This window comes from Pseudorasbora parva, chromosome 2, assembly GCF_024679245.1.
Source record: "Pseudorasbora parva isolate DD20220531a chromosome 2, ASM2467924v1, whole genome shotgun sequence".
Taxonomy (NCBI): Eukaryota; Metazoa; Chordata; class Actinopteri; order Cypriniformes; family Gobionidae; genus Pseudorasbora; species Pseudorasbora parva.
Genome location: NC_090173.1, coordinates 44,937,161 through 45,007,794, shown reverse-complemented (window position 1 = coordinate 45,007,794; position 70,634 = coordinate 44,937,161). Strand labels below are relative to the sequence as shown.

Sequence of the window (70,634 nt, the reverse complement as noted above, 5' to 3'; positions counted from 1 at the left end):
AAGCGTCCATATGTGACGAGTGGAGAATGTGTTGACATTTAAAGTATATTGAGTTTGTTCAGAGGATTGTAAAGGCAACAACATTTTTGTTTATTTACAATTTTTTGTAAATAAAGAGTGTGCATCATCATTTTTGGCCGTTGCAATGTCCATTCTAACGTTAACTTTACTCCCATAACGTTACGTCTTGTTGTTGGAAGCGCGTTGTAAGGTAGGCAGTTTTTTATGTGTTTATTGTTATTTCCTGTCGCTGTGCAGGCTCTTTTATTGTATAGGCTATGACCGTGTAAACTCAATAACCCTTTTATTTAAATGTTTAATGTGTGTCCCGTAGACCACAGGGGCGGTATTTAGAGTTGGGCAGTTGCCATAACCTGACATTTAGGACAAAACAGGGGAAGTAACATTAAACAGCTCATGATGCTGTTCATTAGTTCTCTTGCTTGAGTTGGCATTTGATAGCGCATTTAAACAGCCTATGCCGCATTTCCACCAAAGCGTTTTTATCCATCTGAAAACGTTAACTGTTAGGTGCTCTGCTAAATACGCCTCGCTGAGCGCTTGAGAGGGTTTTGGTAGGGCAGCGTTAGGCTACTAGTAGGCCTATCTCATTTCACAGATAGTTTGTTTCTGTATTGATTCTGTATAAAAATGCTGATACAATGTAAAGTATTTGGCCTAGCTCTTGTTTTAAATTATTTTGTGTCGTTATTATGCTGCTGGTTTTCAACTGTTGACTTTGCACAAGCAGAATGGGACGGTTGGTCTTTGTTGTATTTAGCTGGATTTTATACGACAACCAACCGCGTGAAAGAAACACTTTGGTTTAATCCCACCACCGCAAGATGTTTGTTCAAACCAGATTTACGACAAAATGATTTAAAAAAAAACACAGCCAATGAAGAGCGATGTCGGTACACGATCCGTTCCACCTGCACGATCCGTTCTACGCATGCGCATAATTACGTAGTAGAAAACGTCACGGTTTTCCTACACTATCGGTACAAATGAAACACTTGACGGCAAGGCGGCACAATTTGCGTCATATTTGTGTTACATTTAACAGCATGTCTATTTTGATGCTTTTAAATGTAACACAAAATAAATAGCAAAGGACGTGAGTCGTTACATGAACGTATGATCAACCGTCAAAGACGGTTTGTGCCGTTTTTTAAAATTAATATCTGCTAATAGTTAACCTTTAAATTGAGTAATTTTGTATTAGTATGGATCTATATAGGCTATCTATATAATCTAAATGAGGAAAATAATCCCTTCAATGTTGTTTACAGAAGACAAGGGACATAATACCCTACCGCATCTGGTGATATAGACTAGTTTATGTGAATATTAAACAGCAAAAAAAAACTATTTATGCTACGAATCCTGAGTGTCCTCCTGACTCCTGTGTGTGTGGGTATGAATGGCGCTGATCCGCAGTTTACCTCAAACCCATAGGCCTACAAAGAATTGAGCTTGACAGTCGTGTGATTCTATCTCATACGAGGACATAAACGCATGTCCGTCATCTCCAGAGCCACTCTGAGAGTCACTTCATCTGCGTTTCACCGTTTCATTTGAGAAAAACCACCGTCATATCATAAACACGCAGAAACTAAAAGGTATATTCACGGCAACTCGTCAAAATGAAAGTTCGGTTTTACTTGAGAAATATATCACTGTTGTACTGTAGAATTTGTGGGAAATTTAATAGAAACTAAATTAAAATGAAAACAATAATAATATTGTCGTTTTATGAATTAATTAAGTTGCTATAACCTACTCTTTACTGGTAAATATTACAGCAAACAAACATCACAGACAATGGCAGACCAATGCAGCTCTTGCATAATGTCAATAATACTTCTATAATGACTTGTGTAAAATTATTTTCAATGTTTGATGTTGACTGCTATGTGTAAATGACTTGAAAGAAGCATTTGTTCACACAGAAGTTTTTTTTATGAGTACAAATACACACACACACACACACACACACACACACACACACACACACATGTCTCTCTCCCACACACACACTCTCTCCCTCTCACGCAGAGTGTGGGGTGCACAGTCACCCAGATACACCCACACTAACAAAATGTATATGGGTGACTGTGCACCCCAACTCCAGCATTTACTCTCAGGTTGAGGGTGTCTTTGCAAATTATCATGAATGTTTCCATGTCCTGGAGGTTTTCAAAAATAAACGTAAAAGGCTCCATGGCATCACAGTTCATCAACTCCAGCTCCCTCCATGCTTTCCTTCGTTCATCATGATCCATGGACATGTATTTTGGTTCTTGCACCTGGCCAGTGAAAAGCCCAACACTGTTCCTCACAATGTATTCTGCCTGGTACATATGTTTCAATGTGAGGGGCACCTCCTCCACTTCTACTTGTTCCTCCTATGACAAAGTAAAATACCATTAATACAACATAAGATGTTTTGGGTCTTTCAAAAGGGGCCTTAAGACATATTTTCAGCATAAATTAAATAGTTATTATTAGTTATGGTTTTTTATGCTTTTATATTGTATTTTCATTAGGCTATTAATTGCGAACCTTTGTACTGTTTTTATTTGTAAGCCACTTTGGACAAAAGCATCTGCTAGCTCAAATAAACCATAACATGCACAAAGTAAATACAGGTAGGTCTCACAAAATTTGAATATTGTGGAAGTTTCAATAATTCAAATTTACAACGTGAATCTCATACGTTATGTAAATTCATTAGACACTATGCGAAATATTTATATTATGCATGCTCATTTTGATTACTACAGCTTATATCTAAAGAAAACCCCAAATTCAGTATCTCACAAAATTAGAATAGCACATACAACCAAAAATAAACAAAAATTTAATTACAGAAATTAGGACGTTTTCCCTGAACTCTGTCAACACGACTCACTGTCAATTAATCGGCAGCAGTCTGCCTTTATCCAGAAACAGCTCAGATAACGTGACAGTAGTGTATAAAACTGTTACAGTCACCGACATAATATTTCTGTCTTCATCACAGCACAGAATAACAAAATACGTCCATAAGAACCTATTTATTATTTAACGTCCGTAAATTAAAACAGTGGACAGTATATTAGTTCATCATTTGTGTTCTGCATTGGGCTATGTGTAAATAATACGAAAATAAAAACTGCATGTAGGAGTGAAGAGGTTTGCTCCAGTCATGTAAACATTTTACTGCGATTAACTCCTTACTCTGATCATTGGAAAAAAGCGCATTATTGGTGTACATTAGGGATGTCAACGATTAATCGATGATCAATTAATTGTCGATAAGACATTTGATCGATAAGACTTATCGATCATCGATTAAGCAGGGTCATGCGCGTGCGTGCTGCTCAACCGCAAAACGGGAGGAAAAATGATGCGAGCGTGCCCCAGTTCTATTTGGGACCATTTTACAGCTGGAGTTACTCCTTCATCATGACTGCAAGTTTGCATGTGCAGTCGCAGCCTTTTGTTTTGTGCAAATGTAAGTTGTAATATTGTGTTTATATTGTGCAGGCCTATCTATAGCTGATTTATCTCATAAGGATGCATTTGGTTAATCATTAACGTTAGAGGCGGTAGTTAAAGCATGGTGGTGATCAGCTTCAGCTCCAACAGCAATGCACAGCTAATAATGACTATTATTGGGACTGTCATATTACACAACATTAATGAGAACACTAGTGTAATAAAACATTGTGATTGTTAATTATTTGGGTTTATTTGCCGTGTGTTTCATTGCATTGATCCAGGAAGAGCACATGCACAACATGAGTCACGCATTCTGACTCGCGCATGTAACTTAGTTCAAGTGCACTTGTGCATTCGCATCAGATTGTGCTGAAGTAATTTGAAATATTACATTTATTTTGTAACGTTATATATGTGATGAATCAGGATGCGTTTCTTTTAGTGAAATAAAACGCACTAGCAAGTGGCTTCAGTCAGTGATGGCTACCGGTTTTCATTCAGTGCTTCTGCTTTAGCGCATACAGAGCAATGCATAATAACTATGATTGGGACTATCATATTATATACCAGAAACGAGAACACTATTTTAATAAATGGTTGTAAAGTCATTGGGTTAAGGTGCCGTGTTAAGAGCGTTCTAGGAGGAGCGTGTGTACGCGTCTCCCATTCTGAATATGAATATCAGCAACTCAATTCAAGTTCACTTGTGCATTCGCAAAATTTTGTGTAGATATAATTTGTAATATTTTGTTAACTTTATATAAATCTGATTAATCTCATATAGGAAGCTTTTTGTTTAGTTAAATAATGCGCTAACAAAGAGATTCAGTGCCTTACCTTGCCTAACTTACCGGTGTTAATTCAGCGCATCCGCTTCAGCTCGCGCAGTTCAAACAGCAACGCACGACTAATAATAACTATGATTGGGACTGTCACATTACATAACATTAATGAAAACAATATTTTAATAAATCGTTTTGAATTAATTGGGTTGAGGTGACGCTTCAGCACGTTGTTCTTGGAAGTGCGTCCACACATTCTGAATAACAGATCTGAGGCGGGGTTCGTGTTGTATTACAGGTTATATTTGGTTATTAAATAAGTAATTTAATTAAATTATAAATCCATTTGACTGTTTGTTACGATCTTCTATTTTTGAATATATCACATGATGTAGCATGTTGTATACATCTATATAATGTATCCGTTTCAAGTTTTACATTTAATTCAGTAATTCACACACTTTTCCAAAATATTCTAATTTTTGGAGACCTACCTATATAGAATGCATACGTGGAAATGGCTGTCTGGTTAGTTTGGCCATACCTTGACTATTTGGGGTCGATAAAGGCTGTAAATAGGTGGTAGGGTGCCTGCCATCAGTTGTTCTGCCTCCTCTGTCCAGAAGGCAAAGCGCTGCCCTAAGTTCTGCCCATGCCTATTTAAAAGTATGGTACTGTTAATGCAGCACAATTGTAAAGCAGACATTGCAAGCAATGTTTTAGTGCTTGAAATGTGTCCTACCTTGCGATCGAGAATTTCTCCAGGATCTGGAGACACCACCACTTCCGAATAGATGGTATGTCAGTCTGTAATATACATGTAATATTGGAGTCTTGCATTGTTTGTTTTTTAACATTCTTGGATACATACATTACATGAACTACAACTTACATCCAAAAAGTGAAACATGGCACCAGTACAGATGCAGAGGGCATACTGTTAAAGAGAAAAATAATGACTTTCTGTGATAGACAAACAATGTTTTTACAAAATGAATGCACTTTTTGTAACACATCACTTGAAGATATTAAACATTTATTTTTTGTATTGCCCTTTTTCTATTTCATTTTGGACTGACTTTAAAATAGATATTCCTAAAATTACTATTCCGCCCATTACTCCTAGCTGCTGCTACCCGTCTCCACTCACTTACCTCTTATAGCAAAATTTTTAGCCATGCGTGAGACCTTCTTCTTCAACGCCGCATCCACTAGCCCGTAAACCAAATATCGCTGAACGGCATCGTAAAGGGCAAACTTCTCTGTTTTTCCTCTGAACTCCATTTTCATTCTATAAGAAAAAATATTTTTTTTCTGTCAGAAACCCTTCTCTGACACCAAATCCTGTCAGAAAATATTACATGCTACTGTCATTTCTTCACAACTTTATAAAAATCATGTATGCAATATGAAATAAGGTGAACAATTACTTTAAAAAAACAAATTTCTGTCAGAAACCCTTCTCTGACACCAAATCCTGTCAGAAAATATTACATGCTACTGTCATTTCTTCACAACTTTATAAAATCATGTAATCAATGTAACCTCTGTTGTCAGTGTCATCTAGGCCTTATCACTTTATTTTTATTAGATTTCTTTTTTAGTCGTGAAGTTAGTTATAATATTTAAACAGTTTGTGCAAAAATAAAAAGTTACTCACCTCTGGAAATAGGCTTACTTTGTTGCCGAGTTGGTGCCGAGAGTGGATGATTTGCGGGGGGCAGTGGTATTAAACTTGACAGCAGTCCAATCAGCCAATATCTCCAAGGCACATGATGACAAGATGGTAACCTCTGGCCAATGATTTTATGATTTTCAATGATTTGACCCCAAACCCTCCCACCGAGCTCATACTCATACATGCTCCACTCGCCCATAGTCATACTTTGTAATTAACAACAATAATAATAAACATTAAAAAAAAAAAAAAAAATCGCCCATAGTCTGCAGCCAGACGCTTCTCTTTTCTTTTGCTGTGAGTGAATGAAAGTCTCGTGGTATAAATATGCGCATGCGTGGAACAGATCGTGCAGTGTCGTAAATAGTTGCAAAACAGTATTTTCATTTGCGCATGCGCATTTTCTAAAGAGTCTACTACGCATGCGTAGAACGGATCGTGCAGGTGGAACGGATCGTGTACCGACAAGCGTCTCTGCAAGCGCTCATTCAAATGGATAGGACAATTCACCATGCCGAAGCGTTCCTATGGCAACGCTAGTAAATTGCTTGGGATTCAGACATAGTTAACATGATTATTGAGGGACTGATTAATTAATTAATTCAGGAGATAGCAATGCATGAAATGCCTAACCTTGCTCCAGTAGATGTAGCGCTAGTCTAATACCCCAATTTTTAAATGAGCTTCAGCCTACCATTGAGTAGTTATTTTAGTGACTGTTGCTGTTTGAATTACAATATGTTAGGCTATCGTAGATGGTCTATTTGCCTGTTATCTAACTATTTACCTGTTTTTTGCTTTTCAACAAATCATTTGCACACATTTGTTCTTTATTTTTTGTATCTGAAGCTATAGCAGCAACATTGAAAGCTCCGGTGTCTGTGTTTAACACGAAAGCTTGTGTGATCGCGGCCGGCTCGCGGTGCAAAAAGTCGTGCCGTGTACCAGCTGATTTGATGCGATGATCAAATTAAATGACTCGTAGCGTCTGCAATATCTCACGAACTCCCGATGTTAAAATATGTTATATTATTATTATTTTTTTTTATTATCATTTTTTTTTATTGAGCAAAATTGCAAATTTACAAAATAATAACTTTTACAAGGTAGGGGATCAATGATATACATACACTTACAGAAGAGGAGAAAGGGAGGAGAGAAAAAAAAGAAAGAAAAGGGGGGGGGAAGAAAATAGTAATAATAGAGTTTTAGTAGCAGTAGTCATCATAATAATAAATATAAAATATGTTATATTAATCATTTTATATGGAGCTCGCCACACCTGTTAGCAGTCATAATGTAAACATCCATTATTGATATAAAATAGCCGAAATCACATGAACAATCACACAAAAACCTTATTCCATAGTTATCGTATGATTATTAGCTTCTTAGTTCACACGTAGAAATGTAGAATAGGCCCGTTCTTCACAGAGCCAGATTTAGGAAATGTCCGAGACAGTAGGAGAGAGGTCTGCGCATGTTTTAACTCGAATAATTCCGTGAGAAATGAATAGAAATGGTATTCTGTATGACGAAATATTTTGCAAACGTGATATGTCAATATTTCTCCAAATATGAGGACTTTTAAACTAAGAGCTAAACTGAAAGCTGTTCTTTACGGAAGCTTATTGCATCACATCAACACTTATCACATCAACTTTGTGCAGACACCTCAAGACAGCAGAAAAGAACATTATGATCTGCTTGACATTGCTATTGCACTGATCCAGTATTTTCAACAATTGCCTGATTGTCTCTTGTGTCACCACGTAGCCAGCCTGAATGCATTTCAGATGCATCATCTTAACACGATCACATAGTAATGCGTATCAATAGTGTGAAATTGTGTCTAATGTATATCGTCTGGAATGTATATTGTGTGGAATGTATACTGAGATAATGCACGTGCTACACAGTCTTTCGCGTGCATATTTATGGCGTGCATATGACATGATCTTGGGTAGGTTGGGGATGGTGGGGTACGTATAATACGCCATAAAGTGTGTATCATAAGAACGTGAAAAACGGTGTACCATATGCACACCAAAACTCATTTTAGCGTATATTCCACAAGATTGCACACTTATTTATACTACTATTTATACGCATTTTCATGAGCTCGGTCTCGCAAAGCATACCATATCTGATATGGAGAAAAAGGCAAATTCTTGAGGTGTCTGCACAAATTTGACGCACTAAAAACAATACCATTTATATTACTTAAAGACAATGTCTTAAACCCAAAGTAAAATAAATCCGGATTAAATTTGAAAGGTGGGACATGTTTACTTCCATGCAATCCAGCTAAAAATCAGTTCTTTTATTGTTTTAATACTGATGATTTTGGCATACAGCTCATGAAAACCCCAAAATCTCAAAATTGCATATTTCATCCAAACAATAAAAGAAAAGTGTTTTTAATACAAAAAAAGTAAACCTTCAAATAATTATGTTCAGTTATGTACTCAATACTTGGTCGGGAATCCTTTTGCAGAAATGACTGCTTCAATGCGGCGTGGCATGGAGGCAATCAGCCTGTGGCACTGCTGAGGTGTTATGGAGGCCCAGGATGCTTCGATAGCGGCCTTCAGCTCATCCAGAGTGTTGGGTCTTGCGTTTCTCTACTTTCTCTTCACAATATCCCACAGATTCTCTATGGGGTTCAGGTCAGAAGAGTTGGCAGGCCAATTGAGCACAGTAATACCATGGTCAGTAAACCATTTACCAGTGGTTTTGGCACTGTGAGCAGGTGCCAGGTTGTGCTGAAAAACCATATCCATAAAGCTTTTCAGCAGATGGAAGCATGAAGTGCTCCAAAATCTCCTGATAGCTAGCTGCATTGACCCTGCCCTTGATAAAACACAGTGGACCAACACCAGCAGCTGACATGGCACCCCAGACCATCACTGACTGTGGGTACTTGACACTGGACTTCAGGCATTTTGGCATTTCCTTCTCCCCAGTCTTCCTCCAGACTCTGGCACCTTGATTTCCGAATGACATGCAAAATTTGCTTTCATCCGGAAAAAGTACTTTGGACCACTGAGCAACAGTGCAGTGCTGCTTCTCTGTAACCCAAAGTGTCTTGACCTGGGGAATGCGGCACCTGTAGCCCATTTCCTGCACACGCCTGTGCACGGTGGCTCTGGATGTTTCTACTCCAGACTCTGTCCACTGCTTCCGCAGGTCCCCCAAGGTCCGGAATCGGTCCTTCTCCACAATCTTCCTCAGGGTCCGGTCACCTCTCCTCGTTGTGCAGCGTTTTTTGCCACACTTTTTCCTTCCCACAGACTTCCCACTGAGGTGCCTTGATACAGCACTCTGGGAACAGCCTATTCATTCAGAAATTTCTCGCTTGAGGGTGTCAATGATGGCCTTCTGAAATATTTCAGTTGGTGTACAATTAATCTAAGTTTAATTTGTATCATAACATTATGGAAAATAATGAACTTTTATCACAATATGCTATTTTTTTTAGAAGGACATATATATATATATATATATATATATATATATATATATATATATATATATATATATATATATATATATATATATATATATATATATAATAAAGTATATTAGTCTGGTGACTAAATTAAAAAAAAATTACTAGCCAATGGCGATTCTATTGCCAAGGCGTATGTAGAGGGATGGCTAGTATCAATGCAAGTCAAATTGTATTTATATAACAATAAAAACGACTTGTGCTGTACAGAAAAAGAAAGAAAAAAGATAAAAGATAGGTTTATAATTTGGCTTATATAATGAACTTATATTTGGCTTATTGGTTTATAATGAACATGTCACAGCAGCGCCGAGCGAACGCACAGAGTAACGTTATAACATCATTTTAAACACACTTAAATGTATCTAATATGATAAACAGAGCTGCTTTACCTTATAATCATGACCGGAAACGGGGAAGTGCGGGCGCCCGGCAACTGTGCCCTGTCCCATCACAATAAAAGCCCCGGTGCTCGAGAGGCGGGTATTTGTGTAACAATCGCTCCAGCAGCCGTGCTCAGCTCCACAACACTCGGTCCTGTCCGGTTTACAAACTAATAGTTTTTTTTAACCGGTTCTTTTAAATGAACCGGGCGAAACCAGTTCACCAAATCGTTCTAAACGGATCACGTCTCAAATCAGCGCTGATCACACAAGTTACTTTAGTTGCTCACTTTCTGACATGACCATCCCTCAGAATAGAAATAAACGAATGTCTTGAATTATATTTCGTAACTCCAACCGTTCACTGAACTGAGACATGTTTTGCTGAGAGAACCGGTGAACTTACGAGCAGCTGATACTGAGCATGCGCATGTAACTGTACGTGCAGTGGTTCTTGGATCAGCACTACAGAATCGAAAACTGTTTCTTTCGGACGCGTTCGATACTGAGAATCGACGAGCCGATGACCAGAGCCTCTTCATACACGCAATGCTCTTCTCGACTGGACTATTTGCCTTTTTTCTGGCTACAACGGAGTTCCCACGGGACTTCAGCGCGAGACTACAGCTAGCCGTCTAAAACAGGTGAATTTAAACAATGGCTTAGTGGCTAAACGCATCTTGTTGTCACGTAAGGGACCTGTTCTTGTTGGATATACATTTTATTTGCATTTTCTGTCTGTTAAGAGGCACAAAGACACCCTTTACGTTTATGCCCCCATAACTGCCGTTTTAACTGAGTGAGGGCTCTGGGCATTAATTAATTAATTAACAGCTCCATGTTGCAAGCACCAATGTGGTTCGTTTTTTTTCTTCTATAGATTGTTTACAAAGATATAACGATCAAGATAAACTTAAAAATTCACGGGAGTTGTCCTTTAAGTTTCCTTAAACAGTCAAATACACAAAATTATGTAAAAATGTCCATCTTTAGTGAGTATTCACATAAACACAGTCGGTTATGTCTAACGCAAATGTAAATAATGCAAATATTATCAGCTCTAAATGTCATTGGTTGAAACGAACGCTGGGGATTTTGTGATATTTGATCTTATGTTATGTAACGTTACGTGCCTTGATCAGTGTTAAAAGAAAATAAATGTCTAAATTAGATGGTTTGAATGATGCACTCACCTATCCATGTCTTAAGAAGTCTTAAATTCAGGATAGTGACAGATGCTTGCCTAGGTTTGATGGTTCTTCATCAGTTTTATTAGCAAAGAAATTACAAATTTCACTTTTACTCCTCTCTTTATTCATTTGTTTTTGACATTTTGAGTCAAATTCCACTAATTTATCCATTTTGTTTGTCTGTGTTGTTGTCACGTTTGCCAGTTTCGCCTCACTTTGTGTAGTGCACTGCCACCTAGCGGTGAACTTCGGAACAGCAGCATATACCAAAATGTGCAAAATCATGATATTGTACCGTTTGAAATAAAATATATACCGGTATTTTCCCAGTACCTGTATACCGCGCATCCCTATTGCCATCTGTTTTGGTACAGCGCGTCATGTACAATGCAGAACGCTCTCACTATCACTAGAGTGTTGCCCACAGCGCCGCCACTGGCCGGTGGGCTGAATTGATTCATAGGATTTGATGAATTGATACTGAATTGAGAAACAAGTAATTGCAATGCATTGATGAATTGATATTTTTACACAGTCCTAAACGTAATGTGAATGTTAAATTTTGTGAATGCAAAAAAGTGAATGTCAAGCCCTGATTACTAGTATTATAAAGCATTAGTAACATAAAAATAGATACTAGTTAGTTAGTTAGTTAGTATAAAGGAATAATTGTTAAATCGGCTTGCCATAAAGTCATTGTTCGTTTGACATATTTATTTCTTTTACCTGTAGGATTCCATTGTCAGAAGAATTCCATTGTTCCATTATCATGACTGATGACGAGGGACAAGTGGGAAGACCTCAAAATTCAATCTTTTACCTGACACCCGGTCCAGGTGAAGAGATTGGTGGCGAGGTGAAAGAGAGCTCTCAGGCACGGGGGTCCGGGGCTCAGGACCCCACTCCGGATTTGGTCCCGGATGAGGAGGAGCAACCCCCCTACCCATTTTTTGCACCCGTGGTGTTCTGTATGAAGCAGATCACTCGTATACGGAGCTGGTGTCTGAGGATGGTTTCCAACCCATATCCTTTAATTAATGTTTTTATGTGCAACTACTATTTAGCAGTCAGGTTTACACCGATGGTTGTGGCATTAATACACAATGGTTTAATCCAAATAGAATTATATTATTATATTAATTTACAATATATAGGCCTACACATTCATTATTAATCTTATGCCTAATCTGATGAAAATGGCTTTGTTAATATTTCTTGTTCGTTAAAGCCAACATTATGAATCACATAGGGATATTTCCAGTTAAAAATTGCAAAATTAGACAAAAGTTTATTCATTTGCCTATTTTTTTTCCTTTTGTTTAACATTTCTGACTTAAAGCAGCAGCTGTCAAACATTAATTTTTAGTTTAGCTGCTTACATTTATCTTACTTGACGTTGAGTTGCTGCTAAAATTTACGCTCAGCCTCAGCAGTTTCTGTGTGACCATAAAGCCTGCCTACTCTGATTTGATTGTTTTTATCAAATATTTTGACATTGACGAGCGGTGACAGACCAATGACGCTCAGATTTACACGCACGCGCGTGCGCGCGCACACACACACACACACACACACACACACACACACACACACACACACACACACACACACCTGCGGACTGGAGACAGACTAAAAAAAACGGTTTTAAGGGGGGCTGAGGCATAAGTTTAGGGGGGCTGAAGCCCCCCCTAGAAAGGGCCTAGCAACGCCCATGCTCCAGACCTTTAACTAATTTGACTTTATTTTCATTTAAAGATCTTTGCTTATGTTTTGGCATTGAGGAAACTAAAATGAAAAGAGAAAAATGTTAAACTTTATTTAATCTGTAAATAATAGGCTTTGCACTCCTTAATCATACTTTAGGGAAGGAAGGTTTTGCAATAATGTCCTTGAATGTGCAATTCCATAGTGTTGTTTGCTCCCCCTGTTTGTTAAACTAATTTGCTCTCAGTAAAGGATAACAAAATCAATATTGGTTTTACTATCTATGTATCTTTGTTCCATAGAGAAATATTTATTTGCAATTGACTGAACACAATCCAGAAAAAACATGACTGTTATGATCTCTGTGATGTTTTCCCTTGACTCTCGTGCACATGGTTTGAACGTGTGAGCATGCTGGTGATTCTGTTAAACTGTGTGACTCTGGGCATGTACAAGCCATGTGAGGACCTCAATTGCCAGTCTCAGAGGTGTGACAGCTTACAGGTAAGTCTCACTCCATTATTCTATGAGAGATAATATGAAAAAGCATCTTCAAACATAATTCGAAGATATATCAAAAATATATAGTATTATTAGTAAATAAAATATATATAGTATTCCGTAAAGGTTATGGGTAGATAGTAGATATTAAGTTGTGTGTATATATAAGCAGGGCTCGATTTGACAGAAAGCATCCCCTCTGTAAAACAAACATCTCCCTTTACATTAATAATGTTTATTATGTAAAACTTATCATGAAGGTTAAATATAAAAATGTTCTACAAAATTTAAATAACAGCAATTGGTGTTAGAGAGAGAGAGTAAGTTTGCACTCATTCATTTTCATCTTTACCTTCCATTTTTAGAGCTTTGGAGCACTGAAAAAGTAAAAAAAAAAAAAAAATCATTATTTATATATATATATATATATAATGTTGTGTTTAGAACAGGCTGGACGCAGTGCGGTAAACCCCCTGTTGTTCTAACTGGAAACCACTGCTTCACAGGGCTTATTGCTTAAAAATAAATATATATATTTTTAAATAAAATAAACACAGCAACAAAAAATGAATGATATTGATAAAAAATACTAGGCTCTAAGCATCTTCGGTAGACCCAAGTCCAACTCGGGAGCTTTTCCAATCCTATCCACAACTTTCCTGCAAGTCTTAGTGGGCGTTGCTATGACATTCGATACTTCCGGTTGACGGTGTCATGACATCCTGTCCCCCTGTGAAATCGTGTCCGCAAGGACCCCAAGAGCGATTCTATTGGCTGAAAGAAATTTTAATAGGTAATCTGTTCAGAGCCTGATTACAATTCTTACACAATCGCGTTTTGATTTTTGCTGTTTAAATTGTGTTAAAATAGTCTTTAATGTCTTACAAAGCATATGTTTTATATATTAGTAGAATATAACTGAAGCTTTAAGGGCTTATATAAGTATATAATTCAGAACATGTTTTTGCTCCCATTATAGCAATCGATTAAATATTTTAAATAAATGTTTTGCGTGTGTACTTATTACGGCAATGAATTCATAGTTTATTAGTTTATTATTTAGTTATTTTTAAACAATTAGTTGTCCAGAACCATGTATAACAACTTTTGATCAGGCATTTAAAACCGCTACCAGCGGACACGATTTCACAGGGGGACAGGATTTGTCATGACAACGGTATCTCAGTTCCGGTTTAGCACACTTAACAGTTATGCTGCGTTCACACCAGATGCGAGTGATGCGAATAAATAGTGCAATTCGTGCGAAGTTGGACGCGTAAACATTTTGAATCCATTCGCATCATTCACTACACAACAGACGCGAATTTGCGTCATGGGAGGGGCTTCTGCCAGGCAGCGGCAGTCGTCAGAAGGACTAGTCAAGTTAAGGCTGCTCTCGCCGGGGTTAATGAGCGCTGAGCGCCGGTCTCTCACCTCCGAAACCTTGCTTCCATAAACCATGCAACATAAACGGGCGCGTTTGACATGTTGCTAGCACCCTACGCACTCCATTCAATGGCCAACGAGCTTCAAATAAACTCAGAATTGTGATGTAGAAGTAATATTTGTATTTTAATATTTGTAATTGTTGAAATCATGTCAGACATTGTCAGTAGACTTTTTTTTAATCAACATGAAGAGATGCATGAACTTCAATGAATTTAAATGCATTGTAATAAAAATTTACATTTCATTGCTGTTAATGTAATTATTGAGTTTATATATTAGTTTAACCTATTTGAAATACTGCAGTAAAACTGTATAATTTTTTGCAAGGGGTATGTTTATTGTTTTCAATAATTTACAGATTCAATGTGTAGCAAGACTGCTCTAACAGCCTAACGTTACTATCCAAATAGAGACCGGTGTAGTGCCGAATTCTGACCCTGCCAGATTATTACCCCCCTACTATTGGTAGGTTTAGGGTTAATTGTGGGGGAGGGGTTAGGATTAGAGGTGGGGTTAGGATTAGGCAATCAGGTAGTGACTTCAATGAGGGGGGTAATAATTTGGCAGGGGGTCAAAATTCGGCACAACACTTGTACTCCCGCGGGACCAGGCACAACAGAGTGCGGCGCGGGATAATATTTGATGGGTGAATGCGGATGCGGGTGAACAAAATAAATAACTAGAAACAAATAAACCTTTATTTATAATAAAATAAAATCGATTTACAGGCGCATGGACGGAAGGAAACTCTCGCGTGGTTCATAGGAACAGCCAAGCCTACACAGTGGCAATAACTCAGTTGAACCGCTTAGTGCTACAGATATTAGTAAGTTCATGTAAGATAGTCAGATCCATGCGACCATCTGGGACATGTGATCATTTTGCCTAAAGCGTTTTTATAAAAGTCTACTCCTGAATCCTGATAATACAACCAACGATTAGCAAATAACAGTACAGACTAACGTAAACCGGAAGTTCGTTACCGGCTCGTTCTACGTTGCCAGTTCGGGAAAGTTGTGGATATATTACAGTTTTTTTTTTTATTGTGAATACTAGTGAGGTCAATTCAAAACACTGTTACAAAAACCTCTTATTGGGATTCAGGAATTATTTATTCTTTCCATATAAACCATATAAAAACATACATGGTTTATATGGAAAGACTATACAACCATATAAAAATGCACAAGGTTTTCTGTGAGTTATGTTTAGGGAGAGCCTGAGTGCGGATTGAAAATATGAGTAGCTCAGTATATAAACCATTACACCTAATCTAAGGATTTAAAAGCAAGTGTGTTTTTAACAACATGGGAGTTGGCCAAACACGGTTTGGTTGGTGGGTCCCCCTCGATTGAAATCCCGGGTGCACTGCAGTAGGCCTATGATCAAAAAGGACCCTTTCACTTTCACGATTAAAGTGGCAGAGGCTATTTTTTTGCCTTGTTTTAGTCTAGACTTTAGCTGGATAGCTTTTAGACATCTTTTTAAACACAAAATTGCTTGCTGTGTCAGTTTATCCATATTTTTCTCAATTTTAAACCTAACAAACTTTCCTTGTCTGCATGATATTTATGGGTTTGATGTGTGCATCATGGTATAGTTAATAAACTAATACTAAAACAATAAATAAAATGAAAGATTTTATATTATATTATATATATATATATATATATATATATATATATATATATATATATATATATATATATATATATATATATATATATATATATATATATATATATATATATATATATATATATATATATATATATATATATATATATATATAATTTTATTTCAGCTAGTTGGTAAGGCAGCATTAACATGTATAAAAATGAAAATTATGAAAAACTATATAAATGTTTTTAAAAAAATATTAAAATAACAAAATGACAAAACAAGATTACTAATACTGAAATAAAAAAAATATATGGATAAAAATGTTGACAAAATATTAATAACACTATAATAATATCTAATTGATATTAAACACTGGTGTTGATTATATGTCCAAAATACTTTTTGGGGCTGCTATACATCAACATTTCCATTTTAGTCTTAAACGATTTGGTAACCTTTATTTTATTATGTTTGTGCCCAATGTTTGTTTTAGGACTGTCCCACCGTAGAGAGTTGGCGTTTAGCCCATGTTTTGTGGCACGCACAGATTTAGGGGTCACTGGAACCTTTGCCAGATATCAGAGACTGAAGCATTTTGCTTCTTTAGTTTTGTGATTCTCTGTAATCTAGCCCACGCTCCCACCAAAGTAAGCTGGGTTGTATGTATGGTACTGTGGGAAATTTTTATGTCCAGAAGAACCTGACATTAGCATCAGCAGGATTTAGAAGATTGGGTCGGCTGAGGCCAGAGCTGAATATACTACACAACATGAATCATAGCTGATCTTCTTGCTCTCTCTCTCCCTGTAAAATGCTCAAATTGTGCATAAAAAATAAAAATGACAGCTCCATTGAGGAGCATTCACAAGCCCAATGGAGCTGTCATTTTTATTTTTCATGGCAGAAGAGACCTTGAGAAGTATGTGGAGGAGTTCATCGGCATTAGACACCTCGCCACAAGCGATGACATCACACTGATGGAGGGGTTCTGGGTTGGACTTGATGAGGAGATCTGGCTTGCGATGCCCAGAGAAACCTCCTGCCTGTGATGAAGAAGAGGATTCTGCTGACACGCACTCTACATCCGTCACCTCCCCAGAGCCAGACCCCAGACCACCAATGATACACAGCTGTTTCCCGTCACAAAGATCATGCCTGGACTGATGCTCACTATGGAGCCAGAGCAAGCAACCTCATCCATCCCGGAGTAAATGTCTAAGGACTGGACTGACCAGGTGTGTGAGCCGCCCATAACATCTGTGCCAGTGAGATTATTAGTGAAGCTGGATAAAGAGGGATGGCTGATTGACTGAGATACTGAGGTAGTGCTTCCCACCCTACCCACCCAAGAACCATCCTCACCACTTCCTGCAATAATGTGTGTTCATTGCCGCTGGTCCTGGCCAGCACTAAGCTTGTTTTATCACCCTGTGTCAGATCTGTGTTACTGTCACTGACACCGCCCAGCCTCTCTCTCAATTCCACTACAAAATTCAGTTAGTCCGTCAGCCTCGCTTCTGCTGGTTCTCTTCAGCCCCTCGTCTTCTCTAATTCAATACTGTCTGGAAAGCCTTGGGTCTTCTGTGCTCCAGCACCATCCATAAGGTAGTAGATCCTATGAAGTCCCCCCGTCCCACAACGGTCCTTCAGGCCTTCAGCTACACATAACCCCTTCAGCTTTTAGTGTCACCAGTCCTCTGGTGCTGTGATTCTACCTCAGATGCTCAGTCTCCAGTGCCATTGGTGTCGCTCGGTCCTATCTGCTTTCAATCTGTGCCCTGATCTCCACTTCTAAGGGCTGTCAACAGTCAAGACACCACCATGGCTCCTTCCTCCATCAACTCCACCTTGGGTTGTCATCTAGGTCCTTCCACCATCCACTCCTCCATGGCTTCTTTCACTGTCTGGTTCATCCTATCTGCTCCCCTACCGGTTCACACCACCTCGCCGGTCCCTTGTCCACCTCCAGAACCTCCTCCATTCTACCCTCAATCAAGTCATCATGGCGCGACTTTCCCGAGAGTTGGTGTTCACTTTCTGTTTCATTTTCATGGACTTTCAGTTAATTTTTCTTCCGTTACCTAGTCCTTTATCACTTTGAAGTTCCTCCTTATGTTTAGGTCATTGTTAGGTATTGTGTGAAACATGCTGTTACATTACCTTGCATATGGATTACCTGAGTTTTATTGATAATTCATTGGAACCTTGGACTTTTTGGTTTTCATCACCATACAGCATTGCCTGTATACAGCCCGTAAAGGGACATTTCCCTTTCACAAAGATTGCAATACTTTTGCAATATAATAACATTTTCTAAGCAAATGCAAAAGCATTGAAATATAATTAGTTCATGTAAATAGTTTCTCCCATTTTATGTTCTGCCTCCTACAGAATGTAAAATGTCTGTCCTTCTATATGTTTGATATTAATGTGTTTTTTGTCCACAGGCATTTGATGACTGCATCTACGCTTTTTTTGCAATAGAGATGGTCATCAAAATGATAGCCCTGGGCGTTTTTGGAACCAATTCATACCTTGGTGACACATGGAACCGCCTCGATTTCTCGATTGTCATGGCAGGGTGAGGAATCCTGTCTCTCTTCTCTCTTCTCACTCATGCATTCAGCCATTATCACTACGGGAATGCTAAGGGACCCGCCACTCGATTTACAGGCTGTCAGTTGGGAAATAGAATTACTGTGAGATTTCCCGGGGCACCGATTCATTAACCATTTAAAAAAGCCTTTTTCTTTGTTGTTAAAAATGACCTTTAAATTGACACAAGTGATGAATGCATCAAGACTTCTCTTTTTAAACAACTTTTCTTTCATTATCCTCACATAAGATCGACAAAAAGAAAGGTTATAGAGATTGACCTTTAGTATCTGACGCTTGCAGTAGTTTACTCTATTCTGCTTCCTCTAGGATGTTGGAGTATTTGCTTGATGGTCATAACGCCGGCCTGTCAGCCATCCGCACTGTGCGAGTGCTCAGGCCCCTGCGAGCCATCAACAGAGTACCTAGTAAGTGTCTTTCATGCTGATAAATCCTGATAAAGTGATGTATTTATGGTCATTGATTGATTCAAGATGGTTTAAACATATTGATCAACCAGGTTAAGTCGACTAGGTAACTTTGGCCGAGCTGCTGGGAACCATGTATGGTGTTTAGTCACATGACATTTACGGCTCAGCGATTGGCTTAAAACATGGCATATTTCAGTTTGTCTATTTCTGGGAAAATATTTCTCTATTCATTTTTTTTCTTCTATTAAATATAAAACAAAGGAGAAGCCTAAAAAAGGCTTGAAGCCTGGCCCTAGGGTGTTTGTTCTCATTGATATTTTGTTGTCGAAGCTTGTACTATTTTTTCATGAAAGTTGCATTGATACATGTATTTTGGCTTTAATATTTGTATTGTGTGGTAACAGTTTTATAAAAGCAGTAAGCCCTGTGAAGCCGTAGTTTACAGTGAATTTATAATAACTAGGGGGTTTAAGGCACTCCGTGGACAACGGAACACCCCTTAGCTGTTATAATTCACTGTAAACCACAGCTTCTTGGAGCTTATTGCTTTAATTTATTCCTGTGATGGTAAAACTGAATTGTCAGCATCATTTCAATAGTATAAAAGTCTGGCCAGGTAGACTTGCCATGTGCTCCTCCTAGATCATTTATTAGTTTTTGTTCACTGAAATGTCTTGTAAAGATATTTTTGCAGTGTTTCATCATTAGAACAATCCAAAACCCTCACAGCCTCGCTTTCATTCCCGATAAAGATGGCACTGTTGTAAATAAGGACTATAAGCAGGATAAACCATGACTAGCTGTGCATTGAACGATTTGAATGCACCCCTTTTTGGTGGTTCTTTGTCTGCATTGTGCATTTAAATACGTTAATGCATAACTAGCTGTGGATTATCCCTTACTTATTATCAATGTTGAAAACAGTAATTCTGCTTAATATTTTTGTGGAAACCCTGATACATTTACATTGAGTAGAATGTTCAAAAGAATAGCTTCTATTTAAACTAGATTTTTTTTGTAACAATGTCACTTATGTTCAGATTAATGCATCCTTGCTGAATAAAAGTACATTTATTTTTAAACAATGTATATAGTACACTTATAGTTATGTATATGCATATAGGTTTTAAAATCTTGACTTATATAAGTCTTGATTTATATCAAATGTTTTGAAACCCTTCAAAAACAAAACAAAAAAAACAAACAAACTCCACATTTGTTTTTTTGTAGGTAGCATACATTTTATGCACTTGAATTTGAATTGAAGATTCCCTGGGCAATGCACTCACTACTAAACTAGAGGGTGGATTGAGACACCCCTGGAGCTGTAGATTTTAAGCATGAGTAAGCCTGTTCTGCCACATCAGCTTTAATGACTTTGCTGTTGCCCAGATGGAAGACGAGATTCCGTGATTTATTTTGTCTCGGTGGAGTGTTGCCGCCAGCAGAAGTTCTTTTAGTATGGACTGATATTACTATTTGCTGGTGTGAATTGTGGATGTTAGTTTGAGTACATGTGGGCATCTATTTTATATTTTTTATTGCGGACATACCATCGCACACATCTGAAGCTGTAATTCAAATAATAAGAAATGCGTAGCGGAGTGATTCTCTATCTCCCCTCTATCTGTTTACATGAAAGCGAGTTAGCATATTCATCCTCTTTCACTTTGTGACTGCGCATTTCTCTATGGAGCTCATTAGAGTGTCCGAGCAACACTGTGGCTCCACACTGTCTTTGGCGGGAGGGATGCAGGCCAGCGACAAGATGTCCACAATAAAACAAGCCCATTTAAGGCCCTCTCCTCCCCATTTGATGGAGTATTTCTGTGTCAAAAATACTCCTTCCGGTTTCTCACAAGTTTCGGAGAGTTTTTTTTGAGTATGGCTCGGCTTGAGGTTACTAGAGCGGAAGGTCCTTGTATGGGCCGTACGGGCTCTTCTCCCGGTAGGGTGCGCACACACGTGACTAGAGCGAGAGAGGAAATGCACGCCCATACACTCCCGCCGCGCTCCACTTTATTCCTATCTGTGACATCAAGCGACTTCAACGCTTCAGCACAGCAAGTCACTGCTGTCAGGACTTCACCAAATCATATCAAAGAAGTGTGTTTTTGACGGAGCGGTCCCAGCGATAAAGGTTCGGTCCTGCTTTGGAAGCAGCCGGTTAGTAAAACTGCTTCAAATGTCTATGCTGTTGTCGCGTGAGTAAACATCAGTAAATGACACGATCGCGTGCTTCGTCATTCAAATGAGTTAACGGACTCCATTGTTTGTATAACGTTACGCTAGTCTGACGTGCAAAACCGTTTTGCTTGCTACTGCTAAGGTTTAGTCGCATACAATAGTCCATAAACCGAATCATGTCCTCATAAACTGCGAGTAAACACACACAAATGTTGACAGGCCACTAAATACAGTATACCACAGAGACGGACGTCCTCCTGCTGTTGTTTCTCCTGTTCAATTTATTTCAGCCTGGATCACATCAGCCTGGATATATCTATTAGCTGAGCTGGATAGCCATGAGTTTCTCCACGCTTGAGGACGTCACCGCTTTGTGCTCTCGTCATTCTTTAGCTCCGCCCACTCTACGCCTCCAGGCGCACGTTTTTTTCCGGAAAGACTCGGTACAGCCCATATTTCTTTCATAAATATAATAAAACTAAAGACTTTTCGGAGATATGAAGGATGCAATACTACTCTATAGGTTGCGTAAAGGTTGCGGGAGCCCCGTGCAGGTCGGCTGCTTGGATTCTGAACTTTAGGAACCTGCCAAAATCTCTTTGGGAAATCTAGATTGGAGATGTTAAGAAATTAGCAGGCAGTGTCAGCGATCAAGACAAGGACATTGTCCCCAGGTTGAAACTCACAGGGTTGTGCAGGCTGGTCACACAGGCGTTGTTGGGCCTGCTGGGCCTCAAGCAGATGTTCCTTTACCAGAGGCATTACTTTGTCAATTCTCTACCCTAATGTTGCGGACATGCTCAATGACAGAGCGATGTCCTTGGCGATGTCCACTAGTCCTTTAGGTTGGTGTCTAAAGAGCCATTCAAAGGGGGTGAAAAAAGTGGAAGCCTGGGGTACTTCCCTTATTCCAAAGAGCACATACAGCAGCATCCGGTCCCAGCCACACCAATCTTATTAAACCGCTCAGCTGCTCCGTATGTATTGCCAGGGTCAACTGATGTCGGGACGATGGTTGTCTGTCACAGAAAACATATATGTTCCTAATTCTGAGTATCAGATTTTTTGTCTAGGCCTACTTTATTCTTTCCCTGCCATTGACTGAACTTTCCAGCTATCCATGTTTTGACTGTTATAGTGTATTACACTATTAGATATTTTCTGAAGGAGTACAGAATCTCCAGATAAAAAAAAGGATGCACAAGGCATACATCTTTAGGCATATAAAGGTATAAATCAAGTATATCAAAAATAAATAGGAGTATAGTAGTAAGTGCAAAAATAATATAAATAGTAAACAATAAGTATGATGATATTTTCACTTAAAGAAAACTTACAAGTATACTTAGTATAAAACTACTAAAGTCTTCATAGTGTACTTTCATAAACAAAAAAAGTACTAGTATTAAAGGTCATGGCATGAAATTTTAATTTTATGGGGTTTTTCAACATTAATATGAGTCCCCCAAGCCTGAATATTGTCCCCAAGTGGCTAGAAATTTTGATTGGTGTAAACAGAGTTCTAGCTGTCTTTCTCTGCCTTTGAGAAAATGAGAGCCATCTTGAATTCTCCTGTTATGACGTCATACCAGGAAAGTATGACGTCTCTGGAAAGTCCTCCCCTTCCCCTGCTTTGACCGCCCAGAGAATTAGTAGAGGATGGATTCAGTTTATCAGTCGCAATGTCAGCAGCTCAGGCTTTACAATATGGATTCCACAGCACCGCCACAAACTGTGAGTAACATAGTTCATTAAAAGAACACTCCACTTTTTTTGAAAATGGGCTCATTTTCCAAGTCTCTTACGCCACATTCACACGGGGCGTAGGCGTTAACGCTTCCCATTTACTTTGAATGGGTGACATCATCCGTTGCCGAACTGAATTGTGGGTTCCGTCGCGGCACTTCACTCGTGTTGCAAGCGGCAGAAGTTGAAGAATTCTCAACTTTTCAAGCGCCAGCGCAGGCGTCATCCAATCAGATCGCCGTATGCAAATATCCTACAGCAGACGCTAGCCAATTGCGTTCATTACTGCTCCGTGAACCATCCAGACCATAGACCGTTAAAAATCCAGACGCAGCTCCTGGACCACTACGTGATATTCTTCCCGCTGTCGGCGCTTTTTCTGGATTTAATGTACTTAACAGCTTCGTGCACCTGTGCAGTGCGCTGACAACAACTACACGGGCAATCGCACTCGCACAAACAACCAAAAAAGGCGCTTTTTTGTGTTGTGTTTTGGTCCAAGCGGCAAGTTAATGTGATTGGCTGTTGTCAATATGACGATCGCGTCAGCACCCAGCTTCAGCCACGCCCTCCGTCAAGCGTTAACGCCTACGCTCCGTGTGAATGCGGCGTTAGAGTTAAACAGTCAAGTTTTACCGTTTTTTTAATCCATTCAGCCGATCTCTGTATCTGGCGGTAGCACTTTTAGCATTGCTTAGCAAATCATATTAGACCATCAGCATTGCTCTCAAAAATGACCAAAGACTTTCAATATTTTTCCTTTTTGACTCTTCTATAGTTACATTGTGTACTAAGACCAATGAAAAATGAAAAGTAATTTTTTATAAGAAAAAAAAGCTATAAGACTGTTATAGCTAAGAACTATTTTCTCACGTTTTGCCCGTCAGACTAGTATTTACATAGAACAACAATGGAATAGTAGCAATTTGTGTAAACAAAAGGTTTGATATGAAATAATTCATTTAGTTCAACACCTATAGTGATCTGTAAACAAATGTATTTAAACACACACCATACATTGCATTCTCCATTGATAAATTTGTGAATAAATTCCGAAATTTGTGAGAAACCGGAAGTAGTATTTTTGACACAGAAATACTCCATCAAACGTCCAACTTTTTTTTTGAAACGTTGTACATGTTTAGCATGGAAATCCAATTCTTTAACAGTGTAAAAAGCTCAGTATGCATAAAACAGCATGTCATACCCCTTTAAAAATGTACATCCTCTACCTAAAGTTGTGCAAAACTCCAAAAAAGCATACCTATACATGTATTTCACTGCTGTTTCTAGCTGAAATGAGCACTAGTAGCAAATACCAACAACTTCATTTCCACTCTTTAAACATATTTCCGACCAACCAATGTAATAATATATTGCCAGATTCACATTCATCTGTTTCAGAGGAAATTAAGCACTTTAAGCACCACTTAATGGACGTTCCACTTTGAAAGTGTTGCAAAATGCCACAGGCATATTTTTCCAATGACTTTGTCCCAGACAGTCATCTAATTAATGTTTGTCCAAATTATATTTCACTTCTAAAAAAGAGTATTTGAGAGTTCACTTTGGAGAGACCATTAATGATGATCAGTATAGTTTAGTCTTAATCAATTCTAACATGAAATCTTTTATTAAACATTCTTGCCGTTTTTAGTAATCACAGGTTAGAATAAAGTCATATAATGTCATATTTAATGTGTCAACTGTGTGTAATAAAAACAAAATTAGACGCATGCTACTTTGACAGCCATTGTTTGTATACTTTAGGACAGTGTAATATATTTAACTGCCTGAAAGTTCTGATGTGAGTTTATATTAGCATGTGAAATGCATTCCATAAGCTTTTCCTGTTATAATTCTCAGCACTAAACTACAATTCTGTATCCACGCTCAAGAGAATGTGAGTGTTCCTTGCCTGTGACAAGCAATGATGTTGTCAGGGCATTGCTACTTGGTAGCTAAGGTGTCGTGGGTGGGTTGCTAATGTGTTCTGACTGGTTATTAACACATTGCTATGAGGTTGCTAGCATAGATTTGTATATGTTAATTCCACATTTGACTGATCCAGATTTGTCTGTGGGCCCGCCATCTTAGAACAGGTAACGTGTCGCCACTCACAATAAGTATCGATGATGCCACAACATTGTTCAGCTTCTTGAAATTTAAATTCCCCAAGAAATTCAATAATCTTGCTCAGGTGAGACTGTGTTGGTTTGTGTTTTGATTGGTTAGTTTGTGTTGACCATTCCATTATGGTGGCCCATAGAAATGATGGCTAATGAGGCATCTAGGTGTGTGTGTGTGTGTGTGTGTGTGTGTGTGTGTGTGTGTGTGTGTGTGTGTGTGTGTGGTGGCTAGGGTTTACGCTGTGTCGTTACTATGTTGTTCTGAGTGGTGGTTAGCTTTTATTAGTGGTTGTGAAAACCTTCATTGGAGGATAATGGATAATTTTGTATTAAATTTAGGGCAGCAACTATTTACCAAGTGTAAATAGCAACTAGATTTTATTTACAATAAGTGAAAATAACATTTTTCTGAGCTATAGATCATATTTTCACTAAGTGCAAATATATGTAGATGCTATTTACTAAGGGAAATAGCATACTAAGTGAAAATAGTGATATATTCTATTTACACCATTTAAAAGTAGCAGTTATTTGCAATATTTGTAAACAGTAATTATATGCAGTTTATATTTAATTTTGACAGATACATACTATTTGCATCTCAGTATTGTTGTAAATTAATTGGATGCAATAATAACAGTGTAAAATATTATTTTTGTTAAAATTATTAAATGGATTCCGCCATTATTAATGGGACCTTCATAAAAGCCCCGCCTTAATAAAAGCCCCACCACCACCCATACACACACACACACCGACCCCTAACCCTACCCAATAAATGCTTTTATTATTATTAAATGTTTCGTTAGGCACTTTATTTCCACTTTTAGAACATTTTCTTATTTTTTTTATTTTATTTTAAGTAAATGCCTTTCCAATTTGATATGTGATGGAAAAAGTGATAAGAGAGCGAGCTCTGCAAAAGGCGGATTCAAACTCGGTTGATCACGTCAAAACCAAGATCCTTGAGCTTTAGATTGCACCACTGAAGGCGTTGATAAATGTGTGTTAGGTGGCGCTAGAATTACTAAACAGGGCAAATTAGCATGAGTGTGCAATCCCATAAAAGCGTTAATGGGAGTGGAAAGTTCTGCATGCGATCTACTGACGACATTCATTCATTCATTCGACTTTATTGTCCACCTTAGTGGAAATTTGTCTTCGACTTCTCCGAACAAAAATACATCAATGACACCACATTTAAACTTACATGCAAATTAAAGAACACAGATTACAGCCAGATCATGACCAATGCAATCTAACAAGAACAGCGCAAATTAGCGTCAGGTTTAAGACATGCTTTTTTTGGGCTGTAAATATTGGCGCAAATACAAATTAATTGATGAGCTCAAACCTTGTTAAATCATGTTGTGTGATTTCTTTCCATGTTGTGTGATTCCTTGTGTGAAATACTCTCCTCCCATACATGTTGCGTCTGAAAGCAAAAATCCTACAAATGCATATGTAATAAGTTCAGCTGCAAAAATAACTTTGTCCATGTCTCTTTACTGCAAAATGTTCACTGTCTTTAGTAAATCCTGACATATTTTTAAACTAACAATAATGGGGAGAAAAAAACAACTACAAAAGTTAAAAAAAAAACAGCTATTGTAACAGCGAATCAACAGTCATATAACAGTAACTGCATACATTCTTCATTCTGCAATGCATGTGGGTAACTCACAAATCCTGAACATTTCACACAATTTTAAATTCTTTCTTCCAACAACTGTTTCCCTAGATAGGGCAACATATAGGAGGATTCGGTTGGTCTCAATGTATTTTGAAGATAATCACATTTCTTAGTTTTGTAGGCAATGTGCTTGCTTTTTTACTGTGTATATCTAGTGCTCCTCTAGTTAAAAGAACTCATAAAAACTCACCTCATAATAATGTGTCCATTTGCAATATGATATATTTTAATTACAACATAGCTGAAATCTAATTCCCATTTATTTCTCAAAGTATTTAATTAAATTTCCCTCAATTTGTTTAAAAAAAATGTCCATTTGGTAGATTTTGAAACAGTTAAAGGGATACTTCACAGCTTTTTCATATTAAACTATGTTATTCCCTTAACTAAGACGAGTTGATAAATACCTCTCTCATCTGAGTGCGTGCACTTAATCTCTGACGCGTGGTAACCATCTGATAGCATTTAGCTTAGCCCACTAAGCCCAGTTCATTCACTATGGTACTAAACAGAGATCAAGTTAGAAGCCACCAAACACCTCCACGTTTTCCCTATTTAAATACAGTTATACGAATAATTGAATGATCAAGTATGATGACATAAAATAAAACGTGGAGCTTTTCTAAGCGGATTAAAAAGAAGAACTATAATGTAAAGCCCCGTTCACACCGCCAGCGATTTTGTCACTGCATGTCGCCAGCGCCAGAGATTTATGTCGCTAGTGGGCGTTCCCACTACGGGTTGCATATAAACGTCATTAAATATATTTGTACTATAGTACCGTTTTTATTACTAGTGTTTTGCAGAACAGAGCAAGTTATTAGAATACATACACACTGTACTGTAATAGGTAGACCATATTGCATGCAGTTTAGTCAAAACTTACTTTATATCCCCACAATCCCAGACACGTTTTTCCATGCATCATTTTTTTAAATGTGTCTCTGTATGTAGGCTACACAGAGACATATCGTAAAGAGCAGGGGACTTGCTAAAAGCTAATATCAACAACTCCTCCGGACACCGCAGTAAAGCAGACGGATCACGTGCACTCCACTGACTTCACTCCTATTGGTTGTCGCTCGCGAAAATCGCTTCTCGTTTGCATAAAGTTGAAATTTCTGAACTTTTGTCGCGTGTCTCGTGTCGCTTGACACGCCCACATTCTGTCGCCAACGGTCACTGTCGCTCGTGTCGCCGGAAGTCGCCAGCGCTCCATTGAAATGAATGGGATCATGTCGCTTTGTCACTGCGTGTCGCTGGCGGTGTGAACGGGGCTTAAGGCGGAATAGCACTTCTGAGAGTACTATGACTCGGCACAGTAAAAAGTCTCGGCTGAAACATTCTCCCTCACATATCCCCAATCCCCCCTATTGACAGAAATGAGAGTGGGAGGGGGAGATGTGAGGGAGTTTGTGTTCAACTATTGGTGTAACTGTATTTAAATAGGGAAAACGTGGAGGTGCTTGGTCGCACTTGATCTCTGTTTGGTACCATAGTGAATGAACTGGGCTTAGTGGGCTAAGCAAATGCTATCAGAATGTCACCGAGATTAAGTGCACGCACTGAGACGAGAGAGGTATGTATCAACTCGTCTTAGTTAAGGGAATAACATAGTTTAATATGAAAAAGCGTTGAAGTATCCCTTTAATGGTTAATAGAATGTTATGCAAACTTTAAAAGCAGTATAGAGTTTGCACAGGATAATTAAAATGCGTCTGTTTTCTTATGCCTTTGTGTTTCAGGTATGAGGATACTGGTGACTCTGCTTCTTGAAACTCTCCCTGCATTAGGCAACATCCTCCTGCTGTGCTTATTTGTTTTTTATATATTTGGAATTGTTGGGGTGCAGCTGTGGGCTGGAATTTTGAGGAACCGGTGTTTCATGCCAGATGACGTCAAAACGTAAGTACTGTCCTGGTCTTATTTAACGGGCAGCCTTCTTCCCCTCTTCTCCTCTTTTACCCTATCTCCGCTGGGAGCATATCAACGCTACCAGTATGATCCAAAGTGGCAGCAAACTGTTGCCAGCAGCAATGGCATTTCAGCCACTGACAGTCTTGTAAACTGAGCATTGCACCCTGGCGTCAAATCAGTGCTGGGCATTGGTCCCCGAGCACTGAAGGTACACACACCTCCAATAAAGGTACAAGAGTAAAATTACACAAAAGAGTCTCTGATGTAGGCATTGATGAGTACAGACTGCAGTTGTCAAAAAGGGTTTGAATTGTAAATCCTATATTTTGATGTAATGTGGGGAATTGGTGCTCTGTGAATGCATGCATTTGTGTAACGGCTCTGTAATTAAATTTTTCATCTGCCAGTTCTTATTTTGCAGGAAAGACGAGCTAATTTTTATTTAATTGAGATTAAATTATACTAAGCATGGCATATGATGGCAGTAAAAGCAGAGTTTTGACCCGTTTCAGCCTTAACATGCATTCAGTTGATTACCTTTTTTCTTAGCAGTACCATTTGTGACATGATATGAATCAAAAAGTGTCCATGATAAAGAAAAGGAAAACATAAAAAAAAAAAAAAAAAAATGTACTCTTTGTGTCCTGATGGTTTCAGATGGTTTTGAACAATATTTAAACAATTTTCAAGTTTAAATGTAATGACTCTCAAGCTGCTTTTCCAGGGTTTAAGTGAAAACACAACTGGAAACATTCCTTACATTCTAAGAACCAATCGGACTAACGGTGGTAAAGTGGCTTATATGTTGTGGTGAAACCGAAATAAAATGTGTCAACATCTTAATCCATATTTAAAAAAGTTTTAACTCGCTCGCGCAGCATTATAAACAGAAACGCTCTGTGTCAAGAGCTGCTCGCGTGAACACTGCACTTTGCTTAATTAAATATTTTCGAATCGTTTCGTTTAAAAGTGGACATTTCAAGCTTTCTATACGCATATTTGTCATGTCTGTGAGGCGAGTAGCTGCTGAGTTTCGGTTTATTTATGAGACGCGCGCTCCAGTTCATGAGCAATGAAAGCGATCACTCCCACGACTTCACCTCACGATTATAGTCTGCTATTTGCTTTTTATTTATTAAATCCAGGCAATTGGCCTAAGAAACCTTTTTTTTAAATTAAGATACAGTTTAAACAAAACGAAATAAATGCTTTCTACAAAACTTAATATTAAACTAAATAACCATCAAAATCATTTCTGACCCACTCGCATCTATTCACTTATCATAATCAGATGAAATGTAAAAATAATATAATATTTAAACATAAATATGAAGGAAAAAACACATTGTTTAATGGCTACAACAAAGTAAGCTACAGATAAATGAGCTGGATTTGAGCAAACATCAGTTTACCGGTGAGCGGATCATGAGCGCACGCGCGCCTGCGGATTATTGAGCGGAGTCAAGTCAACTTTATTTATAGCCTATAGCGCTTTTACAATGATGATTGTTTCAAAGCAGCTTCAAAGTGTTAAACATGAAAATATTGCAACAAAATTTTATTTATTCAGCTGTACAGTCGCTGTGGAGAAAACAGCGATGTTATCAACTCATTTAAGTTTATCAATGTAGTTTTATCATGAGCCTCACCAGTCCGCTTCGCTGCGCTTTGCTCATTACTGGCTCGTTCTCATCAAAACGCCCACGTATTGAACAATGGTCGGGTTTAAATCGGGCTCGGGCTCATAATTACAGTTAATGTGTCGGGCCTGGCCGGGCTCGGACACAACGTGCTCGGGTAGGGTCGGGCTTGATTTTTTTTGAGCCCGATCTAACCTCTACTTTCAGCATTGATGGTGCCTTTCCAGATGTGTAAGCTGCCCATGCCACACGCACTCATGCAACCCCATAACATCAGAGATGCAGGCTTCTGAATTGAGCGCTGATAACAACTTGGGTTGTCTTTGTCCTCTTCAGTCTGGATGACATTGCGTCCTAGTTTTCCAAAAAGAACTTCATATTTTGATTCGTCTGACCACAGAGCAGTTTTCCACTTTGCCACAGTCCATTTTAAATGAGCCTTGGCCCAGAGAAAACACCTGCGCTTCTGGATCATGTTTAGATAAGGCTTCTTTTTTGACCTATAGAGTTTTACCGGCAACGGAGAATAGCACGGTGGATTGTGTTCACCGACAATGTTTTCTGGAAGTATTCCTGAGCCCATGTTGTGATTTCCATTACAGTAGCATTCCTGTATGTGATGCAGTGCTGTCTAAGGGCCTGAAGATCCTGGGCATCTAGTATGGTTTTCTGGCCTTGACCAGAGCACAGAGATTGTTCCAGATTCTCTGACTCTTTGGATGATATTATGCACTGTAGATCATGATAACTTCAAAATCTTTGCAATTTTTTAGAGAAACTCCTTTCTGATATTGCTCCACTATTTTTCGCCCCAGCATTGGGGGAATTAGTGATCCTCTGCCAATCTTGAATTCTGAGAGACACTGTTACTCTGAGAGACTCTTTTTATACCCAATCATGTTGCCAACTGAGCTAAAAATTTGCAAATTGATCCTCCTGTTCCTTTACATTTGTAAATGTACATTTAGCTTTTCCAGCCTCTTATTGCTACCTGTCCCAACTTTTTGGGAATATGTAGCTTTCATGAAATCCAAAATGAGCCAATATTTGGCATGCCATTTCAAAATGTCTAACTTTCAACATTTCTTCTATATTCTATTGTGAATAAAATATAAATTTTAAAATTTATAAAAAAGATTTGTAAATGATTGCATTCCTTTTTTATTCACAATTTCTACAGTGTCACAACTTTTTTTAAATCGGTAAGCAAATGCCGTATATTTCACTTTGTTTTTTATCTGTTTCCACAGCCTTTATAATCTCTCCATGAGTTCATATTATATGGGTGAAGAAGGTGAGGACAACCCCTTCATCTGCTCCACCATCAGGGCAAACGGCATGCTGCGGTGCAGTGACGTGCCCCACCTCAACGAGGGTGTGGAGTGCACATTAAATCCACCTCCACTTGGGCATGCCTATGGGCTGAATGGGACCAACAACAGCTGCATTAACTGGAATTTATATTACAATGTGTGTGAGGCCGGGGAGCTCAACCCGCACAAAGGGGCAGTGAACTTTGATAACATCGGATATGCCTGGATTGCGATATTTCAGGTACATTCCTCTTGGAATCCTATTTTTTATCCCTTTTCCACATGTCACCAATGGTCTTATTGTTGGACACTCTGGGAGTGTGAATGCATTAGTAAGTGTTCTATTTCCTGAAGTCAAAGGCCCTAGTTATTCCAAAGATAGATGAGGCTTTTTACAACTTTTTATTGCTTGATTTTCTTCTTGAAAGAACAAAGTCTTGTTAAGCATGCTCCAACCACACCAAATAATTGAATCTCCTCTGAGCAAATGTCTGTTTTAGTCATTTCTGCCCCTTTCCTGGAAGGAGATGTGATGAGATTTTTAGATGGGTGTGGAAATTAAATAAGAAAAGAAAAACTGTCCCGCTGCATATTAACTCATTAGTACTTTCAATCCATCCTCATCAGAAGAGTTGAATCACCACACTGATGGCACAGACCCCTGTTTAAGACTATTTAATATGCACTGTCATGCCCTTGGTGGAGGGGTGCATTAGGCCCACTGTAAGGTCAATGAGACCTGGACAATGGAGCACAATGAGACCTGTAATAATTCTCGGTCTCATTTGTCCAAGTGGGTCAGTCACATGGTGTTCCTTTTTGCTGGGCTATCCGGTTGTTAAGGCTGACGTCATGCGGCAGCGCTTCCGGGTCCAAACGCTCTATCTTATACCACAATAAAAACTACAAACCGTGCTAATATACACACACAATGTGGTGTGATACTACAAAAAAGCTATAATCATAACCTTTTTCTCCATACCAAAAATCCAGATGGCCAGACAGTGATTCATCTTTTTTAAATCGTTAAAATATTAATGTATGTGACGCTGTGAGCACAGAGACTGTTGTGTAGACTGTAAGTATTTAAAATGTTCAACTTTTTTAAACGTTTGATGTTTAATATGAATAAATCGCGCTCAGAAACGGGCGTCAATGGCATTCTCAAGTGAAACGAGTTGAGGCTTGGACCCAGAAACGGCTTTCCTTACGTCACGATTTAACAAGTGGATAAAGATTGTACGGGGTATGCAATTATAAAAGAAGGCTTGAAGGGTTTTCACCTGTGTTGACATAAGATATTAATAGGACCTGGATTGTACTCATAAGATGACACCTTGGGGAGAAGGTTTTTGTTTTTTAGACCTTCCTATATAATAGTTACTGTAAAAAAAAATTTTGATTATTTTTTTTTATTGTCCATCATTTCAGATATTTGTAATTTGTCAGATATTTTCCTACATTATTTTAAATGTTGAAAGTATTAGTTAACTGTTAAGTTTTGCTGTCTATTAAATTTAAGCCACAAATACATTTATTTATTAACAACAACAAAAACTTTCCATAACCTATTTCCATCAGAGAATGCTATTAAACAATGTGTCGTTTGAGGTCTGTTGGAATTTTTGTTTTCAGAAAACAGAAACATGTAAGGGATAATCCACGGCTAGCCATGCATTAAAGGATTTTAATTCACGGCGTAGAGGCGAAGAACCCCCCGACGCGAAGCGGAGGGTGGTTGCTTCTAGGTCGTGCATTAAAATCATTTAATGCATGGCTAGCCGTGGATTATCCCGCTTATACCATGGTTATGTGCCAAGTTAAAAACAAGTTAAAGCTGTACTGATGTTTTTTGAGAGACGGGTTAAAATGACGGTTGTTTTCTTACGTCTCGTTAGTTCTAGCACACTGTCGCTTTAAATAAAGTAGAGCCATCGAAATGTTTTTATATGAACAAATTACCACATTTATTTAAAATCATTATAGAGAGAGAGAGAGAGACAGAGAGAGAGAGAGAGAGAGAGAGAGAGAGAGAGAGAGATGCGTTTGCGATCTCTTCATGTCAGTCTGAAGATCCCGTCGTTGCTTGAGCATATCGAACATAAATTAATGATTATTTAATGGATTTATTAAAATTATTTATGAATGACAGGCAACACTGCAGTGACAAGGCAATCTTTATTTGAACGAATCATCATTATGTAGCCTAGTGTGAACCCCGCATCAACCTATAAAGACACATTACATTTAATGCATTAAATTAAATAATATAGGTGCTCGAGTCTGTCAATGTAGGTGTCACGACCATCATAGAATGTAAAAAAACGCACGACACACGCCGACATGTTCCGCAACTCGGTGTATGCAGGTGTCATGTCAGTGTCAGTGTTGGTCGCGATAATGTCAGTGACATGACAATGAAGACCGCATGTGCCACGGATGTGCCAGCACGCGCAAAGTTATAGATATGTATACGTATACATATCTGCGCTTTATTGGCTTCTGTGTGTCACGTCATGTCTCATGTCACTTAATGTTGCCATTGATATGTATACATATCTGTGGCTGATACTGCCAGTGTTTATAGTGGCGGATTAATTTCGAACTGTAATCAAACTGACTGGAACTACCTGTGCATTAAACGGTTTTACTGCACACCTTCCAGCCAATCAGAATCGAGTATTAAAACAGACCATGGTATAATTCACAAATATTCTCCAGTGATGTGTGTTTATTGTTGAACAAAGTTAGCAGGTAAGTCAAAACCAGTTAGATTGTGAAAAAATACAGTTTTGCAGGCTTTCCATTCCACAAGCAAACTCTCAAAACTCAGTGTTTGAGCCACCAGCAATCTGCACAGTTGGAAATGTGTGCCAGGCCCCTGAGACTGCTATTCTTTAGGGCCAAACTCAAGATAATGATCACTTAAATCTTCCATCTCACAGCATTTCTTCTTAATTTCTCTTCTGTTTTTTGCAGGTTATTACTTTGGAAGGATGGGCGGACATAATGTATTATGTCATGGATGCGCACTCCTTTTTCAATTTTATATATTTTATATTTCTTATTATAGTAAGTATACTGTAACACGTTTCATATTTTCAGCCTGTTTCACGCCATATACATGAGTAGAGCACAATGACAGGAAGTGGAATTTATTAAATTACAATTCAGACAAATTTAACTGGTCTATACGTTTGTGAAGTATTAAGTAGTATTTACAAATGTACAGGTGACATTACAAATAGATCTGATACTCAGCTTAAATGAACCTTATTTAGAATCTGTCCTAAATTTGAATTCAAATGCAGGAATTTTACTTGAGAATGACTTTAAAATTACAGCTCAGTTCCTGAGTTTGAACTGAGCAGAACCCTGGTTAATATGAATGGTAAAATATACACACAACATTGATAATAATAAGAAATCAAATCAGCATTTTAGAATAACTTATGAAGAATCATGTGACACTGAAGACTAATGTAATGATGCTGAAAATTCAGCTTTGTCATCACAGGAATAATTACATTTTAAAATATATTAAAAATATTATTAATAATTAATTCTTTAATGCAAAATAATAATATTTTACAATACTGCGGTTTTACTGGATATTAGATTTTTTTTAAATGCAGCCTATGTGAGCATTAGACAAACATTTGAATTATAGTGTGTGCACTACTTACATGTGAGGTGTAAAACAAGCATTAAATAGGCATTAAAGAGACTCCACATGTTCATAATGGTAAACTAAAGTGACCTTTGTGTCCCTCAGGTCGGTTCCTTCTTCATGATAAACCTGTGCCTGGTGGTAATAGCAACCCAGTTTGCTGAAACCAAGCAGTGTAAGAGCCAGCAGATGCAAAATCTTGCCAGATACTCTGAGCTGGGGAGCTGCTACAAGGAGATGCTCGAGTACATCAGCCGCCTGTACCGGAAAGTCTGGAAGAACAGAAACAAAGTACACCCCATCAGCGTGCTGAGTGGAGGAGGAGGAGCAGGAGGAGGAGGCAGTGGCGACGGGGTCACCGGTCACAGCATGTCCATTCACAACCTATTGGAACAGCACCAACAACAGCACCTCAGCAATGGCAACCCCAGTCCTGTGGCCTCTACTGGACCCGGCGAGGCTCTGGAAATGGTGTCGAATGGGAACTATTATGGGGGAACTATTAACTACCCAACCATCTTCCCAACCATGGATCCTTTTGAGAAGCTACACCAGCTCATAGGAGAACATAGTAAGTTTTTCATAGACTTCATTTCCACTTCCAGTCAGGTCTATTTGTATTCGCCCTATACAGCCTGTTTCAGGTTAAAGAAAGGCATTCTGAGAAATAATTGTCAGGCAGCCCTTTACGAATGCGACAGAAAATCGATACTTCAAATGTTAAAGTCATTAACACCATCTTTTAAGGAGTGAGGCAATAGCCAGCACTCCAGCGATTGCGGCCATCAAGCCCTTTGAAATCCTATGTTAACCGTTGATTCCTTTTGTTAGACAGAGGCAGCTGGCTTTTTTTGTCATTGGAGGGAAAAGATCAGTTGGTTTTCAAGGGTTCAGGCTGCTGGGGGTTCTAGCTGAGTAGCATTAAAGATTTAGTTTACCCAAATAAATAAAAAATTCTCATCATCTCATGTCTTTCCAAACTCAACTTAATATTTACCACAGCTCTCATTTAATCCAAATTCACATATTCATGTATGTCTGTAAGACATCAGTGATCAGAAATGCCACTAGCTTGATAAAACTGGGAGTAAATGCATAAAGTCAAAATGCACTAAAGGCTGAGTTGAATTTTCTGTTTAATGTAAGTCAAAATTGACATTAAATGTTGAGTTTTGTCTGTCTGACACAGAATAAGAGGCAAAACACTTAGCATGAACGAAAGACGAGTAGACCGTTTTCTTACTACAGTATTAACCAAAAAATAATATCAGAAGTTCTTTGTACAAGCTGTTACACTCCTTTAGGCAAATTTTCAGAAATATGAAAGATTTGGAAATGGTGAAAAATTTGGATGGAAATGCAGTATCTGGTTCTTCTGTGTTTTTTTAACATTTCTTTGTCCTAAGAAGTCAAAGATAACAAAAAAAGGTTTGGTTTCCAACATAAGTTAAAATCATACAGGTTTGAAAGACATGGGAATTTAGCAGACTTTATTGTTTTTTTTGGTTGATTGTTCCTTTAAATCTATAACATGTAAATGACTTTCAGTTATACATTTACAGCAGGAGCAGCACATTTTGTCCCAGTACTACATTACTGTTTGGAATAAATAAGTAGAATTTAGCACATTTGGTTTTGCATTATATCATTTGTTCAGCCCCAGAGAACCAAGGCAACTCTTTAAGTTTTCATTTCTACATCAGTCTGTTGCAGAATGACTATTTGTGGATTTCTGTATCCGAATATATTGAGCACTGTCCTGACTGTGACTAGAATATAAACCAATAGACTTACTAGTTAAAGTAACTGGTAAAGCAGGACAAATTAGGTCTAGATACTATGTGTAATCATTGAAGTACATGACCTTACAATACACATTAGGTTAATTGTAAGATCTATTAAAGTTTGAGTTAAATTCCAGGTTGAATAAATCATGTGAATGATAAATCATGAGTCAGACAAATCAGCTATTGGTGTCTGGGAATGTTACTTTTAAAAGTAACATGATTACAGTATTGCATTACAAACTGCAGTATTAAACATAACTAATTATGATATGGTCTTTTTATGTGAAGTAATGTAAAACACTTCATTAACATTTTAATTGTACCCTTATATATAAAATGCATGTTTGCTTCCTAAAGCAAATGTAATGGTTCATTCATGTTTCCTTAATGTATTGAAAGGTAGCAACTGTTGACTGACTGTGCTTTTCCCCCCTGTAGGCCACAGTCGTGTGCTGTCGCAAATAGCAGGTGTGGTGCCCGCTCAGATGCTCCTTGAGCTCCTGAGTTGCCCATTTTGTGCAAGGGCCCTAGAGACCATCGATCTGGAGCTGACTGATTCAGAAGGGGAGATGGTCTCCAATGGAGCAGAGCCCAGCCGAGCAAACACCCTTGCGATCCGCCTGCCTCAGTACTGGGAGAACTTCCGGGACAAACTGACCCAAATAGTGGATAGCAAATATTTTAATCAAGGGATCATGTTTGCTATCCTTCTCAACACACTCAGTATGGGGATTGAACACCATGATCAGGTGAGTGCAAGTGTGGGTTCCTTCATGAATATTCTGAATGCTTCCATTGCTTTAATAGAGTGTGTTCCATTTTATTGGCATGAAGACAATTGGTTTTTAATAGGTTTTTGGTTAAATGCTTGCAATACAGTCTTTGGCTAACACAAGCTCAAGACATTTTCACATTCTATTCTGTGATGTAAAATACATCAGTATTAATGTACCGCCCTTGTAATTTTATTAAAGCTTTTACTTTAAAAAAGTCTTTAAAAAGGCAGCTGCTAACAGATGGCTAAATGAGGGCTAGGAACAGGCAAACTCCTTTTCTCACTAGTCAGCTTTTACAGCTTTGCTGTGTTTTTATTGCACTTTTGCTCAAAGTTTCAGGGGAAATGTTTTTTTAAATCAAGAGTTTTTAAAAAAGCTTACTGGTGGTGACGAAGTCGTGTATGTGGTGTAGTATAATATAATACATTGTTATTTTCTACAATAATTCAGAATCCAGTGTGAAAAAATCATTTTAGCTTTTCTAGGTTGGCCTATAAAATGTCATAACTGTAGTGCTTCATATCAATTGTTGTAAAGGAAAAATATAATGGTTTATATAATGATTGTTAAAGACGATCAAAGGAAAAAAAAGTAGTCATTTGCAATTAAACTAAATGTCTTTGTGACATGCACAGAGGTTAGCTATCTATTTATTTTTCATCTATAAACAATGATGAGGATTTGTAGTCTTATTGGGCAAACAGATCTCCTGGTTACATAACTGTGTTGTGCTGCAATGCCTCTGACAGCACCTCTATCTCTCCTCACCATGTTATTGGGATGTTACTACTCATGGTTTCGCACCCAATTCTGTGGCTTGACATTTAGCCTATCTGATAGAGGTCTCACAGAAAGGAATGTGTGTGGAAGCAATACTGACATTTTCTGCAGCTGGTTTTAAGGACAATACTGAAGAATTGAGTCTTCTTGTGTATAAAACAGAATAATGTTATGCAGTGGAATTAAACATTTACTGACATTGTTGTAATAGTAATAATGTTGGATTAACAATATAGATAGCACAATGGCCTACTGCCAAGGTTTTGGTTAGTTGACTCAAGTGCTAAGATACAATTTGTTATGCCTTGCAAAGTGTGCTGTACTAAATGTTGCTGTAATTTTGGTTTATTTAAATATGATTTAGTTTACTAGCTTATTACCAGCTTTCTAACACAAAAAAATGTCAAAATGAGGGTGGTGTGCAACAAACTTCCACATTCTATAAAACAGATTGCATTACTTCCGGGTTAGGTGTTTTATGTGTGCTTCATTTAATATAGATATTTTACTCTAGACACCTTCAAAGAAGCAAGCAAAGGTGAGCATAACCAATGACCATTGTTTTCTTCTTCTCACTAACATTAAGGTATTTAATTTGAATAAAATGACAACAATAAAAGCTAGGTCAGCTGATTACCTTAAAAGTCTATAGAGATCGCCGTCAGTTTGTACAGCCGATGAGTCCCGGTTTCCTGTTTGTTTATGTGATGTTCGGCATAGAGCCTAATGCGTAAAGAGATTGTGATTAATATTGTTAATCTGCTATAAGTTAGTTTGTAAAGCGATTGATGTTCTGTGTCTGGGAGAGAGTGGAGCCTGGCGTGCTTATAACAATTCAGTAGTAGGAATTATTAACTAAAAATAAACTTATTTAAATAAACATAAAATTATCCTCTAAATGAGGAGAGAGAGAGAGAGAAAGAGAGAGAGAGAGAGAGAGAGAGAGAGAGAGAGAGAGAGATTGCCCGTAGCAAGGGTGATTGTCTAACAGTTTGACATATTGATTTGATAACAGTGTGTTAATGTGAACAGTATCCAGGTGAATGCTACTCTTATAATGGGCAGCAGAACTAAAAGCTTCATACCATTTATGCCTTCTTTAGAATGCGTTCATTGATTTGCACTGTGCTAAAGAACTGAAGAGTGCAGTGGTAATTCTAAAGAGTTGGTACAGTCTGCATCAGCAAATGTAATGAAACTAATTCTCTGGCCATGAAACTGCTTATGATGGACAGATTTTAGAAGTAGTGTGGCTTTGCTCTCAATAAAAAAGCTTATAATGCTTAGGGTTTAATTTTGCTTATCCAAGCTCAGCGCTGGAGCTGTTTGTGTAAAAGTGAACAATTGTAATTTCTTCATAAGTGAGCTGAAATATCTTTCTCATTTGGCCCAGAGGTACTGTGTTAAATAAACACTCCATTTATCATTTGACTGTGCTCAATAGTTTTGCAGTTCTCTGTATTTATATACAGTACTCTGACTCCCACCCTCAGGCATTTCATGTGATGATGTGAGAGTAAAGGTGTGTGAAGGTTCCATTATGAGGCTCAGTGATTAAGGTCACTCACATGTTGTATTCCCTGCAGTATCTTGGCATGACTTTGGTTTGCAGAAGGTAATGAGGTGTGGCTCTGTTTCCTCTCACAGCCCGAGGTGTTGACAACTATTCTGGAGATCAGCAACATCATCTTCACTTGCATATTTGTCCTTGAGGTTTTTTCCAAACTGCTGGCCTTTGGTGTCTTCAAATACATCATGAACCCCTACAACGTATTTGATGGAATTATTGTAGTCATAAGGTAAGATCTATATCTATATCTATACCCCTGTTGAATAATCCAGCATGAATTCCATGCTGGTCCAGGCTGGCCAGAGCTGGTATAGTGTTGGTCTATAGTGTAGGTCTGTTCTCAAGCAAAACCGATCTGGTGTAGCTAGTCCTTCCACTTTTTATGTTGGTGACCAACAACCAGTCCCAGCATGCAAAATATACCTTATGCTGGTCACCGACAATGCTGGATTTTTCAGCAGGGAATTATATTATATATTATATATTTATTTTATATTGTAACATTCAATAACTCACTACTTTTTTTCAATGTTTTTGAAAGAAATATTTTATGCTCATCAAAACTGCATATATTGATCAATAATTTTCTAAATTCTTATCAATATCAAAAACAGTTGTTCTGCTTTATATATATATATATATATTTTTAGTATTCTTTGATGAATAGAAAGTTAAAAAAAAAATTGATTTATTTGAAATAGAAATTTTGTAACATTATAAAAGTCTTTACTGTAATTTTTTATCAGTTGGCTGGATCCTTCCTGAATAAAAGTATTAATATTAGTATATTTCTTACAACAACAGCAGCAAAAATTTGTATTGACCCCAAACTTTTGAACGATAATAGATAATTAAATATTTTAATAAAATTATACAATAAATATTAAAGATTTTGTGATGATGAAATGAAACATAATGATCATTTTACTCATTTAAAAAAGCTACCCAGATGCTATTGTGAAAGATAGTAGGCATTTTAGCAGGGCTTCTTGTTAAAATGCATATTGTGCTTGTAAGCATACATGCATACGCAATGTGGAGGTTGTGGTTTTTTCATCTGAACTATTAAATGTATAAACTCTAATTACTAAATATAACCATGTGTTTTGATGGCAGTGTGTGGGAGATCCTAGGGCAGATGGATGGTGGCCTTTCAGTGCTGAGGACATTTCGTCTCCTCCGTGTTCTCAAACTGGTGCGCTTCCTCCCTTCACTGCACAGACAGCTGATGGTGCTGATGAAGTCCATGGAAAATGTGGCAACATTCTGCATGCTGCTCATGCTTTTCATCTTCACGTTCAGGTGCAGACCACACCCACACCCTCATTCAACCAGTTAGAACCAGGCTTGTTGCACAATGTCCCCAACACTATAGCTAATCCTGACAGAATTATTTAGAAAACACTGTGCTACATTAATGCATTTTTTTTATGGAATGTAATTCTGCAGCAATTCACTTAAACATTTATATTTTTCATTTTTATTTGACTGTCAATGCAGCATTCTTGGAATGAATCTGTTTGGATGCAAATTCAACCTGAAGATGGAGAATGGAGACACCATTCCTCACAGGAAAAACTTTGATTCCCTGCTGTGGGCCATTGTCACTGTGTTTCAGGTCAGAACAGAAACGGTGCTAGCTGTACATAGATCTGTCTTCCTTACAATGAATAGAGTAGACATTTTTTCATACTGTGAAATATTGACTTATCAAAATGTAAAGTGTGTTGTAAATAATTACTTATTCTTGTCAGGTTAGGGTTATTTATGATTTTAGAAATATTTGCATATCCCATAAACCAATTTCTTAACTCCATATCTATATATTGAGCTAAAATAGTTGCTACTATGCAGTTCACTACAATGGAAAGTGTTTACATCAGCACAATTTTCTGAATTGCTGAACCTGCATTGTATCTTCCTACCACACACATTTACAGCTATTCTCAATAGATTATCGCAACACCATTTTGTGGTTAAAAAATACTTAATTTCTAGACTGGGAAAGCCAATTTCTTTCACTTCAGTAAGGAGCTGAACTCTGAGTCTGAATAGTTTGTACTGTATCATCACAAAACATTATTCAAATTGGAGCTATAGCATCAAATTTTGTATTATTTTCCCCACTGTAATTCAGATACAAGAAAACACATACAGAAAAAACATTGCTCTATTGCACATTTAATTAAAACATCCAACGTTTTTTTCCCCTCCTTTCTATATGCAAAGTGCTTCGAATACCCAGAAAAGCACTATATAAATATAACAAATTATTATTATTACTTTCTTTCATCCGCCATTCTCTGTTCTTTGGTGTTTATTAGACGAACTGTTTGTGTATGTATTTCAGATTCTGACCCAGGAAGACTGGAATGTGGTCCTGTATAATGGAATGGCTTCCACCTCACCATGGGCAGCTCTTTACTTTGTGGCTCTGATAACGTTTGGGAATTACGTTCTCTTTAACATCCTTGTGGCCATCTTAGTGGAGGGGTTTCAAGCTGAGGTATATATATATATAATTACAGCTTGCTCAGTTACAGTGTTTTGTTTATATTTCTTAATGCAGATAGTCTGGGGAGTTAAACTTCAATACTGCAGTCAACATAAGCCTTTTTATGCTCTACATTACAAAAAAAAATCTAAATGTACATCTTATAAACCAATATATCAACTCCACGTCTAAATCTACTGCTAAATACGTCGCTTATATGAAGCTTTGATTTATAGTCGAAAGTCTTTATATGCATTACTTCAGATTTACCTTAACAAGCATTAAAAGGTTTAGTAGCAAAATGGCTGCCTATGCAGTAGAAAGATGAATCCAAAAGAAATTAGACTCTCTAATCAGACCTGATTAGAGAAAACCTAAAGAAGGCTGACATCCTTGATCCTTCCTTTTGCCAAATAAGTAGGAAAACTTCACCACCCATAATGCACTGGGCATGTTGCTGTCCAAGGCCACTCGGGGATACAAAAGTGCCACAGACACAGAGACTTGCGGCATTGGCTCTGGCTTCAGCCAATTGTCTACGTACAACTTGCGTTTCAGAATAGAAACATTTACATTAAACATTATTTTGAATGCATGGGAATTCATTTCATGATCTTATTAGAGGGCACATTTGTCAGTCGAATATGTCACTGGGGCTGCTTTATTTCAGTAAAATGACTACTACATCAATACAAAGTCATCTAAAAATTAAAGGGTTAGTTCACCCAAAAAAGAAATGTCATTAATGACTCACCCTAATGTACGCTCCACACCCGTAAGACCTCCGTTCATCTTCGGAACACAGTTAAAGATATTTTATATTTAATCCAAGAGCGTATCCAAGTGTATGCACACTATACTGTCCATGTCCAGAAAGGGAATAAAAACATCATCACAGTAGTCCATATGTGACATCAGTTAGTTCATTAGAATCTCTTAAAGCATCAAAAATACATTTTGGTCCAAAAATTAAAAAAACTATGACTTTATTCAGCATTGGCTTCTCTTCCCTGTTTGTTTTCAAACATGAAATAAAGATTCAAATGGTTATGAATCAGCAGATTGATTCATGATTCTGATCGCATATCAAACTGCCAAACTACTCAAAATACGTGACACTGGCGATCCGAATCATGAATCAGTATAGTGTGCATACACTTGGATACGCTTGGGACTAAAAATAACATATCTTAAACTGTGTCTGAAGATGAACGGAGGTCTTACAGGTGTGGAACGACATTAGGGTGAGTCATTAATAACATCAATTTAATTTTTAGGTGAACTAAAACTTTAAGGACACTCGAAAGGAAACACAGCAATTTTGTCGTTTAGGAAATCAGCACTGTGATTGACATGACTAGTGTTAAAGGAACAGAACAGACAATAAAGTCAAACAAACAATTCAATCTTTAGAATCTGCTGTGAAGCGGAGTTTGCACTGAACTGGGAGGAAGCCACACCTTATTTTGGAGCTCCTACCCTGATTTGGATATCTTCAGGCTGCGGCTATACCCTTCTCCAGAATTTGAATTCTTAAGGATGCAGATTTTTCCACAAAATAAGTAGATGCTTTCTCCAGATAGTCTGGGGAGTTAAACTGCATTGCTTGATACAGTGCTGCAGTGGCCCATCTGTCATGCTGGGGACTGTGTGAATTGTTTGAACTTGTTATTAGTAGGTGTAAACCTCGAAAGGCTAAAACAAACAACCCTAACCAAAATATTTCGAACAGAGTATCAGGGCCCTGATAATACGGGCTGTAACAAGCAGTATGTGTAACATGGGCACTATAATGTAACATCTTACAAGGATAACATATTCTTTTACTATCTCAGACTAGCCCAAGAAGTTCTCCGTGCCACTCCAGTGACTCAGGCAGTAACTCGGGCAGCCGTAGATCCAGCTGGACAGGACAGGCGCCGAGTTTGAGAAGAAAGGACACGGCTGGAGACAGGGAATCTCTGCTCTCCGGGAAGGGCAGGGGGAGTTTTGAGGATGAGGACTTGGACAATATCAGTGGGGGCTTACTGCAGGATCCCAGCTCTCTAGATCCCCAGTTCCCCGTCTGCAGCTTTTGGGAAAAACACCTCGACTGGAATAGAAGAAGCCTGTACTTGCATACTGACCTGTCCAGCAACCTGAGCGAAGACGACTCCATGGCAGAAGAGCACATGGATGATGTAAGTCACGGCTTTACGCTGGATAATCACACCTGTCCTGTGCTGTTTATTACAGTCAGGCAGTGCTTATGACTTGTTTTTCAAAGATGTCTTCCCAGGAGTTTGTGTCTTGTGAGGAGATTAATTGGCATGCTGTAATTGATTCAGCGTGGTAGTTTGAAGACAGTAATTATTTTTCTTTGTTTGTGGAAAGTGACCTTTATTAGTGTCTGTGTGATGATATCTGTTCTCTCAAGAGTCTTGTCTTAAAATTGAGTTTTTCATGTGCTGTGAAATTAGCTGAACCAATAGAGCTACAATAAAGGCCCAAGTACATACAAACAACATACACAACTGGTCGAACGTCTGGACACACCTAAACATTCTGAACACTTTACAATAAGGTTTCATTTTTTAACATTAGTTAACTACTGTAGTTAACATGAACTAAGAATGAACAATACTTTTACACAGTATTTATTAATCTTAGTTAATGTTAATTTCAACATTTACTAATACATTATGGAAATCAAATGTTATATTTGTTAACATTAGTTAATGCCCCTTTTTAAGACAAAAAATGAAATAGATATTCTTATGAACTTTTTATTCATCAAAGAATCTTGAACAAAAATGTATAATGTTACCACAAAAATATTAAGCTGCACCATTGTTTTCAACATTGATAATAATAAGGAATGTTTCTTGAGCATCATTTTGGAATGATTTCTGACGAACCATGTGACACTAAAGACTGTAGTAATGATGCTGAAAAAATCTAATTTGCCATCACAGAAATAAATTACAATAAAATATAATCAAATAGAAAGCTGTTATTTTAAAGGGATAGTCCGCCCTAAAATAAAAATTAAGTAATTATTTACTCACCCTGGTGTTTATCTAATGCCGTAGGCGTACTTGCTTTTGCAGACCACAAAAGGAGAAGGATTTTTTTTTTTAAGTACCACTAATGCTCTTCCATATAATTTCAGAGAATAGTGACCAGCAACAAGCCTTTTTATAAAAATGCACAAGAATTACAGAATGATTCCATGCAACACATGCCATATTTTCCAAGTGTTCTGGTGGTATACAATAGCGCTTGGTGAAAACAATTAGAAATGTTATGTTTTTAATGATTCTCACTCATTTGTGAGACTCTCAAGGTATGTGAAATCAACATTAAGAAGAATGTGACATGAAATATAACCCATGTACTTCTAATCCGCTGTGTTTGTCAGGAAGTATCATGTCAAAGTGAATTGGAGCTTTAATAGTCTAATGAATGTGCGGTCGATCACAGAAGATAAAAAAAAAAGTGGTTTGTTTTTTCACCAACTCCTATTGTATACCCCCAGAAGGCTTGGAATATATCGCACGTGTTGCATGGAACCATTATGTGACACTTTTGCGTCTTTTATAAAAAGCTTGATTCTGGTCGCTATTCACTGCCATTATACTGTATGGACAACCACGTGTGGGACATTTAAAAAAAATAATTCTCAATTTTTGGTTTCGAAAAAGAAAGAAGAATTTAATTAGAACAACACCAGGGTGAGTAAGTGATAAATTAATTATAATTTTAGGGTGATCGATCCTTTTATTGTAATAATAATTAAAATATTATAACAATACAAATATTATCCCTATTATCACACCCCTATTTTACTTTTAAAAGTAAAATATTGCATTACTATACATTTAGAAAATGTTCTCCAACATTGGGCACTTTTTTTATTCACTATCTGGTCTAGCTTAACCATTTATTTTTATACACTTGACTTTAGATAAAAAAGTTTAAGATGATAAGAAACAATTGTGCCCAAACTTTGACCAGTTCTGTATTTCTGTGTTAGATGTGCAGGTTTATGTGTATGGCTATCACCAGATCAAGCTCAATTTAAGATTGAACATTGGTCTGGGGAGTCTGCTTAGTATTTTCTACTGCACAAAAGAAGTGATCAATGAGCATTATTCAAATGACTCTGTACACAATTGGTTAGTCCTTCAACCAATTAGACCAAAAAAGGCGTGATAAACTAGCATTATTCAAATGACTTTGTATGCGATATGATAGTTCTTTAAACAATCAGTCCACAAGAGGCGTGATCAATGGGCAACGACCCATCGATTCTCTATCCGTCATCGTGTTAAACCCGCCAGTAGCCAGGTGGATAAGCCAGTCTGTAATTGGTTCCTGCAAAAGTGTAACAGAAGCAGTAGAAATTAATGTACAGGTTTCCAGACTGAGTTGCTGGGCGAAATCAAATCGCCGGTAGATAAGGCTGGGTTTACCCAATCTACTAATGCTTTTAAGGAGGTTCTTATCTACTTTAAACACTTAAAACTCCTGGCAGTTTAGAGCTGTAGTAATTAGCCGTAGTTCTTGTTCAATTTGCTGACACCTCTCTCTCGTGTTACAGAGTTTCTGCCTCCGTCTCAAGAGGAGATTGGAAGCATATAAACCAAAGTGGTGTAAAAATCATGAGGACTGGTCCCTTTATCTGTTCTCTCCTCAGAGCAAGTAAGTATTTGCCATCTCCTAGCATCTGCTGAACAAAGGTTCACGTTCATGCCTGTAACTTGTATAATTCTTTCCTAGGTCTCGGATGATGTGTCAAAGGTTAATTTCTTACAAGATGTTTGATCACATAGTCTTGGTTTTTGTCGCCTTAAACTGCATAACCATTGCTATGGAAAGACCCACTATGCAGCCATCTGTAAGTTTGCTTATCTTTAATAGTCCATTTGTATCTATGCCTACTGGATGTATGAGACAGTATATAATGATGTTTTTTTTTTTCATTTCAGGAGCGACTGTTTCTCAGTGTCTCCAATTATATTTTCACTGGGATCTTTCTTGCTGAAATGACTGTAAAGGTATGATTTTTGATTTTCTTATATATAAAGAGTGCTCATTCCACAAAACAATTGTACAGATGTGATATGGCTTGTGTTAAAGGTGGTGGCCCTTGGCTTCTTCTCCGGGAAGGAGAGTTATCTAAAGAGCAACTGGAATGTTCTGGATGGGATCCTGGTCTTAGTCGCGCTCGTTGATATTCTGGTCTCTCTGGCTCAAGGTGGACACCAAATCTTTGGTATCCTGAGGGTTCTTCGCCTGCTAAGATCTCTTCGGCCGCTGAGGTGAGTCAGTGAAAGGTCACAACGTGCCTGTCTAAGGCGCAATCAATCAATGAAATCCGATACACAGTCATTGCTCCAGTTAGGAAATAAACTGAAGGTTAGTCATGTGGTTGCATTATGTGTATACTCTAAAAGCCCCTTCTCACTGATTCAACTAAAGCTTGACAAAATTAAAGGTCTTTGCACCGAATATCGAGTCCGATGTTTTTGCATGCGTTTTTTTGTATTCGTGATACGAAAAATTTGTCACGCACAGAGACCTTGCACACTGAGTCCGATGGGGATTAATAAATGCGTTATGGAAAAAAAATTCAAAACAAGACAGTGATGTCTAGTGAGGATGATTTGTTTGTCCTGAGGAGATTGGGTTTATCCACTCCTGCGATCACGTAGAGAAGTTTCTATCCAGCGGGATTATCCAGACCGACCGATTCAAAGTTTCAGTGTCAGTGGCTCAGTTTGATGCTTTGCTAGCGATACTGGAGTCACATTAAAAAGAAGACCACTAATTTCCGTGAATCAATTGATCCCGAACACCTGGCAGTATGTCTATGGATCCGAACACACACACACACACACACACACACACACACACACACACACACACACACACACACACACACACACACACACACACACACACACACACAGCTTTATAGAGACTGTGCTATAATTATAGCTGTGATATAATCAAATTTGTGGTATTTTTGCTAGAATAATATGTGTGGTGGCTCTGAGTTGTCAAAACGTCTCTCAAAATGCGTTTTTACGGATGTAAAATCGAACCTGTTCTGAATTTTTTTTGACGAAACTTTCGGAGGCAGTGTGCAAGCGTGATTGACATAACGTGAGGTCAAATTTATTTTTTGACGTGCGTAAATTTTGCATGCGAATTTCGGATTCAGTGTGCAAAGGCCTTAAGTCTATTTCAATTTATTTTAGAGGTAAGACCAAGCGGTGGTTTATTGATCTTAAAGGTCACCCAGTCTATTGTACCATTACAAAAATGTTACTGCAATCCAAACAGGTTGAAATAGGTTGTATCTTTACTTTTCACTTAAATAGAGTGATTAATCGTGCTCCTGGACTGAAGCTGGTGGTGGAAACCCTAATAAGATCCCTGAAGCCCATTGGGAACATTATTCTGATCTGCTGCGCCTTCTTCATTATCTTTGGCATTCTTGGAGTTCAGGTAATTGCTTCAGTTGCAACACACTACGTGCTTTTCAACAGAAATATGAGTTTGTTTGTTTTTTTGATAACAGTATTGATATTATCTATCACAGCTCTTCAAAGGAAAATTTTTCCATTGCGAAGGTTCCGACACCAACAACATCAACAATAAGGTTGATTGTGATGATGCAGGATACAAATGGACTCGAAGAAAGTACAACTTCGATGACTTGGGACAGGTAATTGTTATTCACTACACATTATTCATTGGTTTGACATACTGAAGCATAATAACCCTATTGGGGGAAAAAAATGGATATGCTGGTTAGGGAAGAGACCATTTGCAAAAACAGAACTATTTTATTAAATAATTCCCATTGGGTTGTTTTGATTAAGTAATAACAACTAACCTATATATATATATATATATATATATATATATATATATATATATATATATATATATATATATATATATATATATATATATATATATATATATATATATATATATATATATATATATATATATATATATATATATATATATATATATATATATATATATATATATATATATATATATATATATATATATATATATATATATATATATATATATATATAACAAGCTGCTTTAGCAAGGTTCCATGAAAAAAGTTTCAGCTTTTATGTTCCTTTTACGCCCCAAAGAAGATATCTTCGTTGAGTTCGTCAAAATTATCCATCCTCGATCCCTTTTAGTCATCTTTGAAGAAACTCAGACGAAACTTTTTTCAGCAAGCACAGCCTGTAACTGAGTGGAATACTGCACGCTGATTCACTGATTGACAGACTTAACAAGTTGTGTTCACAAAAAACAAGGGTGCTTGTCGGTTTCTGCTGTAGAACGTGAACTTGTCATGCCTTGATTGTGGACAATACTGGATTTTGTTACAAAACGCGTTTAGGGGTCAGAACGTGCTATATATGTAAGGGATAATGTACACCCAGCCGGTTGTTTTCGCAGAATAAACCCAGACAGAGTGATCAGGATCTTGCATCACTCTGAAGGGGTTTATTCTGCGATAACAACCGGCTGGGTGTACATTATCCCGCTTATTACATGGCTACTAGTCTCAAATAAAAAATATTTTCTTGAGATTAAATATTTTATTAGCTCTTCCGCAAGCTTCCGCGAAGAAAAACAGTTCCAACCTGCTTTAAGCCTTTATCTATTGCTGCTAAATGTTGAAAATGAATGCTGAAAGGGTTAGTTCACCCAAAAATGTAACCAAGCCTATGATTTACTCACCCTCAAGTTATCGTAGGTGTATATGACATTCATCTTTCAGACAAATACAATCGGAGTTATATTTAAAAAAGTCCAGGCTAACGTTAATCCAAGCAGTAGTTGTAGCTGAAAAATGCACAAAAAAAAAATGCAGCTGTCCGTCAAATAACGTGCTCAACACAGCTCTGATGGGTTAATAGAGCCTTCTGATTCAAATTGATGCATTTGTGTAAGAAAAAGATCCATATTTAAAACTTTATAAAAGTTTTACCTTTTTGTTTTTATAGGACCTCCAGTCAGAAAACGTTTATTTAATATTATATAAACGTAATTTGTTTGAAATTATCCTGAGACTGTCACTATGAACAAATAAAGATTTTTCTGATTACTGTCTCTCTTCCACAGGCTCTCATGTCACTGTTCATCCTCTCCTGTAAGGATGGATGGGTCGATATAATGTATGATGGGTTGGATGCTGTCGGGGTGGATCAGCAGGTTTGGATCTGCTTTGCTCATTTTAGCTGTTGCTGTTTCAGTATTTTTAAATTCACATGACTTTTCTAATTTGTCATATGATGGATGTGTCCTCCATCTTCCCGCCCTTCACTCCTGCAGCCTCAACGAAATCACAACCCCTGGATGCTCCTCTACTTCCTCTCTTTCATGCTGCTCGTCAGCTTTTTTGTGCTGAACATGTTTGTGGGAGTTTTGGTGGAGAACTTCCACAAGTGTCGTCAGGACCAGAAGGAAGAGGAGGCACGTCTGCGTGAGGAGAAGAGGCAGAAACTGCTGGAGAAAAAGCGCAGGAGTAAGGAGAATTGCGGGTCTGGTCGGTAGTCTATTTTTCTGAGCACTGCCTGCTTCCAGAGCCTGAGAGATAAAGCTAGAGAATTTTTTTAAAGGCAGAAGCAGTCATAAGGCTGAGTAAATAAATTAAATTAAATTAAAAAAACGTGCACATTTTGGCACAAATCTAAAGTCAGCCTTGGATTGTGATGGACTGCAGCATGCTCCTGCATGACAAGCCAACAGAGGAAGTTTGCGCAGTGCATATGGGGTCAGCGTCAAGATCGTATCCTGCTATGATAATATAGTGTGGTCAGATAATAGAAGACCATTTTAGTTTAAATAGAAGACCAAACCAGAACTAATTAGGACTGTTTATTTAACGTGTTCATTTTCCTACACTGTAAACAAATTATTTAGAAAAAGTTACCTGGTTGCCTTAAAATTTTGAGTTCATTGAAATTAAAATTTTGAGTTAATACAGTGAACATTTTTTGAGATTCGACAACCTTTATTAAAATATTATTAAGAGATGTTGTAAGCATATTGGGTAATTGTGTGTTTCATTTCTGATGACGCAGTGAAACATGCCAAATAGTGCTATTTTCATGATTTATCACATTTTTTATGTGGTTCAGATACATTAATGTTTTGAGTTTCTATTTATTAAACACATTTCCTTCATTTTATCAACTCAATTTTTTTATTTGAATAAACTCAACATTTAAAGGCAACCAGGTTACTTACTTTTTTAAAGCTACACTGTGTAACTTTTTTAGTTTATTCTTAGCTAAAAACACTTAGTTCTTTCAAAAATATGTGTGCTCATTAAAGTATATTTACTTCTTTCAAATAATAAAGTATTTTCTTAAGTTTATAATATGCCATTGAAAATACATACGGGTGAGGGGTTCGAATGCTGGTCACCATGTTGCCCCTCCATCTTGAAAGTACATTAGCCAAAGAGGGACATACCCGTAAATTCAAGCTTCGCTTTTTCCACATTTTAACACTCGATGGCAGTCATGAACGAGGTCGAACTGGAAGCCATGTTAATCTTGGACTAAATTGGCCACCGTAGGAGTTAAAACGAAATCGGAATTGAGAGGAACAGAAACTAATATTCACTGGATGGTCATATACCTTTTCACCGCTAGATGGGGGAAAATATCACACAGTGTAGCTTTAAGTTAAACCAACAAAAACCAACACAAAATTTTACAGTGTACCATCAGAGCAATTCAAGATTGTAATACCAATCTTGAGTGTGTAGAGTCATCACACCTCAATAAACCAAACTTACTGAGAACAGGCAGAACAAAGTGAGCAAGAAGCCATTTGCACATTTGTGCATGCAAAAGCAGTTTTCAAAGATTGCACATTTGAAACTTGAAAAATTGCTTTTAATACAATGGAATCATAGCACAATATGTAACACAATGGCCAAAGATGTCAGTCTCTATGTGAACTTAGACCAAGAGTGCATCCTGTTTGAATGGCCCCCTGTGTCACTGTTTAAAACTGTTTGGGGTTGGTGAGATTTGATGTTTTTGAAAAGAAGTCTTTTATGCTCACCAAGGCTACATTTATTTGATTAGAAATGGTAATACTGGGAAATACTATTACACTTTCTGTTGGAAAATATAATGTATTCCTTCTTCATTGTCACATGATCCTTCAGAAATCATTATAAAGAAACATTACTGATTGTTATCAATGTTGAAAAATATTTTTGTGGAAACCATGAAAGAAAATTCAGGATTATTTGATGAATAGAAAGTAAAACTTTTATAATGTTACAAATTCCTTTGAACTGTCACTTTTATTCAGTTTAGTGCATCCTTGATGAATACAAGTATTTCTTCTACTACTGACCCCAAACCTTTAAACAGTAGTGTATATCAGACAGATTGACAAATCGACATGGGGTGGGGGGATGTGTGCACTGAACTCAGACATATGTAAGTCGAGAGATAAGAAATGGTTAGTTGGCTATGGTCTGGCTGTCTGTCTTAATCAGTTTGGCACACTGAAGGCACTATTAGGGCTGTCTGGTTCACTTCTGCAAGCATTAAGGACTCTGAGAATGCAGGCCATGATTTTACGTGACTAAACAGATAAATGTGAAGAAGTGCTTTCTTTGTTTAAGCACCATAACCGCCAGGATGAAGCTTCCTGATAAATGATCTTTAGCATAAAAGCTGACATTTTATCTATTTTTGTCACACTTGGCTTCTCTAGCCTTTTCTGCAGTCAGGGGATTAATCGTGTATGTGAGTTTGACTTATAGTACTCATAGCTGAGTCCATAGCAGTTGAGTTTTATTTCCCTGGATCTATTCAAAGAGCCCCTCAATGCATTCATCTGGGATAGATTAAAGGACATCTCATAAAACAGTCCTCACAACACAGAGTGGGCAGGGTAGGAAAGAAAAGGTGGCAAATATTTGAATACATGGTGTTTCTTCAACTTTGGCCATGTGGAACAAAAGAACACATCTTGGAGAACACATTTGTCATATTATGCTTTTTTTAATCAAGTATTGAAAATCCTTACCATATCTCAAGTTATGTATTCAGTTTTAAACTGTAATGTAAATAACATTTTAATTAAAATGGCATATTCATTTAACTTTGTTTAGGCTAATTAAATGGCTAGCATTGAATGCATCCTAAATACAATTAAATGAATAATTTAATTGGAAAATATTATGCTCATATACCTAAATGTGAGATATACCTAAATGTTAATTATATACTCAGTATTATTTGTTAAGATGCTCACATTTGGGACACAAATAAGTTGAAGAAACATCCCTATATACAACATATCCAAATAACATCTGTAGATCTGTCCATTATCCACACTGTAAACCCTAATGTTGTCTTTACTTAAACAAATCAAGTAAACTTGACTAAATATTACTAGTTTAGTCTAAAAACTCAGTCATATAAGTTAGTATAACTTATTAACCTACAAAATGCATAAACTTAAGATTTCAAGTTGTATGAACTCAAAATCATAAGTAATTAAAATAGCTCACTCTGGTCTTGCTTTGATGTGATTGGCCATGCAAAGAGTTCTGTCTAGCAACAAGAGAACGAATTCACTGATTGGAGGACATTTCCAAAAGGCGGTCCTTTTCGCCTCACCTGTTGCTTGTTGCTGATTCAAATTAAGATGGAGACTTTTTCATTGTGTGCAATCTTAAATTCGGTAAGTAAAAATTTGTAAGTTACTAAACCTAACAATAATACGTGAACTAACTTATAACCAGATTGACTTTATTTCTGTTTTAATGAAAATAATAGTTTTGTTGGAAGTCACCATGATGGAGATAAGTGTCTGCTTTAGTTGGGCTCTTGACAAATGATAATGTAATATTAGTGTTTCTCTGGCTGCTTTGTGTTTGTGAGACACATATGTTAAGAAACAAAAAGCCAAGAGAAAATATCATCAAGTGGTGTTGTTTATTCATTGATGATGATAATAACATCATCAAGTATAGGCAGAATTCCTGATCTTGTGCAGAGTCCAATGCTTTGGATGTCAAAGCAGTTATTAATAGTTTTGAAATATTAATAATACTAGAATCTTCACTATTGTGCTAATGTAATTTTTTTTTTTTATGTGCACAAAATGTTTAAATCTATGGCATTAGTTAGACACATACACACATCACTAATCTGCGTATGAATCTCTACAATGGTGACAAAACTTTTTACAATGGTGAAAAAATCTGATAAACAGATCAACTCTGAACATAAAACAAGCTACAAAAACATCAGAACAAAACAGCAAAAGTAACAGCAAATAGTAAGAATTCAAAGAAAATTGGTCACAATTCAGACACATAATTTATTCATGCCACAATGCATGTTGGGACCAATGGGGAAGTTTTGATTGGTTGTACCCAGCATGGTGTACTGAACTGGTGTAGCCAGTTTGGTGAACTTAACAATTTAAGTACAGTGAAAGTGAGCACCAAGTTAAGTAAACTTAAATATTCAAGTTTTAGGAGACTCCATTACTCAATTGAATTGAGGGAATCACTTTCCTCAAATCATTTGAGTATTCTCAACTTATTAGGGTTTACAGTGCAGCCTCACATGGAATCTGCTCCCACAGAAAGCTCAGTGGATTGCCTCAAAATGAAAATATACCACTTTTGCGCTCATTTACGAAATATTTTGGATAATTTGCTAATAAAGCATTTAACTATCATTAAAAGAACAGTATGTTCAGCTTAACTCATTTTATATTCTGCAGAATTCATCAGATTTTCCTCAAATTCAGAGCTGAAAATGTGGAAGACATTCACAGATTCCATCTTGGCTTGCCATTATCCCATCATATTCAAAGACAAGCTGTTTCTGTGTGCAACTATAAAAGACTTTTAAGGTGGCCATGAGTGTGGTATCTGCTAGGGAGAGATGTTTCATGTTAATGTTATGCTCTACCTGCATGTTTAACTCAGATATTCAGTAGCTCAAAAGGCTTCTCTCTTGGCATATGGTATTTACCTTTAAACATGCATTTATGGCAGACTCAGAAAGATGGATTCAAACTCAAATCAATTTTACGGTTGCTGTCATGTCCAATATATCACACACAGTACTACTAATCGATAAACAGTCACCTCTGAGCTCTCCTTGGTAAACACTCAATATGACCCAGTCACCGGTGCTAGTCCTTTCATATGTTCTCCCACACACTGCCATATTTACAACCGCATGTTCACCAAAGCAGCATGCTTGAAATCCATGAAGGCACAAGTGCTGCATGAGAGGACTGTAAACGGAGAGCACAGTGATGGCAAGATAAAGTTCTGGTCCTCTCTGCAGCAGTCGTCCCCTCACACCCAGTGCCTTTTGCATCATTGATTTGGTTTATCTGTATTTACCCTGCAATAACTGTTCTGTGCTGTCTGTCTGTGTGACTGTATCAACAGAGGCCCAGGAGAGACCGTACTATACAGATTACTCTCCAGCCCGGCTCTACATCCACAAACTATGTACCAACCACTACCTGGATGTCTTCATCACCTGCATCATCGGCATCAACATGATCACCATGTCTGTTGAGCATTTCAATCAGCCCCTGGTGAGTCTGGGATCACATCTTGATTATTTTTTTTATCTAATGTTGCATATCTTAACCGTTGCATAAAGTTGCATTTAATCATTTGGGACCTAAAGTGGCAAACTTATTTTTGTCAAATATTTTGCTTGGAAAGTGTTTGTGCTCATCTTTAAAATAAATAACACCTGCAATTTATAAAAAAAATTATATTTGTGCATTATTAAATGTGTTTTAAGTGTCAATATGCTACTTTATTATACTACATTAAAACTGATGAAATCTTTGCTCCTATCTCTCACAGTACCTTGAAGAGGCATTGAAATACTGCAACTATGCCTTTACCGTTGTCTTTGTTATTGAGGCTTTGCTCAAACTTGTGGCATTCGGTTTTCAGAGATTCTTCAAGGACAGGTATTGTTGCCTTTATGGCTCTAATGTAAATACCCTGTAAATAAGTTTAAAAATGGAGGCATGTATGGATAGAAGAATAAGTTTCTAGATGTAAAATCAGTATTCACGAGTGCTTATAGGGTGCACTTTATGGTATTACAGTATTATACTGGCCATACTGCACATTATATTCTCATTACCATTTTATTTTTTTACTAAGCCATCTTATTCTAATCCTGATACTAAAGTACATTTAAGGAGGTCTATGAGGAATCGTGTCCCCTCACCATAGACTCTCTTTGTGCAGTGGATAAACTTGTTTACTTAGATAACTAGTCATGCAGTAATTTGCAAGTGCTTAACCCAAAAAAGTTAAAGGGATATTTCACCTAAAAAAGGAAATTAAAAAAAAAAAAAGGTGTTCCAAACATGTATGAATTTCTGTCTTCTGCTGAACACAAAATATATTTTGAAGAATATAGGGAACTATACCCCCATATAGTTGGGGGTATAGTTGAACCTGGCCAAATTTGCCCATTGGCCTCTGTCCTTCATGGCCTCCTAATCATCCCCCTCTCCTGATTGGCTTCATCACTCTGTCTCCTCTCACCAATCAGCTGGTGTGTGGTAAGCGTTCTGGCGCAATATGGCTGCCGTCGCATCATTCAGGTGGATGCTGCACATTGGTGGTGGTTGAGGAGATTCCCCCCGTCAATGTAAAGCGCTTTGAGTGCCTTGAAAAGTGCTATATAAATCGAACACATTATTATTATTATTAAACAGTTGATGAACCCCACTGACTTCCATAGTAAGGGAAAAAATACGATGGAAGTAAATGGGGTCCATCAACTGTTTGGTTACCGACATTCTTTAAAATATAATATTTTGTAGAAGAAACAAATTCATACTCAAGTTCAAGTTCAAAGTCATCAAATTCAAGTTTGGACCAACTTGAAGGTGAGCAATGATGGCAGAACTTTTATTTTTGGGTGAATTATTTCTTTAATTAAAGACTCCATCAGCTTTATGTAGCGCAAAACATATGTTTATTTTTATTCAGAGATGGAGTGCACTGATTATTGAATCAAGCCAACAAAGACATGAGGTCAATGCATGACTGACTGTTACTCAGATCAGACAGAAAATATGTCCATCAAAATATGTGTACTTTAAGAGTTAGTTCAACCAAAATTGACGAATGTCATCATTTACTCACCCTAATGTCATTCCAAACTCCTAAGACTTTCATTCATGTTCGAATGTATTTTAATGAAACCAGAGAGATTTCTGCCCCTCCGTTGACAGTCCATGCAACTACGACTTTGTCACATCAAGAAGTTTATAAAAAGATTGTAAAATAAATCTATATATATATATATATACTATTAAAAAACTAGTAGGCTAAATCGTGCGCACAATTTACTATTTCATTCCCTCAATTTTGTAAATAGTGCACAAGTTTTACTAATTTGTTCCCTCCATTTGCTAAATCGTACACAAGAATGATAATTATAAAGATAACAATGAAGATATAGTTTTAAAAAAATATTTTCATAGTAAAATAAAAGACCTGCCAGTGTTTGGTTCCAAAAAGCAGCCGAGGACGTCTTTTGTTGCTCTCACAACAGCTGCAACAAGAGTGCTGTGTGGTGCAGATATACAAAATGTTGAGAAAGAGAAATTGGCTCTTGCGTTGGCTTTGGAAGTTAACAGGGAGGAGAATGTCGGTTCACAACGATATGTATGGGTACATGACATTATACTGAAAACTGACAAGCTCCAGTTGGATGATGTGCGGTTTGTGGCATATTTTAGGCTAAACAAAATATGTTTCTACCGGCACCTTCTCCATTTTTCTTGTTGTTATGGAAACGAGTCAGGTCTTGCTACTCGTATGCCATTTGTCAGCTGTCAAAAAGGTGCTTGACGTAGGGCGTTTGTATCAGAAAAGTTGAACTTTTGTCAACTTGAAATGACGCTCTAAGCTGCAGAAAAAGACATTGGCATTGGCAACTTTTTTGAAAACACGGTTTACTGCATAGGATTATAATTTAAAACTTCTAAAAAAGGCTTCAAGTGTGAACGCCCAAGGGTGCTTTCAGACTTGGTTCGATTACCTGTTCTGAACTTGAATTCGATTGCTCACCCTGCCCCCGCTACAGTGTTCTCATGTTATTTGGGCCTGAACCGCGTTACAATTGCATCAGCAAATCTGTAGCTGTTTACCCCTCCTGTTGCATAGTAGCGACGACGCAAGAGAAGGCAGCAAACTGCATAACAGTACTCACCCCTCTTTTATATTTTGCCTTTTGAACTTTTGGCTTTGTTTTCAAAGCATCAGCACATAACAGCTCTTGCATCTATCTGCCGTGAATGTATGTGCCAAAGAGAATGCCAAAGAGCACAGGAGTCTAGCAGAAATTAGATATACATTCTCTGCTTTCAGTGAGTCAGTCACGCTTGTCAGGAAAGTGAGTGAGAAGAACACAGACGAACACAGTGTTATCAAATGAATCGCACATCATCAATAGCGGTTCACTTCTATGATTTTAGTACATTTGCGTTCATATGAGCAGTGAATTGTACCGGAGTTTACATGAACCGTATCCCCAATGACCCTTTTTATGCGGACTTGGACGGTTTGTGGGCGCACATCCCAGTTTTGAGAACAGTGTTCACATCATTGCAAATGAATTGAACTCTGATGTCAATCGCACCAAAAGTGCTAGTGTGAAAGCACCCTAAAATTACAATATCCATATCTGCAGTTTTTTTTTGAGCCAATATTCTGAATATAACTGCAATAACAACACCTAATCAAGTATTTCAACCCTAAATGTAATTATGTATACAGTATTATCACAAGACAACTTCACTAACCTCTCTAAACACATTGTAAAACACCTTTGTAATTAAGCGTGACAGTGTGATTAAGTCATGTTTTAATATGTGGTGTCTGATGTCATGTGTAGGTATTGTGATGAATCATTTGTTTCAGTTAAAAGAAACATGCTAAATTAAAAGGGGTTATGATCCCTGTTGTTTGTCATGAATCCCACATTAGCACTTGTACAGGTGCAATCATCCGTATGTTGTTGTATTTACAATATGCTTATGAATCTGTACGGTTTGTTTGCTCAGCTTGCTTAATGTTCAGACGCCGATTAGATAAATGACACTCGTTGCTGGATGTCGTATTTTAACTGTATGATGTTTTAATGTGTTGGCAGATGGAACCAGCTGGATCTAGCCATAGTCCTGCTCTCCATCATTGGCATCACACTGGAGGAGATCAAGATGAATTCAGCGCTGCCAATCAACCCCACCATCATCCGCATCATGAGGGTGCTAAGGATAGCTAGAGGTACTGCAGTCTTTTAGCTTCGTATTTTTTTCACAAACCATACAAAATGTATTTGTATGGTCTGTTATAAATGGATGTGTTTTTCTGCGCTTTTGCCCAACAGTATTGAAGCTTCTGAAGATGGCTACAGGCATGAGAGCCCTGTTGGACACAATAAAGCAAGCTTTACCACAGGTACCTAATTTTGTGGGGGGGTTTATATTCCTTCATTGTTAATTCATCATTTATTAATCTATTAATTAATCAAAATATTTTTTGATTTTAAAATATGTATTTTATTATACATTTATATTCTATTGATTTATTTATGTAAATATGTTTATCATTATATTGTCTTATCATTATATATATATAGTTTATATCAGAGACAGAATATTTTTACTATATAAAGTATGCTGTTGTCGTGTTGTGTGTATGTGAATTTGTTTTAGAAAGATGTATAGGTACTGCACAATTGCATTTGTTTGGCTTCTTGTGTAGATGTAAAACATAAGGGAGGACAGAGATAAGTTGGAGATAAAGTATCTCTAACACAATTCTACTCCCCATGATTGATTGTTTAATAACATACTGTGATAATGCACTTCCTCTCTTTAGGTGGGAGATCTGGGCTTGCTGTTTATTCTCTTCTACTTTATTTATGCGGCACTTGGCGTGGAGCTTTTTGGAAAACTAGGTCAGTGATGCAACCCTGCCCACTGTTCAAACTGAGCTCTGACACTCTTATTTTTAGGTCAGAAATACTTCAATTTGGCCCCCATGGGAATGTTTCTCTCAGTTTTAGGGCTCTAAATTAGCTCTCCTTAAACTACAGTACTGTCATAATGGAAGAAGCTAAATTAGCGCTGATCTTTAGAGTTTGCTTCTGCAATGGTAGCATTTTTGTGAGATAGCCTCTAGGCTCAAAGAGAAATTTCTATGCTACTTATATCCCTGCGAGAGGCCTCTAGAACACAAATGACAGGATTATTCTTTCTCTTAAAGGGCAAGCACTCTAATTACTTTCATTAGCCTTCAACATTAAAATCAATGCTAATTATTGTGTCAGACATGTCTGGGGGCGTGTCTGCAGCTCATTTGCTTCTTTAATGATAATACAGAGGACCCTGTCAGGTTACCTTCATTTTTAGCAACACATTCAGTGATGATGCTTTTTGTGAGATGTTTAAAAATGTTTGACTCTTGTTATACTATGTCTACCAATATTTTTATCTAGAATGCTCTGACCGCTATCCATGTGAAGGACTTAGTCGACACGCCACATTTGAGAACTTTGGGATGGCCTTTTTAACATTATTCAGAGTGTCGACGGGGGATAACTGGAGTGGCATAATGAAGGTACTACAGTGCAGTAGAGGTTTTTCAATGGGTTTCACCTTCAGGTGCAGGTTTGTCATTAACATGTTGCATATGTACAGGACACTCTGCGAGATTGCCCTTCATCTGAGGAATGCTTCACTTATCTGCCTGTGATCTCCCCCATCTACTTTGTCACCTTTGTGCTGATGGCTCAGTTAGTGTTGGTTAATGTGGTGGTGGCCGTATTGATGAAACACCTGGAGGACAGCAATAAGGAGGCTAAAGATGCGGAAATGGACGCTGTGATTGAGATGGAGATGATAAGGGATCGGCGTCTCAGCAACGTCTCAGCAGGGAGTTCTTCAGGGCCTGAAGAAGATGCGGAAATGGACGCTGTGATTGAGATGGAGGTGATAAGGGATCGGCGTCTCAGCAACGTCTCAGCAGGGAGTTCTTCAGGGCCTGAAGAAGATGCGGAAATGGACGCTGTGATTGAGATGGAGATGATAAGGGATTGGCATCTCAGCAGCGTCTCAGCAGGGAGTTCTTCAGGGCCTGAAGAAGATGCGGAAATGGACGCTGTGATTGAGATGGAGATGATAAGTGATTGGCATCTCAGCAGCGTCTCAACAGGGAGTTCTTCAGGGCCTGAAGAAGATGCGGAAATGGACGCTGTGATTGAGATGGAGATGATAAGTGATTGGCATCTCAGCAGCGTCTCAACAGGGAGTTCTTCAGGGCCTGAAGAAGATGCGGAAATGGACGCTGTGATTGAGATGGAGATGATAAGGGATTGGCATCTCAGCAGCGTCTCAACAGGGAGTTCTTCAGGGCCTGAAGAAGATGCGGAAATGGACGCTGTGATTGAGATGGAGATGACAAGGGATCGGCGTCTCAGCAACGTCTCAGCAGGGAGTTCTTCAGGGCCTGAAGTCAGAGAAACTTATGTAGAGGTGGGTAGTAATGAATTACGTTTACTTCGTTAAAGTATATTTTCAGTCTCTTACTAGGGGATCATCATATTTTGGCATCAAAAAGTTTGAAAACCCCTTGTATAATGAATTGGTCATAGTATACAAAACTTGTCCAATTTGTTTTAGTTTGTTTAGTTTAGTTTTGCACTTTCTGTGCACCATTAACTCTATAAGGAGCCGCCTGAGCTGCAGGCAACAGAATTGCATTCGTGTTTTATTGGGTGCTGAGTTGTCACAATACAAAGAAAATATGCTGAGGCGATGTGGACAGTGAGAAGTGGGGCTCTACGGGGAAGCCAGGAACCATTTGTTACCTCTCATGGGCTGCTCTGGCAAGGAGTATATTTGCTTTGTCAACTGCGGTGAGCTGGTGAATAAACCTGGCAAGCTTGGCTCTAGATGTTTGTGAGTTTATGTGTGAGGGCAAAAGCCGAGTAATACATTTCTCTTACACAGGATGAGGGGTGCAAAGGAGGGGATGCCAGTGACAGCTACATGTTTCACCCTGTGAGGTCAGCCACCGGAGGAAGTGGAGACCTGCCAAGGGTATCGATAAAAAGAATTAATAATTAAACGCATGGATTGAATTAAACGCATGGATTTGGTCTCTTTTAAAAGGTGACACTCTGAGGTTTGTTCCTAAACTGTCAAAATCACTGTAAGTCTTACTGGTATTGAGTAATATAATTTTGAACTCACTGAAAAATGTAAAAAAAATATTCTGCCTACTTTTTTTTTGTAAGATGCCTGCAGATAACTATAGCTGGTAGCTATTAGCTGGAAAACACAATGGGATCACAGTCTGAAGCCTTACCAAACCCAATTTCAAATTTAATATTAATACCTCATAAAATGAGTGTTTTACACCTGTTTATCTAAATGCAGTGCCGTTTCTAGGCATAGGCAAACTAGGCAGTCGCCTAGGGCGCCAACAAGATGTTTTAGTTATTTCATATATATTTTATTATTAATATTTCGTAATTTTGCTATTTCGAGGCATTATGTTTAGTTGCGATTATTAGAGTGAAATCGCCATGTGATAGTGGCTCTGCTGTAATGAAATGAGATCATGTAGAGGGCGGCAGGGAACGTCGTCATCCGTGCTTTAGTTTCATCATCATGAAGAGGTCAAAGCCATCAGGGGCTCAGTATAGTAAAAAGCAAAAAGAGGAAATATAAAAGAGAAAGCGAAATATACAGGTATGTTAGCCTACTTATTGGTTACTTGTTCTCTACTAAGCTGGTCGCTCTATCATAACGCTGAGCAAAACATTACACTTAATATTAGTACTGGACGGACCACACGCCATGCTCATTTTAGGTGCAGAACATTATAGCAGTTCATTTGAATAAAAAAAAAACATTACATCAGAGATAGCTGTTTAGTGTAAATTAATCAAGTAATACTGTCATAACCATAGGCGTCACTAGGCCCTTTTTTAATGAACTTATGCCTCCCCTCAGCCCCCCCTAAAAAAATATGTGATTAACCTTTAAAACATTGCAAAAAGCGAACAAAAAGCGAAGCTACGGCTTCGTCCCGTCTTTTAGTCTTTGTGTCACTGTGTTCTTCAATCCGCAGCGGCGCCGAGTGACATGGTTTTCAAGCTATTGTTATCTAATTTTTTGGCCTTCAGAACATCTTAAAATACACATAATAGATCATAGAAATCAACATTTTCTCAGGGGAGCATGACCCCAAACCCCCCTAACATTTGTGATCTCATTGATAATAAACCTGGCTACATATGGCCATGAAATAATGAAGTCATATTTACTAAAAAAAAAATCTTGGGGGGGGTGCAAGATATGAATCTTGCCTAGGGTGCCAGAAAGGCTAGAAACGGCCCTATATATATATATATATATATATATATATATATATATATGGGCACTGAATATGCCCATATATATATAATATATGAGCATATTCAGTGAGTATATATATATATATATACACCAAAATTATTTTTTATTTTGTGGTGTTCACTTCCATAGATTTGCAAACATTTTTATTTTTTTATATAATTAGGATGCAACATTAACCATATTATTATGTTAGATGCACAATAGTCACATATGGCAATAAAACTGACAAAATGCATGAATCTTGTTTGGTAGGCCTATAACAAAAACAAAAAAGGCTGGTTCAGTTGTGTGCTATCTATCTTTAACACGATCGCTTGGGGTGGGAAATATGACCAACATCTTAAAAGTAAACCACAGCAATAAGCAATTGCTTAATATAAGTAAAAGGTTTTCAAGTAATTACTAGGGGTGTAACGATACGCGTATTCGTGTTGAACCGTTCGGTACGAGGCTTTCGGTTCGGTACGCGGTACGCATTATGTACCGAACGGTTCTTGGTCTAATTAATTAGATTTGGAAAATAAAAAAGTATGTAAAATATAATATGCGTTCAACAAGGAAGCCGAAAACGACGTAACAGGCAATGCCCCTGACTAAGAGAAAAAAACAAAAAACTAATATTTTTTAGACTGCTCAGTCAGGTGCTCGCTTACTCAGTACACGCTGAACGCTCATTGCAAAATGGCTATTGCGTTTAACAGACCAGAAATAGAAGATCCTCCAATAACCAACAGGTCTGGTGTGTTGGTGAACTTTGTATTCTTTGTAAGCTATGATGGTGTTGGCAAGAGTGATGGCAGTGGCGCCTCCAGACATTTTTCATAGGGGTGGCCAGATGGGGCCACTTAAAATCTTGGGGTGGCACACCAAAACTAGAAACCATAATTTCAGAATTGTATTCTACTGGTGTAGTAAACCGGCCTGAAGCACGTCACGACACATGATCCGCGTCGTCTTTTACTAAAAAATATTTTTTTACTTATTTACTTACCAGTAGTCTTCGTCTTCTAACGTTAACTTCTTTTGAAATTGTTGACTGACGGGCATGCGCTGACCTGTTGCTGTCTGAGCGTGCAAAGTTTATTAATAACACTAACCAATTTCTGTAGTTTTCACAGCATTATTACTGTAAAATGAGCAAATACTTACTGTAGAACCTGTATACAGCATGTTGCTGTAGATCTGCAAAGCATCATGGTCTTTTTTCAATGGCGGGTAAATTCTACAGTATTTTTTTTCTCTCCTGTGAATCACAATACAGCATTTTCTAGAAGATTTTTTTTTTCAGCCAAGGAAAGCTACGAGAAAGCTTCCCCACTTTCATCCGAATTTTTACTTCAGAAAGGTAACATAATGCATAATGACTCTTGTAAAGTCAACTATTTGTTCAACTTTAAGAGTGCACTGAGAGAGAAAAGAGTAATGAGCGGCACACTTTCTAGTAAACTCGTCTCATGCTGTGTGTGCATTTTATAATTTTATTTCCACAAATATTTCTGCATGATTTCGATATATTTTCTAGTCTGGCAACATTTGATAACGTCATTAATTTATAGAAGGATAGTATTGTTAAATAAAAATTAAATTGTGTATGTGATCTCTTTTGGTGCAGATACGTCACATAATGTGATCGCTTTTTTTCCTGTCACCACATGCGCGTGAGGCAGTGAGCCAAAGCCTGCCGACTCTCGACGGTCTCGAGCTGAAAGCAAACGCAGCTGAGGTATGTACGTTAGGCCTAACTTAACATATTTTTCATAGTGATTAATCATGATTTTTCTGAATGGAACCCCCCAGAAACGAGATTGGTAAAATGCTATTTAAACTTGTGGGAGCATGCATGGGCTGTACTGTATTAAGATTTGTCTTATCCGGCAACATTACATTTTTAACGTCTTTAATTTGATTAAAGACTAACGTTAGCATTAGGAAATGACATTCATTTAAAATGGTGAATTTTTTTGTATTTATTGGCGCGGTAGCCGTTTAATAATCTCTCGTTTCCTTTCTCTTGCTTGCTGTTGCCGCCTGAGGAATCATCAGACATTGAAGTTAAGCGGGCCGAGAAAACGCAGCCAGCTAGAGGTAACGTTATCTGTTAAGCTACGTTACTTAACATATTCTTAATAATTTCATGATTTTTCTGAACTTAATTGCCTTCAAGCTGCAGAAACTATAACGTTAGATTGTTAATAGAGTGCCATTCCCGACTTTTGGGAGCATATATTGTATTAATATTTGTCTTATCTGGCGAAATTACATTTATAACGTCTTTTATTTTATTAAATAGTAGCTACGTTAGCTTTAAATAAAAAAATATTTGAAATTGTAATTTTTTACAGTATTGCCACACACTTTCTCTTATGAATATTGAACTTGTGATTTCTAAAAGTGTTTTTTCGTTTTATTTTGTGTTAAAAGGAACTTCCACCCAAGCAAACGCTGAGGCTCAGAATTCCTGCCAAACACTCCCAGACTCATCATGCTCGGTAAGATCCAAGCAATCGACATACACAATAGATGCCAATATTAAGGGTTACTTCACATATAAAGCATCTTGCACTTACATTCCAAAAATCTCTAGTAGTTACTGATCCAATAGAAAAAAAAGAGGTATTTTTTCTTGGATAGGGTACTGAATAGCCTAATGTTTTTATTTTCAGATTCTTTGTCAGAATTAACCCAGAGCACAGCGAGTGCAATTCAAAGGTCCAGATTAGCAGACAAACTGGGAAGGTGGTCAACAGGGACTTCATTGAGTATGACTGGCAGAACAACTAATTCCAGGTGAGACTTTTAATTGTTACCTTGAATACCTTGAAATGGTGATTGAAAGTCCGGGGTGGCCAGCAACTTGTCTATTAAAGGGATAGTTCACTTTAAAATTTATTCTCAAGTTGTTTCAACCCTGTATGAATTTCTTTCTTCTGCTGACCACAAAAGAGGATATTTTGAAGAACATCGGTAACCAAACAGTTAACTGGAGCCAGTGACTTCCATAGTAGGAAAAAAAAATACTATGGAAGTCACTGGCTCCAGTTAACTGTTTGGTTACCGACATTCTTCAAAATATCCTCTTTTGTGTTCAGCAGAAGAAAGAAATTCATACAGATTTGAAACAACTTGAGGTTGAGTATATGATAATAGCATTTTCATTTTAAAGTGAACTATCCCTTTAGGCCTGCCAAGCATCATTTTCAAATCAGGCAGTTTTACAGCGTCAACACAAGGTGATTCAACAACACTGACATGAAAAACAGGAGGAACATTGTGTGACAACACCAGCCAGTTAGAATACTTTTCCATTCAGAACTCACAAACATAAATTTCACTGTTGTATCACTAACTGCAAACATGGTATTGTGGCAGAAATGTGGGATATTCATGTACAATTTTATAATATTCATGTAGACAGTCATTAAATATTAAAGTAATGGCAAATGACAGAAACCAATTCTGTCTAATAAGAGTCGAGTTGCAACTCCATAATAATATTTACATTTTATCTTTTAAAAATAGGTTGTTATTTTTACAGATGTTACAGTTTGTGTTAACGAAAATAAATTTACATTTTACATCTTTTTTAAAGCTATAAAAAAAAAATATCAGCCCCGGGGGATGCTACTCCACAAACCACCAACAAAGCATATAAAAAATACTAATATTGATTTAAAACTTTGTGTATTTCATCAACCCATCTGTCTTACTTTTAAACTTTTACATTAATAATGAATTTCTTCTTCTACAGGGTAGAAGACTCAAGCCCAGGAAGTCCAGGTCAAGTTTTAAAAGAATAATAGTTATGGAAAAAAAACATTATTGGAGAAAAACAATATTCAGTTTTGAAATCCTTCTGTTTTTAAAGGGATAGTTCACCCAAAAATTTAAATTGTGTCATCATTTACTCACCCTCAACCTGTATAAATTTCTTTCTTTTGCTAAACACAAAGAAAGATATTTTGTAGAATGCTGTTAACCAGACAGTTGATGGGTCCCATTGACTTCCTTAGTATTTTTTTTTCTACTACGGAAGTCAATGGGACCCACCAACTGTCTGGTTAACAGCATTCTACAAAATATCTTTCTTTGTGTTTAGCAAAAGAAAGAAATTTATACAGGTTGAGGGTGAGTAAATGATGACACAATTAAACATTTTGGGTGAACTATCCCTTTAAATCATTTAATTTTTATAGATTTGTAATTTTACCCAAACATTTGAATACATATTGATTGTTTTGTTTGCTCAAAAAAGTGCTGAAATGAAATAAATTGTTCACAGAGAAATGTTAACTTATTGAAAAAAATGTATATGTTCAGAAAATATATAGATTTGAAATCCTGCTGTTTTTAAACCATTAAATTGTTATACATTTGTAATTTTATCAAAACATTTTAATAAATATTGATTTTGTTTGTTCAGAAAAGTGTTTTTTGTATGTTCAGAAAAGTGATGAAATTAAAAATGTACAGAAAAATTGTAACATTGAAAAAAATTATGCTATACTATTTTTGTAATACATTTTTTTAATTAAAGAAGAAAAGAAAAAGTGCGGCGCGGGACGTGCTTGCGCTGCCTGACTCTGACCTGAAGCGCGCGAACACGCACATGCACACACACACGCACGCACGCACGCACGCACGCACACACCTTTCAGACAGCTTGCTTTCACAATTATTGTTTGGGTTTGAATGGTCAAAAATATGTAAATGCACGATCTGGCGAGTATTCAGGTAAACACAGTCAGATATGTCTTTAGTAAACATATACAGTTGAGGTTGAGGTAATGAAAGTAGTGCAGGTCTCAATCCAGACCTAATATTCTGTGTCATTAATGTTAATCAAACAATGAAACTGTAAGGCTGAAAGAACTAGTAAATGCTGAAATGTCTAAATGAGGACTCTCTGAGAAAATAAAGGAAATTAACATCTGAACTGTCCCTCGCACACCACTGGAGACACAAGTCCCTCTCCCCCAATTCCTTCCCTCTCTCATGCTGAGATCACTGAAAATACACACGAAATCTCTCTCTTACAATGTCAATCCACACGATACAGTATTATATGTGTTTGATATCATTTGAAATGTCTCAGTGCGACTGTTACAAAAAACTCATCCCCACAGAAGTTAATCAAAAGATAATCAATATTTAAGAGTTTCGAGATATCTCAAAAGATAGCCAGCATTATGTAATTTTCAGAAGTCAGGTATATATTTCATTCTTTACTTCAGAGTATTTGATGTTATATATGGATTACCTTTGAATTGACTATGTAATTGGCTTTATACATTTACCTGACTGTTAATAAATTGTTACACTTTGATTGATTCTGACTTGCTCTGGAATTTAATAAGGTTACGAATGAGCATAATTTCAACAAAGGGTTAAACGGAATAAATAAATGTGCAGTTAAACTATTAAATATAATGACCAAATAACCAATTGGCATTCTAACCTAAATTCTAAATTATGATTAAATGGAGTCAGATTAAGAGAAATTGGAAAAAATCCCTTTGCCCCCCTGAAAAGACCGAACGCGCAGCGACCTTCACCCGCCATCGTTAGTCTCCATTGGGACGATTTGGGCGGCCTTACAAAACAAAACAAAAAAACACATGCTTGGCTTAATAACTCAAATATATTTATTAAGAATCAATGTATAGTTGAATTATAGTAAGCAGTTTTATATTTGATCATTTAATTTCTTGCTTGACTTGCTACTGTTTAATAGACCTATTGTAGCTAAACAATAAAGCACAGTTTTTGTCATATTGTTTGTAATTTGCATTTTTTGCTTTATTTAAGAACAAAGATAAAATTACATTTAAAAAATATTAAATTACTTGTATCATGAATTAAGATTTTGGTCATCCCAACCTGTTGAGAAGTGAAAGGTTAGTGAATGATAAGATGACTGATGATGTGATCTCTGTAAGGATGTTTACACTGGCATGCAGTTATTATAGCAATAAGAGGAGGGAATGGTCAAAAACATGCTGGCCAAGGGAATTTGTAGTAAAAAAAAAAATTCTGTTGTCATATTCATATTATCTTTTGTTTTTTTTACTGTGGTATCGCTGTGGTAT

At 37.4% G+C, this 70,634-nt stretch overlaps 1 protein-coding gene across 2 annotated transcripts; it reads left to right on the top strand.

The window, feature by feature from the left end:
• The first annotated feature begins 13,007 nt into the window (after positions 1–13,007).
• Positions 13,008–68,449, top strand: LOC137045063 (voltage-dependent T-type calcium channel subunit alpha-1H-like). 2 transcript variants are annotated; one of them, XM_067421525.1, is made up of 34 exons: positions 13,008–13,238; positions 18,755–18,888; positions 19,233–19,330; positions 28,834–28,993; positions 31,896–32,199; positions 34,938–35,030; positions 35,734–36,199; positions 37,854–38,164; positions 40,619–40,770; positions 41,658–41,843; positions 42,042–42,159; positions 42,892–43,047; positions 44,871–45,215; positions 47,618–47,718; positions 47,797–47,914; positions 48,006–48,074; positions 48,157–48,338; positions 49,404–49,530; positions 49,625–49,750; positions 51,190–51,279; positions 51,400–51,613; positions 56,522–56,673; positions 56,954–57,063; positions 60,273–60,406; positions 60,510–60,580; positions 61,004–61,082; positions 61,623–61,744; positions 61,825–62,658; positions 63,136–63,225; positions 66,161–66,271; positions 66,582–66,633; positions 66,970–67,037; positions 67,212–67,335; positions 68,297–68,449. In XM_067421525.1, exons 1-30 carry the CDS (start codon positions 13,146–13,148, stop codon positions 66,176–66,178), a joined length of 5,253 nt encoding a protein of 1,750 aa, XP_067277626.1. In that variant the 5' UTR covers positions 13,008–13,145; the 3' UTR covers positions 66,179–66,271; positions 66,582–66,633; positions 66,970–67,037; positions 67,212–67,335; positions 68,297–68,449. The 2 variants fall into 2 exon arrangements, with proteins under 2 accessions (XP_067277626.1, XP_067277633.1); XM_067421532.1 differs by lacking the exons at positions 13,008–13,238; positions 18,755–18,888; positions 19,233–19,330 and adding exons at positions 27,655–28,667; positions 65,810–65,893 and having other exon boundaries at positions 66,592–66,633.
• The last annotated feature ends 2,185 nt before the right edge of the window (positions 68,450–70,634 follow it).

Coding starts and splice junctions, on each gene's coding strand:
- LOC137045063 (XM_067421525.1), top strand. CDS start 13,146: ATGCTGGTGATTCTGTTAAACTGTGTGACTCTGGGCATGTACAAGCCA. Junction 36,200..37,853: donor CCAGCTCATAGGAGAACATA/GTAAGTTTTTCA, acceptor TCCCCCCTGTAG/GCCACAGTCGTGTGCTGTCG. Junction 49,531..49,624: donor TTGGCATTCTTGGAGTTCAG/GTAATTGCTTCA, acceptor TATCTATCACAG/CTCTTCAAAGGAAAATTTTT.